Source organism: Ahaetulla prasina, chromosome 2 (assembly GCF_028640845.1).
Source record: "Ahaetulla prasina isolate Xishuangbanna chromosome 2, ASM2864084v1, whole genome shotgun sequence".
NCBI lineage: Eukaryota > Metazoa > Chordata > Lepidosauria > Squamata > Colubridae > Ahaetulla > Ahaetulla prasina.
This window is the reverse complement of record NC_080540.1, coordinates 242,395,021-242,455,968: the sequence shown is the minus strand read 5'-3', so window position 1 is coordinate 242,455,968 and position 60,948 is coordinate 242,395,021. Positions and strand designations below refer to the sequence as shown.

General features: G+C 41.1%; 1 protein-coding gene across 2 annotated transcripts; it reads left to right on the top strand.

Moving 5' to 3' along the window:
• The first annotated feature begins 1,673 nt into the window (after positions 1–1,673).
• Positions 1,674–22,301, top strand: DIRAS2 (DIRAS family GTPase 2). 2 transcript variants are annotated; one of them, XM_058169025.1, is made up of 3 exons: positions 1,681–1,767; positions 1,964–2,003; positions 17,991–22,301. In XM_058169025.1, the coding sequence occupies exon 3, from the start codon at positions 18,028–18,030 to the stop codon at positions 18,625–18,627; it is 600 nt and encodes a 199-aa protein (XP_058025008.1). In that variant the 5' UTR covers positions 1,681–1,767; positions 1,964–2,003; positions 17,991–18,027; the 3' UTR covers positions 18,628–22,301. The 2 variants fall into 2 exon arrangements, with proteins under 2 accessions (XP_058025009.1, XP_058025008.1); XM_058169026.1 differs by lacking the exon at positions 1,964–2,003 and having other exon boundaries at positions 1,674–1,767.
• Positions 22,302–60,948: the final 38,647 nt, after the last annotated feature.

Here is a 60,948-nt window from a genome sequence, read left to right as displayed (position 1 = left end):
CACAACACTTATTTCACAAGGTGAGATCAGGCTCTTTTGACTCTTTTAGGCTATCAGAACAATAGAGGGATATGTTTGAGATTCCGAAGTGCTAGTAAAGAGCTAACCAATAAAAAGTTTGAAAGATGCATGCTGAAAAATCTCAATCAATGAACCCTTATCTACTTGGTAACCAAAATGTCTTGTCCTGCCCATCTCACTGAGACACTGCCCCCCACAATCCTTTTTCCTCTATAAAAAAGAATACTCAGAAGTCTTGTGATGATGCTGATCTGCTTTTACTGTATTATTCTAAGTCCTTTTTCAATCTAATAATGCATTATTAGCAGTGGTGGCTGGGGAATTCTGGGAGTTGAAGTACCAGATGTCTTCAAGTGGCTATATTGAGAAGTGCTGCTCTGGTGACTGCCTCAAATGTCCCACCCATCCATTACAATGAAACAAAGCAGTTTCTCTGCTTGCAAATGGGTAGCTGCTATTGAACAAACACCCAACAGCTCAACTGTTTTTTTTTGTTTTTGTTTACATTTATACCCCGCCCTTCTCCGAAGACTCAGGGCGGCTTACAGTGTATAAGGCAATAGTCTCATTCTATTTGTATATTTTTACAAAGTCAACTTATTGCCCCCCCAACAATCTGGGTCCTCATTTTACCTACCTTATAAAGGATGGAAGGCTGAGTCAACCTTGGGCCGGGCTCGAACCTGCAGTAATTGCAAGCTACTGTGTTCTTAATAACAGGCTTTACCAGCGTGAGCTAAACCGGCCCCTGTGGGTCTACTCAGGGTCTACTCAGGGTCTAGTACTGCCGGGCTCGAACCTGCAGTAATTGCAGGCTACTGTGTTCTTAATAACAGGCTTTACCAGCGTGAGCTAAACCGGCCCCTGTGGGTCTACTCAGGGTCTACTCAGGGTCTAGTACAGTTTACACAGTAAACTGTGGGTCTACTCAGGGTCTAGTACAGAGGTGTCAAACTCAAGGCCCGTGGCCAGGATCCGGCCCACAGGGTGCTTAGATCTGGCCTGCAGGGCTGCCCTGGAAACAGTGTCACATCCAGAAATGGATTTCGAGCTGGCCATGCACACGATGGCCATGCACACGATGGCCCCTCCCTGGTCCCCTGAGGTCAAACAACCCTGATGCGGCCCTCTATGAAATTGAATTTAACACCCCTGGTCTAGCACAATAGAATTTCCCTACAAAGAGCATTCAAAAATTGCCAGAGGATAAACTTTCATCTGTGTTTGGATCTGCACCTCCAAATTGCCACAAATGTGCACCCCACGCCAATCAAAGCTATGAACCCGACCACCTTTTTAGGTTTTCTGGTGCTGAAATTCTGTTATTCCTGATCCCGATTTCCTCCAGTTGAGGTTGGAAGAAGAAGAAAGCTACTTTCCAGGCACAATTGGAATCCAGAGAATCCAATCCAATCCAGAGCTGTTCATGGAATAATACTTCTGAGCTCTGGAAGACTCCCTGCATGACATAAAGGAGTGACCAGAAATCAACCACCAAATAAATATATAAAGGCAGAATGCAGCTCCTTGCAAAAGATGTGCATCCCCTATTTATTCAGTAGGTGGCAGTTAAAAGCTTAGATGAGATCTGCTGTCGCCATTGAGGTACTAATAGCAGCTGAAGCAGCAGCTAAAGCTACAACTGGTTCACCGCCGAGAGGAAGAAGGAGTGTGACTGGAGGGAGCTTGTCACTCCCTAGCACTAGCATTAACCACAACCCCAGCATCCAAATAGGAAGGCAGAAGGTAAGCTCATGAGCCCCATAAGCAATGCAAAAAGCCCCCCAGAACAGTTGCTGATTGGTCATAAAAGAGGAAAAGGGAAGTGAGTTTCAGCTGGAGAGAAGAAAATCAGCCAGCTATCTTCATAGCAAAAGATTCTATCTGATCCTTTCTATTTCTCTCTCTCTCTCTCCCCCAAATCTCTCGACTACTATGACAGACAAAAACTGAATGGTATAGGTCAGACTTATTTCCCTCAGGTAAGTTTCTATGTTGTTGTTGCTTTAAATTTAACCCTTTTGCAGATCTCTGTTCTATAAGGAACACATAATGATGCTCACTGAACGTTACAGATTTTTATCTAAGGAAATAAATGTGCAATGGATGTATAGTACTGCCCAAGCATTGGAAATAGGAGAGAGAAAAAAGGGAGATTATTATTTTTTTTTTGAAGGAAGGGGAGAGGATGTGGGGAGAAATCATCCATATATAGATAGATAGATAGATAGATAGATAGATAGATAGATAGATTTTGAAAGGCAAAAAGAGGTTTTGCAAGAGGGAACTTTATATAGCTCAGCATCTTTCAAAATGTTCTGAATATTTAGTGATGGGCTCAGGAATTTTGCCTTACATGCCTTGGCAAATGTGTCTGAATTTATTCGAACCGAAAGAGGCAGATACCAGGATATTATTTTAAACAAACAATCAAAAAATCTCTAGTATGTTTACAGCAAGTAATCTTTAGAGATGCCTTTCTATTTATAAGCCAAGGCATGTCTTAATAACCCAGATAATCATTTTCCCGAAGTTAATTTTAATCAAGGAGATATGGAAAATCAGCTTTTTATGATTATTTTGTTGCTCATTATTTTTGCCCTTTCAAAAAGAATATGTGAAAAATCATAATATCTTTAGTTTCTGGCATTGCATGTTTAATACGAGTGCCTATCTTGATAGGTATTTATGTTTCTGTTCATGTAAGCATACTTTTTAGAAGTTTGAGTAATAAACTTCTTTGTTTTGACAAAAAAATGAATGTTGATTGATATTGATATGAATTCTGGATAGTTTTTCACTATTTACACAAATCTATATATTCAGAAGAAAGCCTCACTGTGTGTTCAACTGTATTTCTATGTCATAGCATAGTATTAATATAGGCATAGCCATTGATGAAATTCTGCAAAATGATTTTACTATATACAATCACTTATAAGCAACGACTATAGCTCAATAGCGATGCACAGATGTTCAATTTTAATCCTAGCCAACAAATGAAGAAATGCATACACAGAAGCATTTGAATTTAGCCATACTGGCATCTTTTGTCAAAATCTTGAGGAAGACTTTTTAACTCTACACTAGGTTATTAAAACAATATATGGCCATAGAGTATTGCCTGCAAGAAATATCTAGTATGGATGTGCTAGTCTGTGACCAAATCTTCTATATATTTTTATCAAGAAACTATAGTTATTCATATGGTTTATTCTTTTTCAAATCTGCTGATTCTGAAGCTCTCTTTTAGTGTTGTAAAGTATTACCGTCATCAAAAGCTTTCATTTTTAAAAATCTGTAATGTTAGTATGGACTGTATAAAATGAAACAGCTTTAAACTGGAGAAATTTCATTACAGGAGTATTTTATTTTTTTAAAAAACCCCAAATTCTATGTAATAATGAATAATCTGAAAAAAACTGCTTAGGGAGATTATAATGTTTGTACCACACACATTGGACTACAAGTCATAATCTAACCTAACCAGCATGGAGGAGAATTGCACCCCATCCCCCAAAGCTTCTGAGGGCCCACAATATATTTGCTGACTTTTAGGAGACCCATTGAAAGAAATTAGTGTTACGTGCTTAATAAAATGTGCCAGATGTTGCAGAATAGCTCCAGTGGGAAAAGCAACAACAGGTAGTCCTCAATTTATGACTACAATTCAGCCCAAAATTTCTGCTGCTAAGTGAGACATTTGTTAAGTGAATTTTGCCCCATTTTGTGATGTCTCTTCCCATTGTTGTTAAGAGAATCACTGCAGTTATTAAGTTAGTAACACGGCTATTGGGTGAATGTGGCTTCCCCGTTGACTTTGCTTGTCAGAGGTAATTGACATGACCCTGGAACCCTGCAACTGTCATAAATATTTTGCCAAATGTCTGAATTTTGATCATGTGACCATGGAGATGCTGCAATGCTTGTAAGTGTTAAAAATTGTCATAAATCACTTTTTTAAAGTGCCATTGTAACTTCGAACAGTCACTAAATGAACTGCTGTAAGTCAAGGACTACCTGTATTGGTAGACAAGTCTATGTCTTTTACTGCTCAAACTTTTAAAACCACAAATTCAGCCAGCTCCATAATGAATCTTGCAACTGTCATTTTCGAAGATTTCGAAGATTCAGACTAATATTTAGTTTTTGCTTTGCGCTACCATTTGGTTTCCTATGGAGATAATCAGGCAGCTGTGATGCTTCTATCCTGATTGTTATAAACAATGCATAAAAACTACTGGATAATTACCCTACATTGAGTCATTGTTCTCTCTATCTACTGTCTGTCTGTCTAGCTTGTTAAAAGATACAAATAATTACATTTATAACCATATCTATAGCTATCACAATCTGAATTTTTTTTTAAAAAAAAAAAGATAATTCATCTTTTCGATCTCTGCTGCATTGAGCATCTAGATCAAACGGAGAAGTTAAGGATATAAAGCATTTCCATAATGTGAGGGAAAGATTCCAGGAACCATCCTCTAAATTTCTTGCCTCTTTTTTTTATTTCTTTTCTGAGAGGCCTGTCAGTATTCTTTATGTTTTTTACATAATAGAGTAAACTTTGCATTAAAGTTGTAATGAAAAAAAATGCATGAAGTCCTTAAAAATAAGTGTCAAAATAAAACAGAAAAAAGGGAAAAATATATAGTACAAATGATTTTGTGTCTTGTACCTTTTGTTTTTTTTTTCTTTTTCTGTTATTATTTTAAAAAGCAATAAAAATGTATATTAAAAACACTTTGCATAAAGACTGTGGAAATACAGTGGATTATCTGCTACTACAATGCTAGCACTCTTTCTAAAATGTTTTCTAAAGCGTAGGAACGGAGATAAAAGCTTATCAAGTTCCAGTTTGCTTCAAGTGCCTTCCTTGAACGCTCAACAACTCACACTAAAAATCAGTAGTGCGAAGTAATGAGATTGCATAATTATTTCTTTATTTTTCCTCCTTAATGCAGATTTCTAGTGGTCCTGGAAAAATTACTCTAATTCCCATTATTTTTTTAAAAAAAAACCTCATTAGATTTTATTTTAAAAATATACTGTCCTTTCCATTATAGACATTATAATCAACCCTATAAGCAAAGCTATTACATTTCACAAGGGATCCTAATATTCCAGACCTAAAATATTTTTTTATATTTATCATTTTGAAATGATTTGTTTTAATAATCTGTTTTCTTTTTTCAAAGTCCCCAAAGCTCTGCATTAAAGCATCCATTTATTAACAATTAAAATATTAATTACACTCTAAAGCTCAATACAGAAATTTGAATTTCGAAATTGTTTGAGAAACCATTGGGAAATTATTGCACGTCAAAAAAGTTATATAAATGAATTCAATCCGTTTTGAATTTTTCTAAAAAATTAATGTTTAGAAATTAGAGACTTTCCAAAAGGAAAGCATTTCAGAAAGCATTTTTACATGACAGATTAAGTATGGACTTTGGTGCTAGACAATGTGACAGCACCCATAAATTTAGCTGGTTCTAAAAGGGGATTGGAAAACATTGTAGATGAATGGGCTATCAATGGTTACTAGTCCTCATAATTTTAGGTGGTCTTGAATTATTAGTGGCTTTGCATTTCCAACAGTTTTTTAATGGTTATTTTAGTAGTCAAAGCATCTTCTACCAATTTTCTTTCAATCTAAAGTTCAAAGTAAATTGCTGACATTTTATGACCAGTTGGATTACTTGTTTTTGGTAGCAATTTTATAAAACAATCCATGTTAAAAATGAGATAAATATTACAAGCTGAATTCTCCCTTCCACCTATAACTGTGATGGCGAACCTTTTCAGCACCGAGTCCCCAAATTGGAATGTGTGTGCATGTGTGTGCACCGGAGCTCCAAAAACTGGAAAAGCAGCTGGCCAGTGCATATGTGCATGCCAGCCAGCTGGTCTTTGGGTTTCTGGCACTCCAGCGCACCGGTCAGCTGGTCTTTGCGCATGCTAGAGCACTGGAAACCCAAAGACCAGCTGGCCGGCATATGCATGCATTTTTTGGCCTTTTTTCAGGACCATTTTCCAGGCCATTTTCAAGCTGTTTTGGGGCCATTTTCAAGCCGTTTTTCAGGCCATTTTCTGGCGCATTGGCACTCATGAAGACCAGTTGAAAATCAGAAGAGCAGCTGACAATATCACGCATGCCCACAGAGAGCGCTCTGCTTGCCACTCTGGCACGCGTGCCATAGGTTCACCATTCCGGGCCTATAACATTCATATTGAACCTTACCCAGTGGTGGGATTCAACCAGTTCTCACCACTTTGGCAGAACCGGTTGTTAACTTTCTAAGCAGTTTGATGAACTGGTTGTTGGAAGAAATCATTAGGGCAGAGAACCGGTTGTTAAATTATTTGAATCCCACCACGGACCTTACCAAAACTTCACGGAATCCTGAATTAATCTTAGATATGATAACTACTGCAGGAGTACCATATATTTCTTACTGAAAGGTATCTAGCCCTTCAATGGAGGAATGACTAAAAAGTTGTGGGGGCATGCTTCAATGTTCAGAACTTTGTACTTTAAAAGGAAGCCTGACACAAAATTCAACTTAAACTGGAAACCAGTCTTAGACTATTAATACAATACATGGATTGCCACCACAATCCATGTATTTAAATTAAATAAATTAAAAATGATTATCAAGAATCATGTTCAATGTAATATAGGTTTATTGAACATATTCAGTGATCTGTATTACATTAAACATGATTCTTGATATTCATTTTTAATTTATTGGTAATTGTTTGCATTTTAGATGTTATATAAAATATACTTAACTATTTACAACTAATTAGCAGCATGTTAGAAGGGTATATTCTCTAAGACATTTTTAAATCTGTGATTTATTCACTTGTATTATATTGTCTTATTCTTTTTTCAGCATTTTTTCTTGCTTATATATTTTCTTTAAAGTTCATTTAAAAAAAAATCAACAATTCGAATGACTAGATAGAGCTATTGCTTTCATGTCTGGCTTGTGAATTTCCCCAGATCTATTTGGTTGATCATGTTATTACAAAAAGATGTATTAGATAATGACACTGGCCTGAGTTTCAGTCAAACTCTTCTTATGTTTTTATACTCTTCTCTGGCAGTTGCAATGAAATTATCATAAGAAAATGGTCCATGTTTATATCAATTTATGAGTACTGATGCCAAACTAGACTAGACTTTAAGTAGCACTGCGTGATCACTACTAGAATAAAAAAGTAGAAATTATGATTAGATAATTATTTTACCTTTGCTTATTAAATTATTGCAGACATTTTTATTAAATAGTTAATTATATTAATTATTTAATAAAAATAGAAATACACCTAGCAATTTTGCATAAGACACTCTAGAAGAAGCCATACTTGTTACCGAGCCAGATTGGTCAGGAGACAGACATGCAAGAAGCAGATGCCATAGTAACAGAATTTTAAAAGTTAGACACAATTTCTCTTCTCCCTCGGTCTCCTCCCCCTATACAAAAAGAATCAAGAGGGGTCAGTTTTGAGTTTCTTCCTTGCCCACTCCTGTCTTTCCAGACTAAATTGATGTTTTTGAAAAAGCTGCTGTATATTTTCTTCAACATCATTTCTGTACTCCTCTACATTACTATGAGCAAATTGAGGCAATTACTTTTAGATATATAATAAGGAGAGTTGAAAGGGACCTTGGAGATCTTCTAGTCCAACCCCCTGCTTAGGCAGGAAACCCTACACCACTTCAGACAAATGATTATCCAACATCTGCTTAAAAACTTGCAGTGTTGGAGCATTTAAATCTTCTGGAGGCAAGTTGTTCCACTGATTAATTGTTCTAACTGTCAGGAAATTTCTCCTTAGTTCTAAGTTGCTTCTCTTCTTGATTAGTTTCCACCCATGGCTTCTTGTTCTACCCTCAAGTGCTTTGGAGGATAGTTTGACTCCCTCTTCTCTGTGGCAGCCCCTGAGATATCGGAACAATGCTATCATGTCTCCCCTAATCTTTCTTTTCATTAAACTAGACATACTCAGTTCCTGCAACCGTTCTTCATATGTTTTAGGCTCCAATCCTCCAGTTTTGATAGCAGATACTGGGTGCAGAACAATCTCAGGAAGAAAGCAATCAGCAAGTTTAAAGTTAAGAATCAGCCATCTTTTTCATTGCCTTTGAGTTATAGAATAAGAGGAAGGAAATATTATTTCAACTTTTATAGTGGGAAGACAGGCTATAAACTGATTACGTATAACAGTGATTTAGGAAACATATCAAAGAAATTTTCAAAGTTGAAGCTGTCACATTAATACAATAAATTTAGTATATATTGAAATTCTATCTTTTTTTATTTTATTTTTTACCTGTGGAACTTGATCACCATCACTTCAAGGCTTGGGATAACAAAGACATTTTAAAAGTTTGGCAAAAGTCAATATGCTCTACAAAGTTCTACATGAAATTAAATAAACCAAATGAAAAATTTCCCCTAAACTCTTTACTGAATTTGAATCTCAAATATATATTCAAAAACCACCATAGAGATTACCTAATGCATGCTTCTGTGTAAATCCTTGGATTACCTTAAATTCTTTAAGAACGTTATCTGCTTTAGTGGCCTCTGTTATTTGTTGGCCTATGCGATGGTTGAAGAATGACTTTTTTCGGTGCCATTCACCTGTATTTTGTAATCATAGTTCCTTTTGATAATTGATCTGTGAAATACAGTATGCTCAAGATCTCATCTGCCTTCATTAAATCTTTGCCTTGTTTGAAAGTCAAATTAACATCATACCACTGAAGTGCCAGTGATAACTTTGTACCTTAAAAGTAAGCCTGATTCAGAATTCAACTTAAACTGGAAACCATTCCTGGACTATAATACATGAATTGCCACCATACCCCAACTTTGGCACATACAATGGTTCAAGATTGGCTCTTTTCTGTGCCATTCACAGGCATATTCAGTATTCTGAATTAGTCTGGCAGTCAGGCAATTACACTAGGTTTCTGCAAAACTGCTGCTGCACAACATTCTTTATGTAATTTGGGTCCTTGTCATTTGCAGAGATCCAGTGCTAGATGGTACCTTTGCAAAGTAGCAAAATTCCTTGGCATATAACTTTGGGCACATGGTTATTGAATACGGGTCTAGTTTAAACATTAATTTGTTCTACCAAGTTTCAGCAATTAGATAACAATTACACACTACTATCCAGTTTATAAGCTATGGAGATTCTGTTTTCTTTTTTTATCTCTCTTTGTGTCTACCTTGATCAGGCTATGAAGAAATTACCTTCACAGATTCAGGCTCTTTGATACTTATGAATAGGAATTGTTTATATAAATTTGGACACTTTAGCCATGTTATGATACTTCTCAGGCTCAGAATCTTTTCCCTGTATGTTCAACCCAAAGCATACTTCATACTGTACTAGTAGCATTAGCTGCATACAGTTTGCCCTGCCTGCTGCTAGTTCCTTTGCTAGGGCTAGATCCATGCTTCTGATTCGAATTTGCTGGTCTCCTTTGTTTCCATTAAGTTTATATAACAGACGATTGCCAATATTAGTAGTGCTGTATACCATAATTTTCTAACTATGTGCAACTTCTGTGTTTGACATATATAGATGGTATTTTCTAAACACAAATTGATCTCTCTATAAAAGTATTCTGGACCCCCTCACTATGCCCCTAATAATTTAATGATCAAAGATTAAATCAACATGCCATATTAACCACACTTACTTTTTAGGTCAGGTTTTTAAAATTACAAATATCTCTGCTATCCTAGTCTCCTTTTCTTTAGGTGTGATCAGAAGATCCTTCATATGCTATTTTTTTTTCACAGCACACAAAAGCCTCATATCTCTGCATTAAAGTCCCTTTTTATGCATGAATATTCTTTTACACAAAGGCATTTCTGTTAGTATAATACTTCTTCCTGGTTTACAAGGAAATTGTGGGGTCTATTTTATATTTTTATTGTATGATGCCCAGGGTGACTTTTTTGTGAGATAAGCAGCTATTTAAATTGAAAGAAAGAAAGAATGAATAAATAAATAAATTGCAGTGATTCCAGTCACTCCCTGAGGGTGTTTTTCATGATGAAGGAAGAAATTTGCATGATAATTTGGTATTCCTATTCCAAATGCTATTAATATATTTCAAGATTGTTCAGATGTCTCAAATGGACTAAAACCAACATAGAAATGATTTGCTGGCCTCTGCTTCCTTTTTAGACTATTTCAATCTGAGAAGATTGAATGTGTCAAACAAGGAAAATTCTTTAAATTTTGAAACATAGTTTTAATTCCTCCATTCTAGTATGGTCATAACTGATTGGCAGTACTTTCCAGGCTTTCTTTGATATTGAATTTTCAAAACTTTCTGTTTTCTTGTAATTACATATTTACCAACAGCACAATCCTATATTTTTATGATCTGGGAATGCACTCCAATAAATGTATATTGCATAATAGCCTAAGGCAGGGCTGTCAATCTCACAGCCCATGGGCCAGATGCATCATGTGCTGCCACGCCCATGCCTGGTTTAGCAAAGGGGGAAAAAGTCACAATACATCATGTGACGCTACTCTGATGACACGATTTTGACACCCCTGGCCTAAGGCATCACATATCCTTGAGCAATATATATTATTTCAATATGGTTTTAAAAATAGCCGATGTAAATGCTTTTTCTTCTATAATTAAACTGAGCTCAGTGAAATCCAAAGATTATTTTGATTATTTTTGAAAAAGCAAAATGAATAAATTTGTATTTTTGGTGTAATTGGAAACATGGTCTAGTGGCCAATCAGTGATAGACATGTCCACCACATGTTTATCGAGACAAGAATGACAAGACATTCCCTAGCTTGAAAACAGCAAGTGTGAATGATTGAAACTGTGCCCCTTTTTACACATGTACTATGTATGTAATGCATGTTTAAAAGGTTGGGATTTTTGATTGTTCTATTGTATTCAGTGTTTTGAATAGGTCACTACAGATGGTAGAAAAACCATGATGTAAACTCGTTTTGGCTCTGAATCAACTTTTTTGATTTAGCAATCTCCAGATTATTGGATTACAATAATCTTTCAGAATTCTTGGCGTTATAATTTAGAGAACACCAGATTAGGATATTCTGCAAATGGATAGCCAAAGGCATTCAGAAAGTTTACAAACATTTATAGGAGGCAAATATGTCTCTTCAATTGTTGTTTTCTAGCAGTTGATATTCAAGATATGTGGACTGAGATTGTAGAGGTAATAATAGAATAGAATAGAATTTTTATTGGCCAAGTGTGATTGGACACACAAGGAATTTGTCTTGGTGCATATGCTCTCAGTGTACGTAAAAAGAAAAGATACCTTATCAAGGTACAACACTTACAACACTTAATGATAGTCATAGGGTACAAATTCAACACTTAATGATACAACACTTAATGATAGTCATAGGCTACAAATAAGCAATCAGGAAGCAATATCAGTATAAATCGTAAGGATACAAGTAACAAAGTTACAGTCATAAGTGGAAGGAGATGGCTGATGGAAATGATGAGAAGATTAATAGTAGTGCAGATTTAGTAACTGCTGTAATTTGACTTTGCTTGACTTTGTCCAGTCCCTTTAGAAGCCATCTAAATTGATTTGGCTCTACCCTTGAAAATGAACAAGAGTTGGCTTTAGCTTGCAATTCTAGGGAACCTGTTCCTTGACATATCATGGTCCTTCTCTTGCGGAAACCTGTGCAGTCAGCATTATCTTCGGTATCAGTTGTTACCTAATAATATTCCTGAATCTAGAGTATTGGTTGTTTAATTCAGAGCACATTTAACCAGGGAAGATTAGTTGGAAATGAAGTGGTGAATAATCCATTTTCCCTATTTGGCTGGGAGTGGGCACAATGTAGAAAAAGGTATTTAACCTTCTGATTCTCTTTCCTAACATTTCTCTGCTTCTCCAGTCATTCATTCCAACCAGAATTCAATTTTCCATAAAGGTTTTGAGCAATAGGATTCTGGAGCTCCAGGAAGAATGGAAGGGCAAATTTACAGCCACCCCATTCTATCTCCATCCCCCCTCCCAGTGGATATAAATGTGATTGCTGCTAGCCTCTAATTTTATCCTCATAGAGTTGGGAGCATGCTGTGTACAAACTATCATAACCTTTCTTTGATAATGGAGAGGCAATTCAGTCTGCTCTAATCTTTGTGGGACAGCATTGAAGGACAAAAAGAATTGCACTATAGGGATCTTATTAAAGAACCTGCAGTATTGCAATATTTGTTTGCTCAGGAAAAAGCTCTGAAGAATTCTAATTATATTTCATTAAATCTGACATTTTTGCTTCTTAGCTAAATTTAGTATGACTTGGCTAGTCTCATAAACTATACTAAATTGATTCAGGAAACTTTTTTAAAAAATCATTAATTCTTCTGATTAGTATTCTGCTTAAAAAGCGGTTCTTTTGTAGGACAGTAAAAATGGAACAGTTCCCACCAGCAAGATTTTGCATATTCACAGCACAAAAGCTATGCTTTGATTGGTTTCTAATGATGCAATCCTGTTTTGCCTAATCAAAGATAGACTCCAGTTTGGTGGAGTTTAATCTCAAGTAAGTATGCACTTGCAGCCTAAGCCTTTTACCCTCAAGATGGGCAACTGAGACATATACAGATGTACAACACCTCCTCAGGTTTTGTTATATTTGTAAACATGGCATTGAAATCTTATTGGCATTTTGTAACATTTGGAAGCTCAACTTAAATTTCCAAGAAAATCGTTTGTTCATTGATCCATCCATCCATCCATCCATCCATCCATCCATCCATCCATTCAACCTACATGACAGTCCATCTTACAAAACAAAAACCTGGGTGGCTTTCAACAATAATAAAAACCCCAGAACAGAAAAAGCACTTCTTCAATATCAGATGTTGAAGACAACGAATTGCAATTTAAGATGCTTACAAAACCAACATCCCCAGTCAGAGGTGGAAGTTCTGCAGCTAAAAGACACATGTTGAATGTTGAAATAATGTTGTGATTGCATTCAAGATAGGATTGTCTCTTCACTAAATGTATTTCATGGTTGAAGGCAAATTGATGCCTTGTGGTTGCATGATATGGGAGTTTTGTACCCATAGATATCAAAGAAGGATCAAGTGGACATATTCAGGATTTGTTCATCGTAACCATTTTGGCTTAGCATGATGTGCAATTTTAACAATTTTGTTTATTAAATATGTAAAACATATTTATAAAAATTAATGCATAGCCATAACAGTATATACAAAATTATACATATTAAAATAATTTAAAAATAAAGCTCATTCAGAAGGAGAGCAATTTCTATATGGGAAGATTTGTGGAATGAACTATGGAATGAACTATGTGGGCTGTCCTGTTATCAACACATAGTAAACTTGATTAATACACTATCTCAGAGGTCTTCAAACTTGGCAGCTTTAAGATTAGTGGAGTTGAAGTCCACAAGTCTTAAAGCTGCCAGGTTTGGGGACCCCTGACTGACTGATAATATTACTATTGCTAACATAAAGATAGTAGGAAAATGAGACAAAACTTTTTATAATAAGCAGCAAGAAAAGACTACATTTCTTGCCTGAGAAGTATTATGCTGAAAACATTTTTATTTTGGGTTTTTTTACCTATTGGATTTGCTCGGAATGATGGGAACTGTGGTGAGGCACATTTGGAAAACACCAGTTTGGGATGATAATGATGGAGACACTCCTTTTGGAATATCCTGATTTTAATTTCATTGGTGGATCACCCTTTAAATATTGTACCCTTTAAATATTGCACAAACACAGGAAAGGAGCATACAAAAATTATTCTGAAATCAGCCTTTTTAGAGCCTGTAATTAAAATGTTCATTAGTGAGATTCTTTAATAATTACTTGCACTGACTAATGAGAATTGTAATATTAGACTTATCTTTTTCAGCCATATTTAGCAATTAGAGTGCCTCTAAAACCTTCAGAATCAGAGCTCATAAAAGCAATTTAAATACGGTGCTAATAAATGTGGCAGCATGTACAGAATGCAATCTGCACATCTCAGAGCAATCTTTGCTTGTTTTTTTTTTGCTTCAATCTTCTTTTTTTTTTTACAAAACTTTAATTTGAATTTTGTTAAATCGGTTTAAGTATATGCATTTTTTCTAGTTTCAATTTGCATCCACATGATGAAGCTGGAGTGTTACATGAATTCATTTATTTATTTATTTTATTTATTTATTTAATCAAATTTTTATACCGCCCTGTCTCCCGAAGGACTCAGGGTGGTTTACAGCCCGATTAAAATACAAATATAATACAAAGTAAAACACTAAATTAAAAAACTTATTTAAATAGGCCTAAATTTAAAAATACAATTAAAATGATACAAACCCCATTAAAATTAAATTTGAAATTAAAATTCTAATCCAGTCCTGCACAGATAAATAGATGTGTTTTAAGCTCGCGGTGGAAGGTTCGAAGGTCAGGAAGTTGGCGGAGTCCTGGGGTAAGTTCATTCCAGAGGGTGGGAGCCCCCACAGAGAAGGCCCTTCCCCTGGATGTCACCAGTCGGCACTGCCTGGCGGACGGCACCCTAAGGAGTCCCTCCCTGTGAGAGCGCACGGGTCGGTGGGAGGCAATCGGTGGCAGTAGACGGTCCCGTAAGTAGCCCAGCCCTAAGTCATGGAGCGCTTTGAAGATGGTTACCAAAACCTTGAAGCGCACCCGGAAGGCCACAGGCAGCCAGTGCAGTCTGCGCAGGAGTAGTGTCACATGGGAGCTACGAGGGGCTCTCTCTATCACCCGTGCAGCCGCATTCTAGACTAACTGGAGCCTCTGGGTGCTCCTCAAGGGAAGCCCCATGTAGAGAGCATTGCAGTTCAGGTCAAGGAATTCAGGTCAATTCCTACACACATTCAAAAGCTGATGAGAGAAAATATGCACACCTAAAATGGCAGTTCACTGTCTCTCGAAAGATCTTTGTAGCCCCAATCACATACCCATCTAACTTTTAGGATAGCAGCTAAATTTCTGCTGCAATCCTATAAATGCTTTCCCAGCATTTTTAGAGTGGTAAATGCATTATTCAACTGAAGCAAAATTGGTTAAGAGTTTCCATTTGAATGGCTCAAGTAAGCAGTTTATTACTTTTACTTGTTTTGCATCAGACTCAGAATGCTTTGATTTTCCCCGCTCCCACTCAGAACACTTCCATAATATAATCGCTATTTTCACTCTCCACTCCATCAAACACATTTTGTAAACAACTCATAATTGCCATCATCTCTACTAGGAGACTGATTCAAAGCCAACATTTCCCTTGTAAGATTATTACAAGGTGAATGAAATTCAGGGACAATTTCAATGCGGAAAACAACGATTCCCCACCCCTGCCCCAAGCCATGTAGAGGACAAAGCATCAATATTTTCTGCTGGAAACATGTAATATTGGTTCTTGTATTTCAGCTGGGTTTGTAATAAATCATTTCAGCTGTCAAGAGAAATAGCAGAAGAAGATCAGCACATGGAAGTGCCCTAAGGAAGGTTGCACAGAGCTAGAATGTTCTTATCTTTACAGTGAGATGAAAGAATTTCCTTCTATTCTATTCTTTTATTGGTCTATTGACTTACTTTGACTCTCACTTGGGAAGTTTTGCAGCCTATGCAGCATTCCATTTCTTCAACTTCCTCTTTCCCTTGATAGACCCTCTTCTTGTATAACCAATAGTGTGAACATGCATGTGTAAATGTTGAAAAACATATGTGTAATTTAGCCATTTATTTCCTTTCAATGTGATATTTTGCTGATATTTACATGTACAGTAGTGGCCAAAATTGTGGAAACCTTTTGGGAAAAGTGTATTTTATAAAACTAGCTAATAACACTACTTTTTTTGGGGGGAGTAGTACAATATTTTTTTTAAAAAAATTGAATTTATATCCCGCCCTTCTCCAAAGACTCAGGGCGGCTTACATTGTGTTAAGCAATAGTCTTCATCCATTTGTATATTATATACAAAGTCAACTTTTATTGCCCCCAACAACCTGGGTCCTCATTTTACCTACCTTATAAAGGATGGAAGGCTGAGTCAACCTTGGGCCTGGTGGAACTTGAACTTGCAATAATTGCAAGCAGCTGTGTTAATAACAGACTGCTTAGTCTGTTGAGCCACCAGAGGCCCCTATTATATATATGGGGACAGATAATGGACAGATAATTTAATCAAGAATGTAATGCAATAAATTTTATGAAGGATTTGCTATTAGAATATCAGTTACAGTATAAAGAAGAAAAGTGAAACACGTAGAAAAAAAATGAGTTATACAAAAATGATCACGTCATGCCTTTAGCATGAGTTACGGCCTTACAAAATCTTCCCATGGAGTGAACCAAGTCTTTTAGTTCTGCAGCTGTTATAATGTGAAACCAAGATTGAATTCTATTGCTTCTATTAGCTGGGTTTTATTGCTGGGTTACTTCTGACTAACAAGTTTCTTTACTCGGCTCCATAGATTTTCAATTGGGTTAAGGTCTGGGCTATTCCCAGGCAATTCTAGCAGTGGAATATGATTATTTTGAAACTCCCCCCGAAAAAAGTGGTGTTATTAGCCATCAAACCTCAAAAATATACTTTTCCCAAAAGGTTTCCACAATTTTGGCCACAACTGTAGTTTTGATTACCAGTGCCACAAACACAAATCTTGTCAATGTTTCATTAATGCACATGAATCCACAGGATTGCAATGGTTTCTCAACTATGGAGTTTTATATGCAAATGTGAGTGGAGGAAAAGAAACAAAAGGGACTGAACATATTAAAAACTTCAGAGGGCTACCCATTCTGCAAATCAAAGATAAAACAGAGATTTATATAGGATTATTGATGCACCAATTTCACTTCAAAATCAAGATCAAGAAGTTCATACTTCCCTCAATTTGAAGAGAAATTTTCAAAAAAAAAAAATCTTGATGAAGAGTTCTTGAAATTTTCTAAAATCATAGATAATATCATATCCTCTCCATACTGCATTGCATGTTTTTAGAATTGATATACAAGATTAGTTACCTATAAAGTAAATTGCCGTAAAGTAGGCCAGTGATGTTCATAATTCCAAGACGAATTTTAACTAATCACCCTTGGCTTTCAGCAACCATGTTGAATCATGCTTAATTTACCAGCATTTATTATAAAATACATTTGAAATTAACACAGTAACAAAGGTAAGAAGTAACGAATGCTTAGCCTGTTCAGAGCAGTGCCATTATCCTCTTTGTCAAGAAAAAAATGACAATGTAATTTGTGTCAATTAAGCAGTTTGCATCACTTTAATTTAATGTATTTGATGTAGGTGCATTTTGAAGCCTCCCCAAGCCTCTTATCTCTTCTATCATTTGCAAATTCAGGAGAAGCTTCTGCACTAGTATGACCAAAGTGAAGAAGTCTTTTCTTGTTTTTGGGAGAGAGAAAAGATTCTAAGCCAAGGCTGCTAAGAAAGGTCTTATCTTGCAATCTTGTTTTAGCAAGACAAAATCCAAAGCATCTTTCATTTTTAGCATCTCCTAATGAGTTTTGTCTAATCAGAAACCAAGAAAATAATTAGGTATAGAAATATGGCTGTTACCCTCGGTATAATCACAGCAATGGATTAGCTTTGGCAGATCTGTAAAATCTTTCATCGTTATGCCTAACAGTCAGCAGTTATATAGCTTTTAATGTGAATCTGATAAACATTTCTGTTTGCATCCTGAAATCAAGTAATCATTGCATCAATAATGACTATTAATTCACTGATCTGATCTGTACTCCAAGTTCCAAGTCAGATGAGAGAGACTCTCTCACAGGGGAAGTTTCATGACTTTGCAAACAGTTCTTTGTATATTTCATTCTGAGATGTTGGATGAACTATTGAAAAATAGATTATTAATAACTTTTTAAATATTTTTTTTATCACTGCAGATTTTCTTTCCTGGTTGAAAAAAATATATCAGAAAACATGCCCGAGCAAAGTAATGATTACAGGGTGGTGGTGTTTGGAGCAGGAGGAGTTGGCAAAAGTTCACTGGTCCTGAGATTTGTTAAAGGCACTTTCAGAGACAGTTACATCCCTACAATTGAAGACACTTACCGGCAGGTGATCAGCTGTGATAAGAGCATATGTACTTTGCAGATTACCGACACAACAGGGAGTCATCAATTTCCTGCCATGCAGCGCTTGTCTATTTCCAAAGGACATGCATTTATTTTGGTCTATTCGGTCACCAGCCGGCAGTCTTTGGAGGAACTCAAACCTATTTATGAGCAGATATGTCAGATCAAAGGGGATACAGAGAGCATTCCAATCATGCTGGTGGGAAACAAGAACGACGAGGACCACAACCGAGAGATACAAACCGCTGATGGAGAAGCCATGGCTAAAAAATGGAAGTGCGCCTTCATGGAGACCTCAGCTAAAATGAACCACAATGTCAAAGAGTTGTTCCAAGAGCTGCTGAATTTGGAGAAACGTAGGACTGTGAGCTTACAAATTGATGGCAAGAAAAGCAAGCAGCAGAAAAGGAAAGAAAAACTGAAAGGCAAGTGCGTGGTCATGTAAAGGATCCTCATTCTGGAGCAGTCATGCCGATGTTATCTTCTGACTGTACCAGATTTCATGCCCCTAAGCCATGGGAAAATTGGTGAAAACTGTTTTATTAATAGCAATTTTGAAAGAAAAGTACTTGAAGTAAAAGTACTTTCAAGAGGTTGTCTTTTCATAAATTAGCCATTAACGAGAACAATACATTGTTCCAAAGGCACAAAGATGTCTTAACTTCCAGATCAGAAACAATAACATGTCCATGTTCACTGGCATTACTATTGCAATGAAAGGATCTGGTAAATAATCATTTAAAGATAAATGCTAGTGTTTTATACAGAATCATGAAAGATGCATGTGGGTGTGTACACACATCCATACAAAAATATTTGGCAGACTTAATTTTATTTTATTTAGGCATTAGAAAAATGACTTTCCTAGATCGTAAATTTTTTCTGCTTCTACTATGTCTTGTTTTATTCTCACTGATTCCTTGCCCTCCTAAGTAATGTGTAGAATAATCTTCCCTCTTGCAGCCAAAAGAACTGCTGAATGCATGGGCAAAACTCAATAACCTTCAACTCTACTTGCAGATAGTTCAGTTCAGAGATAGCAGTTCAACATGGCATGAAAATTATTAGAAAATAGGATGCCTGAGAGAGGAAATATTTTTGATCAAAGGGTAAAGTTAAACAATGTTGCTATAGTTCTTAACTTTCTGTATATTTATTTTTACCAAATACCAAATAATACTAATGATGTTCTATAATCTGAAGAATTTCTAATTTATAAGCTTACTGAGTAAATTACAGTTATAATCCATCAATTGTGAAGAATTAAAACAATTAATTTACTATAGGCTGATTAGGAATATTTGTGCTGGGAAACAATCATATGTTACCTGGAAAGCAGTGGTATGATTCTACCAGTTCAGACCAGTTCAGGTGAACCCGTAGCTCCAACGATCAGCTGGGAGCGAACTGGTTGACCCCGACGATCAGATGGGTTCACCTGCCCACCCACGCTATTTTCCTACCTTTATCTCCCCAGCTGACTCATGCGGAAGAGCTGTGTTACTTCTGTTGTGTCTTGCCCGCTCTCACCGCAGCCAGGGCCTTCTTATCTGCTTCCGAATGCTGAGGAATGTCCTAGTATGCCTCCTGGCCCCAGCCCTGGCTCCATGCCCAGACAGGCTGAGGAGGAGGAAGCACCTCCCGGCCCCAGCCCTGGCTCCATGCCCAGACAGGCTGAGGAGGAGGAAGCACCTCCTGGCCCCAGCCCTGGCTCCATGCCCAGGCAAACGGAGCAACTAGACCCCTCCCCCTCCCCCACAGCATGTGAGCCCGAGGGAGGTCAATTACCAACAGCTGCCGACTGGAGTGATCCTCGCTTCAGAAGAATTGATAGGCGGCGGTGTCAGAAGGAAGGGAGGGGCAGGCCTGGATAAGTGCTGAGTCATGGAGCCACACCCCATGGCCTATATAAAGGATCTGCTTTCTGGCATTCTCTGAGTCAGGCAAAGTCTAACATATCTTGCTGAAGTCACTTTCTGGTCTCCTGCCTGCCTTGAGGACTTTGTTAGGACTTTGGCAGAGCTGCAGAGGCATGCCTGATTCGGATTTCCCTGACCCGGCCGTCAGCGGAGGAGTGGGACACAACAACTTCTCCAAAGAAACCCGGAAGTGAAGATTTCTTCTAACTGTGCACACGCGCAAAGCACGCGATTACCAAACCGGTTGTTAAACCGGGAGGATCCCACCACTGCTGGAGGGCAACCAAAGAGCATACTTGTCTCTATGGCATAAATAGGAAGGTCCATACCTTTATGCCAGAAGTGCACTGATACAAATTCAACTGATGTAGATAGATGTGGATGTTTTGTCTGTAATATTCAGCCTCAGGAAGAAAGTAGAATGGTAACATCCAAACACTAGTTCCAAAACCTGATTGTTCCCCAGACACATAAAATAAAACCTCTCAGGCTATACAAGCCTGGAGCTGGTGTAGATAATATTTTTACCAGTAAAGGGAAGAAGTAAGAAGAAATTGCTCTTCTCTAACCATCCCCCTTAAAATAGACATGCAGTACATCCCACTCTGGTTGCAGCAAACCACAGAAGTTGTGAATATGAGGATGGCTTCACCAGGAAATTTTAAGTGACCTGCATGTCTATTAGGAATTAGGAAATTTCAAAAACAAAAACACTCTCATTCCTCAATAAATCCTTTTCTGTGCATAGTAGATATCAAGGAGGGTCACTAAGGAAGAAATGGATTCAACATTCGCATGAGTGGGTTGGCACCACTGAGTAGGGGAAAGATACACTACCAAAACATTTGGATGTAGCCATGCAAGAACTCAAAAAATTATCAGGTTATCATTTCTCATGTGAGAGAAGGGGGTAAAAAATCTTAAGTACATATTTTATGAAAGGAGGAATTGAATTTAAATGGATCCTCCAAGGAAATTGGAGGGAAGATTAGATAGGGAAAAAAACCTCATCTGCCTCCTCATCATATTCTCAACAAATGTAAGATGAAGCTTTATTTTAAAGATGAATCATTTAGTTATATTTAGTACCAAAAAATAATAATCTTAACTATGTTTCATAGTAATCAAATATTAATTTAATTTTTCTTCCTTCTACACTATCCATGCTATTTCTTGAATTGGTCTCTGGTTTACCCTTCAGGCCAAATATGGTCCTAAATTCAAAGAAAAATGGACACCCCTTGGAGAAGAGGATAAAATTCTTTGAATCTTATTTGCAAACAGATATGGATTCAAGTTAGGCTTGATTATCTTAAGTAGACAACTGAAACCTCTGCATTTATATTATAGCCCATGAATCAGAACATTTCTCTCTTTTTTAAAGAGAATATAAGGAGAATGGCGTCTTTTGAAGCAGTATATTGGTGTTTTAGCAAATGCATATATCAAAAGTGAGGCAAAGCATTCACAAAAGTAGGGTGTATATTTCACTGTGAACGTCACTGAAGAGGTGCTTTTAACGCATTGTCTGCTTTTAACTAGGTATTGCTCATGGTGATGTTAATGGTGTGAATCCTTCCATTTTAGCTGCCCCAAACAAATTTCTGTTCTGCACAAAAACAAGAATTTCAGGCAAGCAGGAACCTGCCATACAAAACCATAGCTCATTTCAAATGGAACTTTCCCCCCCATTTTCTGTAGAGGAGAAATAAAAATGGATGAACCTAAGGTGAAGATAGATGTCCTTTATAAATGTTTGATCTTGATAGAACAAATGTGTGTGTGGTGGGGGGGAGTGAAATGTTACAGCAACAACTTGCACCTTTAAACTACACAGATTCATTTGAACAAGAAAATTTGTCATCTGATGTTCCAGTAAAGGAGGGGTGGGAGAGGAATACTACTCTAATGGTGCTGCTCTCATATGGTTATTTGTTCCAAGCTGAAAGCCGGAGATGATTAATGGTGTTCTCTGAAATGTGGTGGAAATTATTTTGACACCCATTCAGTACATTTTGAAGCATTTGTTTTCAGGACATCAAAGCCTGTTAAAACTTCCTCCACATTTAGGAACTAAAAGATGGATCCAAAGGCTTCTTTTTTGTCTAAGTCAGAATCTCCAGGAGAAGGAAACCAAGAGCTGAGTTCATATAACACCCTTAGTCTAGTTCAGTGTTTCTCAACTATGGTGACTTTAAGATCTGTGGACTTCAATTCCCAGAATTCCCCAGCTAGCTGGACTTGCTGAGGAATCCTGGGAGTTGAAGTCCACAGATCTTAAAGTCACCATAGTTGAGAAACACTGGTCTAGTTAGTGAAATCTTGTGATCGATTAGGATTTTGTTGTAGCTTACTCTGATATAAGAACCCATCCAAATTTATGATTTAAGGTATTGAGTGAACCCAAATAGAGCTAACAATGCTTGTGGCTTGGATTCACTGGACACAGTGCATTGGTTTCACTCAACAAATGCTTCCAATTCAGTCTTTTTTTTCCTAAGGAACAATATATCTTGCTTTCAAATTCTCTTCTAATTCTATTACATCTGGATTGTCATTAGAAAGAATCTCTTTAATACCACATAAAAGCATATGTACATTTTTAAATTTTATTTTCTGTTAAACAAGTTGATTTTCAAACTATCACAAAATCCAACAGCATTTAGTAGGTCAATAATTCCATATAGAACCACATTATTGGTTTCTTTTGTTTTTAAGCATGCCTTCATTAAAAAGGTTTTCACCCTTTCCATTTGAGGCTCCATTAAGGAAAATAAAAACTCCAGACTGAAATACATTTTGAAACATAATCTGGTAGCTGCTTTGCTAAAAACGCATGTTACATTTAGAATCTACTTATAAGCAATGAATATTTTGAATTAGAATTTCAAGACCAACCTAAACAAGATGTAAGAAAACACAGCTCTTGGTTCCTCTTTCCTTCATACATTCTGGCAACTTCATTCCCAGGTCTATTTTTCATAACCTGCAGAAATTGAATAAGCAACTCCAATATATTTCTTTGGAATCATTTAGTACTTTAAGGCATCCTTGAACATTAAAGTCATCCGGTAACTTTTCTCCGGCTTCCTGTAGCAATATTTGCTCCAATGACACCTATTTATCAGGGATGCTTCCTATTTTATGGTAATAATTGTTGGCTAATTAGTGTTCTTTGTAATTTAGAGAGTAGTTTTCTAGCCACTTGCTGTACTTACTATTCTTCAGGATTTATCTTCTTTCTGAATTAACTCGGGGGATATGGGAAAGGTAGCCGAGGCTGGACTTGATCTGAGCCATTTTTTTGGCAGTTGTGTCACTGAAAAAGAGATGCTTTAGTGATGATTAAATTAAATCCCATTGTTTCATGTATGTAGTTGTGTAAAACTACATACAGATATTAACCATGATTTATTCTAATGGCAATGCATGTGCATGAATATAGAGACACCAGGAAGCACATAGCCTGCCAATTCACAAACTCACAGATGCTAAAAAAAAACCCAAACAGCTTTAGATCTTCCGTTAGGGCAGGACAGTTTGTTTCTTTTTAATCGAGCCAAAGAGCTATGGTTTTAACTTGGTTTAATGTGATAAGCCGCGCACAAAATAAAACCTTCAGAAATATCTCATAGCATGTTTGTGTGAGAGAAAGGAACCCCACTTGGATGCTACAAATATGCTTTCATCACTGTAAGACTGGGAGATAACTAAAAGCAGCGCTACGGAACAGCCTGTAACTCCCAGAAAAGCTATTAATAGAACTTTCCTTGTAAATGCATGACATCCCTGTCAAAGAAGCTTGTACAAATCCTTCTTAGCTTCATTCAGTCTATATTATCTTTAAAAAATGACAGTTCATGTATTTCCCAAATCCTGACTGTGATGGCAAATTTAATCACTTATACCAAGGAGAAACTGAAACAACCAATTTTAAACATGTAAGTATCCTATTTAGATACCAGAAATTAGAAGATATTTTAAGTAGTTATGCATATTAGGCTCTTTCCAATCAGTCATCTCTTGGAGGACATTATTTAAATGGAAACATACAATTCTTCTGTTGCTTGTTGATCCCATTCTTGTAATAATAGAATAAGCCATGACTATATTTCATAGCCTTGCATTTGCTGAGGCAAGGCTACTATACAAGCAATATTTATTCTTCGACCAGTAATTCTAAGGAAGGTATGTTTTATATTATACCCTTTTGTTGTAATTTATAATAGATTTTACATATATGTGTGTTTATCAAAATACATGTTCACTCTTACAATGTAAAGTTTTGTGGGAGTTTTTTGATAGAAGACAGAAATTCTTAGGGAATAAATAGTTATTTGGTTTGTTACATACGTGCTTTATTTTCAAGTGTGATACTAATAAATATGAAATGTTTGAAAATCAATATTCACACACACACAAAAATAACTTGTTTAAACTTGTCAAGGGATGCCAGCATCATGAAAATGTAATATGAAAAAGTATGCTGTTCAAAAAGCATGAATTGTATATAAGTCTGCAAGCTATTAAGATGCATATTCAAGTGTATTTATTGTTATAGTTTCATTCAGTAATATTTTATTCAATAGCGTTTATCATGTACTTTGTGCCTCCAAGTTTCTATGTTCCCTGTGATATTCTATAGATAAAGCAGAAAAAAAATAAACATTTTAAATGACAAATTTTAGATTTTGTTCTAATTCTTTATTCATCAAGTTTAAATGTCAATTAAATTGCAACCAAGTCTAAATGAAATCACACCTGTATTGCATTGATAACAAAAATTAAAGTAAATAGCAAAGTATTTTATAAATAGAATAGAATAGAATAGAATTTTTTATTGGCCAAGTGTGATTGGACACACAAGGAATTTGTCTTGGTGCATATGCTCTCAGTGTACATAAAAGAAAAGATACCTTCATCAAGGTACAACATTTACAACACAAATGATGGTCAATATATCATAAGGATTGCCAGCAACAAAGTTACAGTCATAAGTGAAAAGAGATTGGTGATGGGAATCATGACTTCTACACTGAGAAAAAGACCCAATGAAAATTATCAATGATCTGTCCACTCTACTCTTCAAAGGTTTCCTGGAACAGGCATGTTTTAATGGATTTCCTAAATCCTAAAGAGCTGTTTAATAAGAGGGGTGTAACCACAAATAAGGTCTCCTTACAAGCCTCCTTACAAGCCCCTAATATAATACTTCTTCAGATTAGGGACCTTTTGCCAATTTTACAGGGTGGGCAGATACTGCCAGGAGCAAGCAATCTCAAAGATACCACTCCTGTTATAAATGAGCCCAAATAACTATGGGAAGGCAAGCACCAATAAAAAGACCAAGATGGTGAATAACAGGAAGGAGTCTAAGCAAGTAGGTATCTGAAAATAACACCACATTTCACATTGGAAAAAGGGAGTATGCAGGTAAAGACAAACTATTTAAGAGCGAGTTCTAGAGATGATTTACTCAGGGGCAGAGTTTGTGAATCTAGGTAGGATATAAAAGGAAGATGGAATCATAAACTTGCCGGAACGCTTCTGACATGGGTGTCAATCTGCAGCATGTTGCATCTTCTGAAAAAGTTGCTTTTTCAAGAGGTGACTGGACTTTCTGTTTTTTCTTTGAAGACATATCACTTCTCATCCAAGAAGCTTCTTCACCTCTGACTGGATGGTGGGTAATGAAAGGATTTATACTCCTTGCAGACAGCTGGTCATTTGTATTCTTATGAAGAGTCGTTGAGGCCACCTGGAGGTTTATCTGTTGTTAGGGTCACCTGAGTAGTGCAAATGGGTATGGAGCCTTCTTGGAACTGCTGAAAGGACTGTGTTGTAGACTGGAGATAGACGATGTCGTATCCCTCCCTCTCTGTTGAGAGAGGGCTGTTCAATTTTGACATGGACGGCCTCTTTGACCCCTCTTTCAAACCAGTGGTCCTCTCTGTCCAAAATGTGGACTTTGCTGTCTTCAAAAGACCAGTGTGGTCTTTGTCTTTTAAGTGCAGCCTTCAAAGAAAAACCAGAAAGTCTAGTTGCCTCTTGAAAAAGCACCTTTGGGACAATCATGACTTGGATTACTGAGCATCTCCATAGACATCTTCTGCAAGACCAGTCAACTGGTCTAACCAGTTCCCAAACAACCTGATTGAATGATGGTACAGGTAGTCCTAGACTTACGATCACATGAGCCCAAAATTTCCATTGCTAAGCAAGACAGTTGTTAAATGTGCTGTGCCCCCATTTTACAATCTTTTTGCCACAGTCATTAAATGAATCACTACATTTAAGTGAATCATATGGTTGTTAAGTGAATCTGGCTTCCCCCATTGACTTTGCGTATTGGAAACTGGCTGGAAGGTTACAAATGGTGATCACATAATCTGCAACTGTCATAAATACATGCCAGTTGCCAAGCATCCAAATTTTGATCACATGACCATGGGGATGCTGGAATGGCCATAAGTGTGAAAAATGATCATAAATCATTTTTTTAATGCCATTGTAACTTCAGATGGTCACTAAACAAATGGTTGTAAGTTGAGGACTACCTGATGTAAGAATGAGTGGATGAGAGTAATGGGAATTGATTATTGAAACAGTTCAAATAAATCAATTTTTATTATTTTGGTGCCTGTGATCTCATGTCTATGCTGGGTTTCACATAATTTTACCACCGGTTCGCAGCACACCGAAAATGTGAGTGTGCGTGCATGCAAGCTCACTTTGGTTGCATGTGCATGCATGTGCAAGACATTCTGCACATGTGCGTTGCTCGCATGCATGGCTTGCACGCATGCACATGGCTTAGAAAACATGGCTAAATAGGATGGCATAGCGCTGGGGCGGGTAGGCGGGTGGGTGCAGATCGCCACTACCAGTTCGTCAGAACCGGTCCAAACTGGCTGGATACCACCACTGGTTGTATCAGATTCAAAACTTTTTAAATTTGGCCCCGATGTTGAAATAGAGAGCAAAGATGCTCAGGTTAGACTCTAGATATATTCTGTAACAGTCTGAAACAATACAGGGCTTTAAATGTGATAATCAGCATCTTCGAGACCACTCAGAAGCCAAGTAGTAACTAGTACACCTCTCAAAGTCTTCTTCTTTTCTTTACTTCTTCTTTTACCACTTTGGAGATCTCTCAAAGTAACATGTTAAATGAGCAAAATATGATATGTCCATAAGTATTTGAGTTGCTTATTTTGAAGCAGCTGTAATTTCTGGGTGTTCTTCAAGAGCAGTCCCTGGTAGAGCTCACCATTGTAATCCAGTTGAGATAGATGTGAATGAATGACCCTGGGCAGGGGTTCCTAATACAAGAGTAGCTATAACTAGTGCATTTGGTAGAATGATGCAAAGGTTCTCTCTTATTGTCTAACCTCACATGTTGTGAAACAAGATCAAGAAAGCAACACTAAATTTGAGTGAGGTCCCCTTAATAATAGTTTGGACTGTTGAAAATTGTAATAGGAACTCCATAGCCTCAATTACAGTGAGTTAATTAATTCTGAGTCTTATCGAAATTAGTTTCCCACTTCTTTCAGCAGCCAGATTGAGTTACCTTTTCTGAGAAAAATATTCGACTGATTCTCTCCTACCTTTGCACAATTTATCACACCTACTTGGCTGGCCACTTGCTCTTTAAAAAGAGCTATGATTTGAAGAAGATCGTCAGATAATGAATCAGCTCCAAATGAGGGAATGTGACCACATCTACCACCACATCCCAGTGTAGACTGAACCCAAAGCCAATCTGTTCTTCCCCATCCAGACCCTAATAGACTCCAAGCACATTTCCTCTCAGCCTGGGGTCAGGCTGTAGAACTCAATATCAGCATACTGATGATATTGATTCCATTGGCTTTGTGTAGATGTCAAATGGAAAGAGGAAGAGAGACCAGAGCATGCAGCATCTCACAATGTAGAGCTTTAGGACTTGACTTCTTCCCTTCTACTACAGCTGAGTGAAGCTAGGTTCTAGAATTGAGGGATCAGTCTGAGTGTCCAGATTCAGAGGAGTCTGACAAGTTGAGCCTTAGTCTATGAATCAGGAAATTTAATAGAGAGATGCTTATTAGCATATCAAAGCATGAACTACCCAAGGTCCCAAGCCCAGGAACAGGTCACAAATTAAGGAAACAAGAGCAAAAATGTCAAACCATCTACAAAAAGAAAGAGAGAGAGAAAGAGAGAGAAAGAGAGAGGGAGAGAGAGAGAGAGAGAGAGAGAGAGAGAGAGAGAGAGAGAGAGAGAGAGAGAAGGCTCAGCAAATTAGTGAAACTGTTAGTAAGACTTATAGAAAGAAATTGCAGCTTGACTGGTTCTTTGTGGCAATCAGTGTGTATCTCCAGCATGTTGCTTTGAGTTCCTTCTTTGACCCAGCTGAAATTTGGACTGGACTAGCCACTCTCCAATCACTTTGGAAGAGATGGTCTCTTTGACCATCTGAAAAGTAACCGTTCTTGTTTTCATTCCCTAAGGAGAAAATCTACAGTGTGTTTATGTTACAATGGTTGAGGATTTATGAATGCAATAAACACCTTAGCTTTGTATCGTAAGCTGGCCCTATGTGTGTAATTGGCCGCACAGAATGTAGAATGAGAAGAACCGTTGCAGCACTACATTTTCCAATCCCTATAGCTGGTCCAGAAGATATCATAATCTGTCATATCTAAAGCAGCAGGGAGATCAAGAACCAGGGCAAATTTGGGTTTACAGGAGATCTTGGAATGCAGAACTGATGGTTTCATATGCAGGATAATGTGCTGAGATCATCAAGTGGTTTTTCTCCTTCTCCAAGCATTCCCCTGTCTGTGATGTAGTCTTCTGATAGACATTTAGATTAGTCATGTATTACTTCTTCCACAATGAAGCGTTTGTTCTTTATGCCAGACTTGAAAAGATGATCTGAGGGGGAAAAGGCAACAAGTATAATTCTGATTCATAAAAGCACTTGATGAGACAATTATATTGCAGGGAAAAGAATAAAAGACAATGCTCTTACTAGCTTCAGCTCCTTGGAGGACCACTGGGAAATAGCAATAGCTGGTCGTTCCTTAAAAGTATGACTAATAAACTGGACCAAAGCAAGTTTAGAGCTAATCCTGCCATAAAGCTAGCTATAAATCAATAGCTGACATGCTTTTATGATTATTTATCTCAAATGGACAGATATTTCATGATTAGCAAAATAGGAAATTTGTATTGCTCCTGTAAAGTGCTATTCACTTGGCAGGCAGGGCCTGCTTTTTATTAATTCAGTTCTTGCCAAGACAGAGCAAAGTGCTTAGCCTTAGAATGAAGTTGCTTAGTGGAAAGCAAAGTTGCTCAGTTAGTACTATTATGCAAAAGCAGGACTGTATGCCAAATTTCCACTTGGCAAGATCCAAGTTGTTTGCAATTTTCTTCTAATGAAATAGAAATGCGGTGCAGAGGAGGGATCTGAGAAGCAGGAGTCAGGAGTGTGTTAGGCAGCACAAATACATAAATTTTAGCTATTTTTTATATCTTGAGAAATTTTAATACGCTCATTATTATTTTGGGAGAAATTATTCTATGGAATAAAATGACCCCAAGCGGCGGGAAGCATAAGGATCCTCAGGGGGTGGGGGAGATCTTGGGACTGTGGTAGGTCTCTGATGGTCCCTCTCAACCTTGAGGCACCCTATGCTCCACTTTACAATATCAATTTAATGACCACAGATATTGTAAAGAGAGAACCAGGGTGAGGTCATTAAGTGAGGTGATCATGTGGTTGCTTCACTTAATAGCAATTGTGATTTGTGGACATGATGAGCAGGCTTCCTTATGGACATAAGTCAAACACTACCTGTGATGACCAGGGACAAGGCAAAGAGGTCACAACAGCCAGCTGAGAGTTCAAACTTCCCTTTAATGCTCCAATTCCCCCCCCCCACCAATACTTCCATATTATGCAAGTCACACATACAGCAGCCTCTGGCTGCAATCAGTCCAGCAAACACTAGTACAATGGCTTCAAAGAAGTCCAGCAAGGCAAAGGAACAAAGAATGAATCCATGAAACAAGGAATAAGCAATGAGTCCATGAAGCAAGGAAGAAGTAATGAATCCAAGAAGCAAGGAAGAAGCAATGAGTCCACGAAGCAAGGAAGAAGCAAGCAGTCCTGTAAATGCCAGACATTGGCAACGGCACACAAAACTCCACAAATTCAGTGTTTGTTCCTGACAAATGCCTCTCCCCACAGCAACTCCTTAAGACTCAGTCCCCAGGTGTGCCTTATGAAGAGGGACGGGCGCTTTCCTCCCAAGTCTTTGGGTTGGTCTTTGCTGTTCCTGCCTCCTCTCCACTCTCCATGCTCGGGGATCAGGAGGGGTCAGTCCTCTTCATCTCCACTGCTTGCCCTCTCTCAGTTGTGCTGCCCCCGTTCCTCCCTGCTGGCAAGCCATCCCATACCCCAGGGGCCCAGGGCTCCCTGCTCCTGCTCCTCCCCATATTCCTCTGAAGCCAACGAGGCCACCCCCTTGACTTCTGTCGGCCCCTGCTCTGGCCCAGCCTCCGTGGATTCAGGCTTCTACAGGTGCATGACTCTACCTGTATGTGGAATGAAAGGATATTTGAAATGTCAGAGAAAATATATTCCTAATGCGATTCAGAAGCATCTAAAAGTTCTTACAGAAAAGTTCATATTATTACTGAATGCACTATTTACTTATGCAAAATGTAGAATGGCAAACAAACTAATTTTCTTTAGGGATCAAGAATGTTAGAAAATAAGCCATTTAATTTCCATAACAACTGGAATATAATAATAAGGAAGCTGTCTTATGCGAGGAAGAAAATAAGAACATCAAAAATGCTATGCTGAATCAGATTAAAGGCTTACCCAATGCAGTGTTTTGTGTTTACTGTGGAGAGCCCTCCAGAAAGCCCAATACTATCTACTGTCTTTGATTGCTTTTGTCAGAATGATGGAAGCAATGCTGCAGCTTCATGCCTCCATCATACAGATCATGCATGTGACATCAAAATGTATGCAGAAGGAAAGTGAGCCTTGCAACGTGATGCCACAAGGCTGCTCTCACCATTCTGCCCCCACCCCCATCCCTCCCTCCCTTGTCTTGTTGCTGCTAGGAGGCTCCGTTGTAGAAGAAACTTCTCCTCCACTCATCGCAATCATCATTACATATCCCTTGTTCTCCAGTCATTGCAGTTGCTTCTAGAAAGCTTGGTTATAGACGAAATTTACATGCTCCTAAGTAACTGATATCCAGTCACACTGCTTCCAGTGCACAATTCCACCCTGCAATTATGAATATATCATACTTATATTCATAATATAACTAATAGTTATCTGAACCAGACTTTTGCCAATTTCTCTTTTGAAGCCTCCAAAGTCACTATATTTTATGTCCTGAGGATAAACACTGACTTTCTGAAAGCAAATATTTTATTTGAGATGAAAACTACCCTGTGTGAAGGTATGATATGAAAAGTTCTATATTCTGATATTCTGAAAATTAGATTCAAGGAGACTGTATTTTTCCACAAGCCTTCCTCTTCTGAATTTTTCAACAAGTCTGAGGGTGCATTTAACGACAGCCATAATTTTCCCCTACTTTTGTGCTATATACACCCATTAGCTTCTGCTTATTATAATACTATATTAACTTAATAAATCATAGAAAAACAACTCGTAATCATATACCCACACAACCTTCAAAGTAAGAAACAGATTGATTAGTAAAAGGAATGTTTCTCTCAGCGCATAAGTCCCTTTATTTTTCTCTTGCCAAGAATTATGATTCAAAGGAAACTAACAACAAATAATTTTATCAGATGATCCACCTACAGTCAAAGTTAAAATACACTAACTGCAGCCATCCCTGCAGAATAAATAGAGCAACTGAAGTTAATGCAGCACATGAACAGATTGTAAGATTTTAATAACAGAAATAGAGCAATCATTTCCTCTTTCTCTTCTATGCTAATCACCTTGAGAACAAAATAAGGTCACCATCCAACAGGCCTGGGAGAACATTGAGTTATATGATAGATTTTTTTTTCAATAGAAATCACTTCTCGCCATGAAAAGCTCCAATACGTTCCTCAAAAGAAAAGAAAATTGTAGGTTCCTGCTGCCCTTGTGTGACTATAAAATTTTGTAGAGATGTAGAGAACAGATGCAAGCAGTAACTACAGGAACTGTTCTGTGCTTAAGGGGATGCATCTGTTTGGCCCTGGAATATGCATTAAAGAAGGAACGGGAGAGAGAAAAATTGACAGAATGTTATGTTGTCCTGATTTGTCAGGGAGCAAAGATCCTGGGTGAAGTTGCCTGATAGGCAGAGAGCACAGTTTTTTTAGCCTAGGTATAGCAAGCATTTTTGAACTGATAGGCAATAAATTGGGAGAATTTTAGGCTTGGTCTCACTGACCCCTTCAAAATCTCTCGTAGCTTACTAACCACAAGGGACCATTGTGTGTAAATAGACAGGAATTTCCTTTATGCACCCTTTGTATCTTCTACTCTGCCTGCTCTTTGCCTGTGGGATGCTAATCTCAGGGTTTTTTCCTTCCTGCCTTTCTTGTCTCAGCATGGTTACTCTTTGGCCCTGCCTGACAGGATGTAGCTTACTGGCAACTAGGCTCTGCCTCAGCCTCCACTCATTTCTCCATAGAGTTTCCTGTAATAAAACATCATTTCTGTTAATATTACAAAGGGCTGTCTTTACTCATCCTTGCTCAAGTTACATTCCCATTTTTCAACAATACACTCAAACTTGAATTTGAAAACCATGGTAATGAAACCTCTCATTAAGTGGGGAAGGTTTTCAGCTCATATAATATAATTTTCAACATGATATTTATTAAAAGCTACTAAATTGGTTCCCCGCCATTTTTTCTAGATGCTCTCAAGCACTCTGTCTTGGTCTTCATGGTAGGCAGATAGATCCTCAAACATGGCTACTGTTTCTCCATTGATACCTCAGGATGAAAATCAGGATGATTCCAGAGACTGTTGTCATGCTTTCCAGCAGTGGTGAAATCCAAATTTTTTTCCTACCGGTTCGGTGAGTGTGGCTTGGTTAGTGTGGTGTGGTTTGGTGGGCATGGCAGGGGAAGGATACGGCAAAACCTCCATTCCCACCCCACTCCAGGGGAAGGATACTGCAAAATTTTCATTCCCACCCTACTTTGGGGCCAGCCAGAGGTGGCTTTTGCCGGTTCTCCGAACTACTCAAAATTTCTGCTACCGGTTCTCCAGAACCTGTCAGAACCTGCTGGATTTCACCCCTGCTTTGCAGTAAGTTTCCATTTTTTTTTTAAAAAAAGTGATTTTTCAAAGAAAATCAGATGGTTCAAGAAACTTGAAGGCAGCAAAGTTTTGTATACACAAATACATTTAATCTGAAAAAGAAATGACGTAAGCTTTTCTCAACGAATGTTTACTGATTTCCAGTAAGAAAATAATAAGTGAAGTGAATTGAATTGACATGAAATGAGGCACAAAAGTGAAGTCCACTTACTGGTGTGGCTATTTTACTGATGGCCAGAGGTGTTGGCATTTGCTCAAATATGTAGGGTTTGGGGCTTCTTTGCATACACACATCCTCTTTTTAAAGCTATTCAGAACAGAACTCATTTTTCTTTTTCTATATGATTGCATCTAAATGGTTTGCTTGCTGCATTTGTAACCCTGCAACTGTCACTCTTCCTTTAATCTATTAGAAGTAATTAATTATATGAAATATAGATAGAGGCACTGGAAAATAAGGCAACACAGCAATGATATGCATGGCAGCTCAAAAGTTTCAATTTGTTGGAATTTACTCTCAGGCAAATGATGACAGAACGGCAGTTCATGACACAGAATTAATAAGAAGATGAGACCTTTCAAATATGCAACTAGTATTTCTTTTAATACTGATCATAATATTCTTAGAATTTGTGTGTTTTATATAACCATGTCCACATTTTGCAACAAAATTCATCACAATTTTATATTAGTTATATTAGCTAATATTATTCTATCTTGAGCAACTAATTATATTGAATGGTAGGACCTTGTATAAATAAAAGCATAATATTTGCTTAGTTGACTCTTTTTTTTTTTATTGCAGGTGAGACTACATCAAAAGCTTATTAAATAGAAAGTAACAGAGTTTTTGTTTTCTAGTGATGTTTAGACCATATGCTTCCCAACTGCTGACAAAATGCCCCTTTTCAATTAAAAATGGATAGTTCAACACTTTCAGGCTGAGTTAAGATGCATCATTTCAGAATAACCCAGTTTCTGGAGCAACATCTGCAACATTACTTTGAAATATATTTTAATTCCAAGCTGATCAACTTAGTCAGGGGGAAAAAATTAATTTTTTTTGAAAGAGTAGAAACCTCATATAAATTTTTCTGATGAAATAAGAAAAGACTGAATTGATGATTTCTGGATTCAGGGATTAAAATGAGACCAAAAAGGAAGGGTAAAATAATAAGATAGTAATTACTCAATAGAAAGAAGAATGGAAGGCATAATTATTTTTTCTTCTTGTTTCATTTCATTTCATTTTTTTCTTTTTCTTACTTTCTATTTTTGTTGTTGTTGTTCGTGTATACTTTTACTCTGTTGAGAAAAGAGCCAGCTCAATGGGAAGAAAAAGATCCATGCTATCGGCACATACAGGTATGCCCTGCTAATCATCTGAAACCCAGCTGAGCTAACCAAAGGAGGACATGGAAGCTGCTTATACAAAGACCTGGAAACTCTTTACAATGTATGGAGCTTTTCACCCCAAGTCCAACGCCCAGAGATTGTACAAAGTTGGAAAAAGGGCAGGAGGTATGGTATTAAAGACACTGTTCTGGATGAAACTAAGAACATCCAGGAGTACATCAATAAGATGGCCCCAATGATGAGCTGCTGAGGGAACTCTTGAAGCAACAGCAGACATGGCAAAGAAAATGCCATGGAAAAGATAAACATCTGCATGGGATGTACCTTCCATAGAAAGCTGAGATAGCTGACATGGGAAATTAGGAAATCCTACCGGTAGCTGGAAAGGGCAAAGGACAGCAGTAGTCATTGATTATAGCTGCACAAGAAGAGGCACTAAGCATCAGATGCATAGAAATGGGTCTGGCATATTCCTTGTATGGTAGGACCCGAACTACCGATTATGCAGAGTGGTCTCAGAGACAGTCTAAGAGATAGTGGCAGATGTAAGATTTAGGCAGGATCAGCAGACACTGAATGGCACAACCAAGTAGCTGATACTGTGTACAGGAACACTTGCACCAGCTAGACCTTCCCAAATCCAGATTGAGTTCACACAGAAGGTCATAGATAATAGGAGGGTTAAGAGTTAATAAATTAACAGAGTTGGAGGAGACCTTGTAGGTCATCTAATCCAACCACCTATCCAAGCAGGAGACCCTACACTATTTCTGACAGATGGCAGTCCAGTCTCTTCTTGAAAGCTTCCAGTAATGAAGCTCCCACAACTTCTGAAGGCGAGCTGTTGCTTTGGTTGATTGTTCTCACTGTCAGAAAATTTCTCCTTATTTCCAGGTTGAATCTCTCCTTGATGAGTTTCTATCCATTATTGTGTGGGACTTCCCAATCCAGACAGACCAAAAGATACCATCCAATCAACTAAACATTGTGGTAGTAGATAAGGACCAGGAGATAGAGATGCTGATAGATATAATGGTGCCAAGTGACAGCAACATCAGGAAGAAGGCTATGAGAAACTGGAAGTACCAGGGTCTGGAGAGGATGTGGAAAGTGAAAAGAAAAGGCCATAGTAGTCCCAACAGTGTTACAGACACTTGGGGCTGTAGACTCCTAAACTGAGAGAGTGGCTCCAACAGATTCCAAGAACAATATCACAGCTCTTTGTCTAGAAGAGGTAAAATATCAACAGTTGGTATAAACTGCCTAAATATCTATACATTAACAATCCACCCAGAATTGTTTCATATTATTATCCCCAAAATACCCTTATGCTTCAGTTTACCTGGCTTTCTTATTTTCTTGGAAATTCTGTGGACTAGGAAGATGTTAATACCCACTCATTTCTGCTTCAGTCCAGCAATTTATCTTCCATTTCTTCCTGAGTTCTGTATCAGTCTTTTAAAAACCTACCAGCATTTCTCTGTCCCTTCCTAACATAAAAAAGGCCTGACCTATATGAAGGTATATTTAGATTCAGGTGCTGTCTTCTCTATTTAGGAATTGGAGCTGACTGAGAGGTGACCTCATAACAACTGTAATCTTGCCATGCTGGCAAATAAACAATCAACTCCAAGGAAGTTAAAAGGTAGGAAGGTAGCATATATGAAAGTAAATATGCCAAGTAATTGCTGTAGTCTCATGAAATGCCTAACTTGCAGAGACAAAACATCACTTGAAGTGAAAAACAAACCTGCAAAGGGAAAATCTCTTGTGCCTTCAAATGCACACATGTATATATAGAAAGAGAGAAGGGAAAGATGTAGATTCAGTGGAAGTGGATTCAAAATTGCATTGTTCAACTGCATTGAACTGCATTCAAAAATAGGGCAGAACTATGCAATAACAAAACAAAGACAGCTTTATAAAAGGAAGATTTCTTTCAATCTTTCATTCAGGCCAAATTATGTATTATGAAGCATGGATTTCAGTGTCATATTTTAGTTTTAAAAAATTCCAGTTGGCCCTTACAGTTATTCTCAGACTGTTTGTGTGAAGAGGTAAGGTAGCTCTCTCTCTCTCTCTCTCTCTCTCTCTCTCTCTCTCTCTCTCTCTCCCCCTCTCTCTAGAGGAAGTGTCTGGGTTCCCAGACAAATTAAGAAATTTTCTGATTGAGATATTAGAGTTCAGACAGTCAGTGTTGTGGTGCACCAGCAGCCTGGAGAGCTGGCAGCAGAGTCGGATAGTGAGGAGGCTGGGGAGGAAGATGGGCCAGTCCTGGAGTCTGGGGAAGGCTTGGACGAGGGCTCTGCATAAGATCCATCTTATCCAGGGGGAGGGCCTTCTCTGTGGCAGCACCGGCCCTATGGAATGAGTGGCGTCCGGGGTTACGCCAACTCACCGACCTCCGACCTTCAAACGTGAACTGAAGACTCTACTATTTCATCGTGCGAGATTAGCCTAAGTATAATTTTAATTGTAATTTTAATCGGGTTTTATGTCGGTCTTTGACCGTTTTAGTAGATCTGGCCATTAAATATTTGGTTTTAATTCGTTTTTAAAATTGTTATTTATATTTGTAGTTTTAAAATGGCTGTAAACTGCCCTGAGTCCTTCGGGAGAAGGGCAGTATAGAAATTAAATTATAAATAAAATAAATAAATAAATAAATCCCAAGAAAGAGCCATCTGGGAGATACTTGCTGTCTCTGGAGTCTCCAGAGTCAGACCTCAGTGAGGCAGAGGAACAGGGGGAGCCTGTTCCCATTGCGCGCATATGCAGAGCTGCCAGAAGGCAAGAACAGTTAAAACAAAAGGGATGACTCAGGAGTAGGGCTTGGAGATGATTGGCCCCTCCCATAAGACTTCAAAGAGGAGCAAAGGCATGTGGGCCTTTGCAGGAAGCAATGTTTGTTCATTCTGTTCAGCTTAAAGCCTGAAGCTCTGTTTGATTTTGGACTCCATGTGGCTTTGCCAGTTAGGTCTTTGGCAGTGTGTCAAGGGAGATAAAGGTGGGTGAATAGTATTAAATATTGTGAAGAGTGGGCAAAGATGAGGCAACAGCAACAGAACAACAGACTTTATTAACCAGCACAATAGGTGCTGAACTGGAACAACAATTGCTTCAATAGCCGCACGGAGAACTCGCTGAGAGAACTCTGACAGCTCTTAAATAGGAGGCTGTCAGGAGGCGGTTCTAAAAGACGCGCCTCGGTTTTCCCGCTCTTTAGCCGGCTCGAGCTTAAGCCAATCAGCAGCCGTCTGCTGAAGGCAAGGCTCGAGCCGGCGTCGTAAGCCCGAGGGCTCTACACCTCCTTCCCCCCAGTTAGCACATGCGTAGTCTGATAAATACGCCGGCCGCCGTCGGCTCCGCCCAGATCTTCTGAGGGCAGGGGCGGCGCCCGGCAGGGAAGGAGTCACGGAGGCCTTGTCGGGCCTTGCCTGGGGAGCCGCCCTCGCCGCTGACGGAGGACCAGACACCGCCCTGGATCCCGGTGCCTCCGGTAAGTCCTCCGCCGAGAACGCTCCGGGTTTTGAGGGTTGGAGTCCCTCCAGAACAGGTCGTGGTACGGAAGGGGCCTGGCAGGCGACGGGCTCGGGAAGTGACGAGTCGGAGGCCTGGAAATAGTTTCTGTAAGCTGCAGGACATTGGTTTAGTAGTTGTTGCTTTGCGTCTTGGGGTGTTGATGATTTGTGAAGTTGTTGGTCAGTGTCATGGAGCGTTGACAGCCGTCTGCGGATTTGATTCACATGTCGCCGCCATTCTCGTCCGTCTTCCAATCGGACCCTGTAAGAACAGGGTCCGGTTAAACTTACTATGCGGCCGGCCACCCACTTGGGAAACGACCCGTAGTTTTGTGCAAATACCGGGTCCCCCACTGCGAAAGATCTTGTGCCCCCCCCCAATCAGGGCAGCGTTCTGGGCAGTAGGAGGGATGGAGCCGATCCAGATTAGTCCTGATCCGGCGTCCCATTAATAGCTCCGAGGGACTCTGGTTCGTGAGCGGGCAGGGAGAAGCGTGCTGTGCCTGGAGATACAGGCTGATTTTAGAGTGCCAATCCGCAGGTCCTAAACGGCCCAGAGCTTCCTTGGCCGATCGCACGGCCCTCTCTGCCCGGCCATTAGCGGCCGGATGGAAAGGCGCCGTGGGTGCATGGCGAATGCCGTGCCTGGCAAGGAAAGACTGAAAGGATGCCGATGTAAACTGGGGGCCATTGTCCGACACTACGATGTCGGGCAGTCCATGGGTTGCAAAAATCCGCTCCAGTACCCTGATGGTCGCCTCTGCTGTTGTGGATTTCATTTGTGCCAACTCCACCCAGCGGGAGTAGGCATCAACTAACACTAAGAAAGTTTGACCCTGGTATGGTCCGGCGAAATCCAAATGGATTCGGGACCAAGGCGACCTGGGGGTATCCCACTCCCTAACAGGGGCGGCCGCGGGAGCTGGTCTAGAGGACTGGCAGAGCTGGCATTTCCCTATCCACAGCTCTATGTCGCTGTCCAATTTGGGCCACCACACATAGCTGCGGGCCAGGGCCTTCATCCGCACGATGCCTGGATGGGCATTGTGAAGGCTGTTTAAAATTGGCGCCCTAAGCGCCGCGGGTGCCACTACCCTGTTTCCCCACAAGAGGCATCCCTTCAGCGCAGACAACTCATGCTGTCTGCGCTGGAATGGTAGGAACTCCGGGGAACGGCTGAGGCCGGCCACCCCCTGAGCACCCAGTCCCGGACCTGAGAAAGAATAGGGTCTGCAGATGTGTCTCTAGCTATGTCAGAGGCCGATATCGGCCCCTGCCAGGGTCCGGTTAAACTTACTATGCGGCCGGCCACCCACTTGGGAAACGACCCGTAGTTTTGTGCAAATACCGGGTCCCCCACTGCGAAAGATCTTGTGCCCCCCCCAATCAGGGCAGCGTTCTGGGCAGTAGGAGGGATGGAGCCGATCCAGATTAGTCCTGATCCGGCGTCCCATTAATAGCTCCGAGGGACTCTGGTTCGTGAGCGGGCAGCGAGAAGCGTGCTGTGCCTGGAGATACAGGCTGATTTTAGAGTGCCAATCCGCAGGTCCCGTGCGATTCTTGACGGAGCAGGGGCATAATGATTTTTTTAACTTGACCAGTAGTACCTCCCACGAGACCTCGCGTAGCATCTGTGGCGCTGCTAGTGCCTTAGCTGTCTTGAACATTTCTCTGCCATACAGGCTGAGGAAATACCCCTTCTTTCGCAGGTCAGACATTTCCGTGTATTCGTTGGCTTGTAAGAAGCACTCGAAACGTTCAATAAAAATGTCCCATGTTTCAGCTGCAGGCTCAAACGGGCCGAAGGAAGGCTGGTTAGCCATCATTAATCGAGCGATTAAATTAGCCTGCGTAATGTGTTCTTCACTGTTGTTATCCCACCCTCGTCGCCAGTATTAAATATTGTGAAGAGTGGGCAAAGATGAGGCAACAGCAACAGAACAACAGACTTTATTAACCAGCACAATAGGTGCTGAACTGGAACAACAATTGCTTCAATAGCCGCACGGAGAACTCTGAGAGAACTCTGACAGCTCTTAAATAGGAGGCTGTCAGGAGGCGGTTCTAAAAGACGCGCCTCGGTTTTCCCGCTCTTTAGCCGGCTCGAGCTTAAGCCAATCAGCAGCCGTCTGCTGAAGGCAAGGCTCGAGCCGGCGTCGTAAGCCCGAGGACTCTACAAATAGCCCGAAGGACTTCTCCCGAAGGACTCTTTACAACTAAATGGGACTCATCTGTGAATGAACAGACTTCACAGCTGTTGCAATAAAAGAGGTTTTTGGGACTACTCGTGTGTTTTAATGACTCAGAAAGCCTAGGTCAGAACACAGAGTTATAAGGAATTGGTGATAATGACTTTCCCTTTTTCATGGATGAGGAACATTTCAACTGCGGTGATTTTCAATCCTACCAGACAGCATTAACATCTCAGTGCTTGAGCTTCAAATTCATCCTTCAGTAAACATGATAACTCAAGACAGCTTCACAATGCAGGAAAGATAAAAAAATCTCAGGTCCATGTAATGCTCAAGAAACACACTGTACACATAGATATTTCTGAAGACCCAGATTGTAGAGTGCTTAATTGAAACTGATTATATTCAGTTCTGGGTAATTTGATCAAAATGCAGATATCTGCTTTACATAATAATATATAATATACAGGAGATTCTGCAAACACTGAAATGGTTCAGAAGATGTCCTTTCGATCTGACCAAATCTGAGCAGTGGAGTCACATGGGCAGAATGAGACATGTCCACTTCTGCCTGCACCAGAAATACTCTGCCCTTCTCTCCTCTTATTGCCCATTGCAATCCAAACAAAATGTTTGGTATTCAGTTTTGTGCAAACCACATTATCTGAAAAAAGTCTAACTACTATTCAGGGATTGCAAGTTAAGGGTTTTTTTTTAATCAAATTAGTGATAATGTGCCAGGTTCTTAACACATGATTGATTGATTGATTGATTGATTTAGTTGAATACATATTAAATAATATATATAAGTATAAGCATGAATTGAATAGATAAAATGAATACAATTAAAGGAAACATTAGGACAGGGACAGTAGGCATGCTGGTGCTCTTATGCACGCCCCTTACAGACCTCTTAGGAATGGGGTAAGGTCAACAGTAGACAGTCTTAGGTTAAAGTTTTGGGGATTTGGGGAAGAGACCACAGAGTCTGGTAGTGCATTCCAGGCATTAACAACCCTGTTACTGAAGTCATATTTTCTGCAATCGAGATTGGAGCGGTTCACTTTAAGTTTGAATCTATTGTGTGCTCGTGTGTTGTTGTGGTTGAAGCTGAAGTAATCATTGACAGGAAGGACATTTGATGTTGATTTGTTATAATCAACTACAGTTCCTTTATCATTTGTTTTAAAATGATGCTTCCAATTCCATCCTGCAACTAAAAAATGAAAAAGGAAGGAAATACAGTAACTGGCAAGATTTTTTCACAAAAATAGAAAACCATGCAGTTCCATTATCTCTAAACCGGGACATGTTGTAATGACCTCACTTAAGGTAATCCCATATCCAGTTCTCCTTTTGATAATTTTACCCAGCAAATTCAAATGATCCTATGTTCATAATTCAGATAAAAGATTGAGAGTGATCAAAAATAGATGGATTTCCTGATGATTTCTTGACGATGTGGGTAGATCAATAAGGATTTCTGACTCACAAGTTTTGTTGACTAACTGTGAATCAGAAAACCTTCTGGAAATATTGCAAATCATTTCTGACTCACAATTATTCAAAACAGCAGCAAGAAAGTAGCCCTCTATCCTTTCTGACAGAATATCAGCATATAACCAGTGTATAACCATGGATTGAAGTTTGTTTCTCAAGAGTTAGTTTTTTGTCAACTTAGTTGTTTTGCAAGGAATTCATTTCAGATGTGTCTCCTAAGCAAAAAACAAAACAAAACAAAAAAAACAAGAAGCAAACCCTGCTTAATTGTATCACAGTTTTATTCAAATTCTTTATAACTATTGAATAAATTGCTTATTTTTATAATTTAACTTCTGAATTCATGAAAATAAAGGACAGAGAATGTCTACTCCTGCTATTGTTCTATTTCAATCTTTTCCATCCCCCTGAGGCCTCCTTGATTGCTTATAATTTCCAATTTTTTGGAGGGGGAATATAGGCAAAAAATATGGTCTTCCCTTGGGATTTAACTGAAGCTGAGAAAAGCAGAAAGGATGCATGTTGGTAGCTAAATTGATTGTGCAGTGAAAAATAGGATACTTACATCCCGGGGTCACTTTATAACTAAATAAATGTGAGGCCATCACACTATTACACTCTACTCATGAAAATTTCACCACATTCTCTTCTCAGTTGAAAGAAATTTGACAAATCAATTACCTTTCTTCATTCTGTAAGAAATATGCTTTTGTCAATGCAAATTGACCCATTAGGATTTCAATCTGAATCAGTTTACAAAGTAAATTCATAATCTTACTTAGAGTTAATGGAGTAGTACAGGTTTTAAGGAAGCTTTTTTCCTCTGCCTTCTTGTTATCATAGAAACCTCAAAGCAGCACTTAACAATGTGAGGATGAGTATTCTGGAGCCAACATTGTCAGCAGCATTCGAGACACCAGGAAAGAGTACAGCTGAAAGAAGATTTAATCTTAATACCTGATATCACAGTGGAAAATTTAAAAGTAAACTTCTACATGACACTACACAGGTTGTTTTTAGAATCAACTCTGAAATTGCAGTTAATGTCACAACAAAAGTAAAAAGGAGATCTTTCAGTATGTAAGCCTTCCCAAACTGAGAACAAAATATTGATTGTGGATTAAAATAACCTTTAAAAAAAAAAAAAGAGGCAAGTAATTTGTAGAAATGGCCATATTTGCTCAGACTGCACTGGCTACCTGTGGCCTTCCGGGTGCACTTCAAGGTTTTGGTGACCATCTTTAAAGCGCTCCATGGCATAGGGCCGAGCTATTTACGGGACCGCCTACTGCTACCGAATACCTCTCACCGACCCGTGCGCTCTCACAGAGAGGGACTCCTCAGGGTGCCGTCAGCTAGGCAGTGCCGTCTGGCGACACCCAGGGGAAGGGCCTTCTCTGTGGGGGCTCCCACCCTCTGGAACGAACTTCCCCCAGGACTCCGTCAACTTCCGGACCTCCGAATCTTCCGTCGCGAGCTTAAAACACACTTATTCATTTGCGAAGGACTGGATTAGTTTTTAAATTTATATTGGTTTTAAATGGGTTTTTATTATTTATATTGCTTTTTAATTCGGCTTTGTAGAATAAGTTTTTTAAATGTGGTTTTAGTGTGTATTTATATGTCTTTTACTTGCCTGTGAACCGCCCTGAGTCCCTCGGGAGATAGGGCGGTATATAAATGTGATTAATAAAATAATAAAATAAATATTTATTATGACTACAAAATACCCAGTAATTTAAAAATAACAGTAGCCAAAAAAACACTCCACAATGCCGAAACCACTTCTGCTTTGCAGAAGTGCCTTTTGCTTTATGAACTTCTTTGAAAATCAGTCTGCAGGTACGTTATTCAATGTATAAAGTATATTGTATAAAGTATACATAAAAAAGAATAAATGACAACATTTTTCTTATGCTACAAAAATATCAAATATTTAATCCCATCAAGGGATAATATTATCCCTCTAGACTTTCTCTTCATTGCAGGATAATGTTGATTACTGTAACAGAGTTGGAAGGGACCTTGGAGGTCATCTAGTCCAACCACCTGTTCACGCAGGAGACCTGTATTAGAGATTCGAACTGCTGAACTGCCGACTTTTCTGACTGACAAGCTCAGTGTCTTAGCTACTGAGCCGTCTAGTCAGACCCATACCATTTGGATTACTGTTTATTGTAACATGCACTACATGGCTCTGAACTTGGTCTGGTTGTTGTATGTTATAGTTCTTAATCCTTGTACAGTATGTCACCCAGAGTCACTGTTGTGAAATGGGTGGTCATATAAATGATTTGAATAAATAAATAAAAGTTCCTTTTAACTCAAGAAAATTAATATCCCTAATATTTCTCAGCAATTTCATTTTTCCTCTCAGGCAAGTGAAAGCATTATCTTTGTTTCTCGAATATTCTCCATTGTAGAGTGTTGGAAGAAATGTCCATCCGGGTTCAGTTCCAAGTGGGGAAAAAGACACTTGAAACATGGAGACTGCTTAGAAAGATGGTTTAATGGTGGACAGGATCACATGGTTTGAGTTCCTGAACAGAAAAGGGCCTAGATACTGAGCGTGCTTTGGTTTTATGCCAATCCTGAGCTTTGAACTTCCTGGGGCACAGGAAGAGTACCCTGATTGGTTGTCAGACTCCCGGGGGTGGGGGTCTTAGCTAGCCTTGCTGGCTGATGTAATCTTCCCAGGTGTCATGTGATCAGTTTCTCTTGCTAGATGGGTCCTACTGTGTTGCAGATGATGGTCCATTGGCAAGGGGGGTGGGTGGGAATTGGGTTTCTGCCTCTGGCCCATTGACAAAGGGGGTGGGAGGTAGGAAAGTGGGAGCTGCTTTGTTTTTAAAACATGTTTCTCCATTTTTCCCCAAGGGAAATATATTCTGCCTTTTTAATATTTCCTAAAATATTTCATTCTTCTAGAAGAGGGGTAACCTCCTACAAGAATTTTCAGTGAAACTGGAAATCACACATGCTGTTTATTAGTGACCTACAGGATATTATGTGATCTATAATTATGACTCTATAATTATTTCAACTTAATAAATTACAGACCTGAAAAGTAGGTGAAGATATTAATGGAAGGTTGAGTACTAAGATCTATTTCAGTCTAACTAAAACCCCAGCCATGAGGCAGAATGGGGAATCTGGAACAGATTTTCTTTTATTCAAGGCAGAGAGGGCAGATCTGATCTGGATATCATCTGTTTATAGACTTCCATAAAACTTCATTTATGATCTGTTTTCTTTTTTTTTAATGTTGTGCTCTGCTTTAGGTAAAGCAATGGGATGGGGTCAAAACACTGGAAAAATGTTAGAGTTAGGGATTAGCAAATTTGCCTTCAAATCCAGATGATTCTTCTAATTAGGCTACTGTTGCATGAGATCTTGCTTGAAAATCATTTAGGTTTAATAAACCTACAAAAATAACATAATTCCAGCAGAACTGAAAAGAGTGTGATGTTAGCTCCCTTGGTGGGAAGGAAAGTGATGTCTCAGTGATCCACTGTGATTTATTTAACAGTAGGCTGCCTAGGAAGGCACAGTAGGCTGAAGGTCTCAGATTGCTGTGCTTGCTTATATTATGGCTTATGGCAATGAGGGAGGCGAGGCGTTCTTACGCCTCCACCCTCATTGCGTCGGCAGATAACCGCCCGGCCGCCCTGTTTCGGGTGACCCACTCCCTCCTTCATCAGGAGGTGCGGGATGACCCTTTGCAGGGACGTGCCGAGGAGTTTAGTGGTTATCTATACGATAAAATCGCTCAGCTCCGGGATGGTCTGGACGAGTGGGATGATCAAGCGAGGGAGAGGAGGCACGTCTTGTTGAGCCTGTTTGGGATGAGTTTGACCCTGTGGCTCCGAGGGCGTGGACAGGTTGTTGGGAGGCTTCACGCCACTACATGTTTACTGGACCCGTGTCCTTCCTGGCTGGTACTGGCCACTCAGGAGGGGACACGAGGCTGGCTCCAGAGGATTATCAATGCTTCTTTGTTGGAAGGGGTTTTCCCTGCCGCCTTGAAAGAGGCGGTGGTGAGACCCCTCCTCAAGAAGCCCTCTTTGGACCCAGCTATTTTGGGTAATTACCGTCCAGTCTCCAACCTTCCCTTTGTTGCGGAGGTTGTAGAAATGCTGTGGCGACAGCGCCCCCGCTACCTGGATGAACCCGTCTATCTAGCCCCGTTCCAGTCCGGCTTCCGACCCGGATACAGCACGGAGACAGCTTTGGTCGCATTGGTGGATGATCTCTGGAGGGCCAGGGACAGGGGTTATTCCTCTGCCCTGGTCCTATTAGATCTCTCAGCGGCTTTTGATACCATCGACCATGGTATCTTGCTGCGCCCGTTGGGGGGATTGGGAGTGGGAGGCACCGTGTATCGGTGGTTCTCCTCCTATCTCTCCGACTGGTCGCAGACGGTGTTGACAGGGGCAGAGGTCGACCGCGAGGTGCCTCACTTGTGGGGTGCCGCGGGGTCGATTCTCTCGCCCTTCTGTTCAACATCTATGAAACCGTTGGGTGAGATCATCAGTGGCTTGGGGTGAGTTACCAGCTCTACCCTGACGACACACAGCTGTACTTTTCCCCCCCGGGCCCCCGCAATGAAGTTGTTGAGGTGCTGTGCCGGTGTTTGGAAGCCGTACGGGTCGGGATGGGGAGAAACAGGCTCAAGCTTAATCCCTCCAAGGCGGAGTGGCTGTGGATGCGGGCACCCCGATTCAGTCAGCTGCAGCCGCAGCTGACTGTTGGAGGCGAGTTATTGGCCCCAAAGGATAGGGTGCGCAACTTAGGTGTCCTCCTGGATGAGCGGCTGTCGTTTGAAGATCATTTGACGGCCGTCTCCAGGAGGCCTTCCACCAGGTTCGCCTGGTTGGCAGTTCGCCCCTTCCTTGATCGGGATGCCTTGTGCACAGTCACTCCGCTCGTTACCTCTCGCTTGGATTATTGTAATGCTCTCTATGGGGCTCCCCTTGAAGTGCACTCGGAGGCTTCAGTTAGTCAGAATGCAGCTGCGGGTGATAGAGGAGCTTGGCGTAGCTCCCGTAACACCGCTCCTGCGCAGACTGCACTGGCTACCTGTGGCCTTCGAGTGCACTTTAAGGTGTTGGTTACGACCTTTAAAGCGCTCCATGGCTTAGGGCCTGGGTACTTACGGGACCGCCTGCTGTTACCATGCCTCCCACCGACCCGTCGCTCTCACAGAGGGACTTCTCAGGGTGCCGTCCGCCAAGCAATGTCGGCTGGCGGCCCCAGGAAGGTCCTTCTCTGTGGGGCTCCACACTGGAACGAACTTCCCGGGCTTCGCCAAATACCTGACCTTTGGACCTTCCGCGAACTGAAGACACATCTTTTCATTCGCGCGGGGCTGGCTTAAATTTTAAATTACATAAATTTTATCGATTTTAAATTTTTTACTAATTTTAAATGGGGTTTTGGTTTTTATAAATTTTTAAAGTTCTAGGCTAATTATAATAAGTTTTTTAACTTGCATTTTAAATTGTATACTGTAGTGTCTGTATTTTATTGTTGCCTGTACACCGCCCTGAGTCCTTCGGGAGAAGGGCGGTATAAAAATCAAATAAATAATAATAATAATAATAATAATAATAATAATAATAATAATAATAATAATAATAATAATAATAATAATAGAAAAATAGGCTGCAATAGAAAATGAAGTGATTTCATTAAGACTGCTAAATTTAGGCTGCCAAAATCCAGACTACAACTAGATAATAGCAAAAAGATGCAAAAAAAACTTTGAATCGGGGTGAAATACTCCCGGTTCAGACCGGCTCACCCGATCTGCTAGCGATGGTGGCGGATGGTTCAGAGAGCTGGTAGGAAAAATCCCTGCCCCCGCCATGCCCAGCTGAGCCGCGCGATCATCACAGGTTTTTTGTTTTACTTTTAAAAGTATTTTTTCTTTGGCCGAAAAAATGCTTTTAAAAATAAAATAAAAAAAGTTGGCCATGCCCACCCAGTCACATTAGCCCCACCAACACCAAGCCACGCCCACAGAACCGGTAGTAACAAATTTTACATTTTACCCCTGCTTCGAACCCATTGCTGTCATCAGTGGTGAGATTCAACCGGTGTAACAACTGGTTTGCTTCGCCCCAAATGGGCAACCATGTGTCCGCAGTACATTTGAAAACAGCACCTTCTACTGCAGCTCCGGTGAATAAAACAGCTGAGGCACAGCAATCCGCACTGCCCCGCCAATCATCTGGGCTTCAAACAAAGGAAATAAAGGTAGGTATACTGCAGGGGCAGGTGGGCGGGCCCACCTGATCATCAGAGTGAAATGGTTCACTCTCAGCTGATTGTCAGAGCTACTTGTCGTGTCCCACTCCTCCGCTGACGGCCGGGTCAGGGAAATCCGAATCAGGCTTGCCTCTGCAGCTCTGCCCAAAGTCCTAGCAAAGTCCTCAGAGCAGGCAGGAGACCAGAAAGTGACTTCAGCAAGATAAGTTCGACTTTGCCTGACTCAGAGACTGCCAGAAAGCAGATCCTTTATATAGGCCATGGGGTGTGGCTCCATGACTCAGCACTCATTAAGGCCTGCCCCTCCCTTCCTTCTGTTGCCTCCGTCTATCCAGTCTTCTGATGCAGACCCCGGCTACGGTGAGAGCGGGCAAGACACAACACTATCCCTCACCGCAGGGCCCTTCCTCTGGGGCTGACGATCGGGATGCAGTCGGGCCGGGTTCTGCTCGTGGAAGGCCCGCACCAGGTCTGGGGCGTGGATGTCGGAGGCGTCGACCCAGGTGAACTCGGTCCCGTACCCCTGCCACGCAACCAGGTATTGGAAGCGCCCCTTCAGCCAGCGGGAGTCGCGTATGCTGTGCACCTCGTACTCCTCCGCCCCGTCCTCGTCGACAGCGCCGGGCGCCAGAGGGAAGAGCTGCGGATGGTACCCCAAGTTGGCCAGGAACGGGGTGGTCTGGGTGGAGGTGTGTTGGGAGTTGTTGAATGCGAACTCCGCCAGGGACAGGTAATCGGCCCAGTAGTCCTGCTGTTGGTTCACAAAGCACCGGAGGTACTGCTCCAGGACGCCGATGACCTTCTCCGTCCCGCCGTCGGTCTCCAGATGGTGCGCCGACAACAGGCACACTTGCACCTCCAATGCGGCCATCAGGCTCTTCCAAAAGCGAGCCGTGAACTGCACCCCATGGTCCGACACCACCCTGTCCGGCAGACTGTGGAGGCGGAAGACGTGCTGCAAGAAGAGACGGGCCGTCTTGGTGGCGGTGGGCAGCCCGCGGCACGGGATGAAGTGTGCCATCTTGGTGAGCATGTCCACCACCACCAGCACCGTGGTGAACCCGAGGCGGCGGCAGGTCCGTCAGGAAGTCCATAAATCGCCCCAGGGTCTGTCAGGAGTCGGCAAGGGCTGGAGGAGACGGGAGGGGCCCCGTGGCGGCCTTGGCTTGCCGGCACGGCACGCAGGGCGTCACATAGGCATGGACATCATGCCACACCGAACCACCAGAAGTAAAATCAAATAAATAATAATAATAATAATAATAATAATAATAATAATAATAATAATAATAATAATAATAATAATAATAATAATAATAGAAAAATAGGCTGCAATAGAAAATGAAGTGATTTCATTAAGACTGCTAAATTTAGGCTGCCAAAATCCAGACTACAACTAGATAATAGCAAAAAGATGCAAAAATTTTTTTGAATCGGAGTGAAATACTCCCGGTTCAGACCGGCTCACCCGATCTGCTAGCGATGGTGGCGGATGGTTCAGAGAGCTGGTAGGAAAAATCCCTGCCCCCGCCATGCCCAGCTGAGCCGCGCGATCATCACAGGTTTTTTGTTTTACTTTTAAAAGTATTTTTTCTTTGGCCGAAAAAATGCTTTTAAAAGTAAAAAAAAAAAAGTTGGCCATGCCCACCCAGTCACATTAGCCCCACCAACACCAAGCCACGCCCACAGAACCGGTAGTAACAAATTTTACATTTTACCCCTGCTTCGAACCCATTGCTGTCATCAGTGGTGGGATTCAACCGGTGTAACAACTGGTTTGCTTCGCCCCAAATGGGCAACCATGTGTCCGCAGTACATTTGAAAACAGCACCTTCTACTGCAGCTCCGGTGAATAAAACAGCTGAGGCACAGCAATCCGCACTGCCCCGCCAATCATCTGGGCTTCAAACAAAGGAAATAAAGGTAGGTATACTGCAGGGGCAGGTGGGCGGGCCCACCTGATCGTCAGAGTGAACTGGTTCACTCTCAGCTGATTGTCAGAGCTACTTGTCGTGTCCCACTCCTCCGCTGACGGCCGGGTCAGGGAAATCCGAATCAGGCTTGCCTCTGCAGCTCTGCCCAAAGTCCTAGCAAAGTCCTCAGAGCAGGCAGGAGACCAGAAAGTGACTTCAGCAAGATAAGTTCGACTTTGCCTGACTCAGAGACTGCCAGAAAGCAGATCCTTTATATAGGCCATGGGGTGTGGCTCCATGACTCAGCACTCATTAAGGCCTGCCCCTCCCTTCCTTCTGTTGCCTCCGCCTATCCAGTCTTCTGATGCAGACTCCCAGCTGTGAAATAAGAGGCAGAGGAGGAAACACTATCCCTCACCGCAGGGCCCTTCCTCTGGGGCTGGCGATGGATGCAGTCGGGCGGGTTCTGCTCGTGGAAGGCCGCGCAGGTCTGGGGCGTGGATGTGGGCGACCCAGGTGAACTCGGTCCCCAGGTATTAGCGGCCAGCGGGGAGGTGTGTTGGGAGTTGTTGAATGCGAACTCCGCCAGGGACAGGTAATCGGCCCAGTTGTCCTGCTGTTGGTTCACGAAGCACGGAGGTACTGCTCCAGGGCGCCGATGACCTTCTCCGTCCGCCGTCGGTCTCCGGATGGTGCGCCGACGACAGGCACACCTGCACCTCAATCGGCCATCAGGCTCTTCCAAAAGCGAGCCGTGAACTGCACCCCGGTCCGACACCACCCTGTCCGGCAGACCGTGGAGGCGGAAGGCGTGCTGCAAGAAGAGGCGGGCCGTCTTGGTGGCGGTGGGCAGCCAGCGGCCTGGATGAAGTGTGCCATCTTGGTGAGCATGTCCACCACCACCAGCACCGTGGTGAACCCGAGGCGGCGGCAGGTCCGTCAGGAAGTCCATAAATCGCCCCAGGGTCTGTCAGGAGTCGGCAAGGGCTGGAGGAGACGGGAGGGGCCCCGTGGCGGCCTTGGCTTGCCGGCACGGCACGCAGGGCGTCACATAGGCATGGACATCATGCCACACCGAGCCACCAGAAGGTCCAGCGTCACCAGGTTGAGAGTCTTGAAAAACCCGAAATGGCCCGGCAGGGTTGTCGTGGCACTGGGCCAGGACAAGGGACGGAGGCGGCCCGTGGGCACATACAACCGCCCGGAACTTGAGTACGTCGTCTTCCAATGTCCACGGAGGCGTGGGGCCGCCTCCGCTCGCCGCTGCTGAGACCAGGCGTCTTGGCGCTGCGCCTCTCGCACCGGGCCCGTAAGTCCACGGTTCCCGGCGGCGGCCAAGGCTTCCGCTGGCAGTACGTCCGTGGAGGAAGAGGGTCTTGGCGCTCAGGTACTCCGGCTTACGGGACAGGCGTCCGCCCTCGGTTGTGGCCGCTGGGGATATAGGTGGCGGAAGTTGAACCGGGCAAGAACAGCGACCACGGATCTGCCGCTGGTTCAACTTCCGAGCCGTGGTGAGATGTTCGAGGTTCCGATGGTCCGTTCGGACCTCCATCTGATGCCGGGCCCCCTCCAGGTGGTGCCGCCATGCCTCGATAGCCTTGATAGCCAGCAACTCCTTCTCCCATATGGTATAGTTGCGCTCGGAAGGGTTGAGCTTCCGCGAGTAGTACGCGCAGGGAAAAGAGTGCCGCCATCCGCCGGGCCTGTAGCAGCACCGCTCCGAGGCGGCGTTGGGCGTCCGTCTCCACCACGAAGGCCGGTGCGGGTCGGGATGTCGCAGGATGGGCTCCGTGACGAGGTCTTCATACATTAGGCGCAGTTGCCCCCAGAACCCCTGGTAGTCCGCCAGCAAGGGGCTGTCCCTGAGCACCAAAGGCGTGGCCCACTGCGCAGCCTGGCCAGACAACAGGTTCATCACGAAGGCCACCCTGGCCTGGTCATCTGGAAAGTCCCCCGGCCGCATTGCCATGTAGGTCTGGCACTGGGCCATGAAGGCCGGGAACATCTCCATCCGTCCTGAGAACTTCTCCGGCACTGGTACCGGGCTGTGGCGCTGAGGAGGAGGAGGAGGAGGTTGGACTGCTGGGGCATTCCCAGCAGCCAGTTGAGCAGTCAGCTGGGCGACTTGTTGTTGCAGTTGCTGGTTATCTGCTTGTAGCTGCTGCACAATCTGCGCCAGCTGTTGCTGATCCATCTTGTAGATGTGTGTGGGGAGTCAGGCAAGATGTCGTGTCCCACTTCTCCGCTGACGGCCGGGTCAGGGAAATCCGAATCAGGCTTGCCTCTGCAGTTCTGCCCAAAGTCTTAGCAAAGTCCTCAGAGCAGGCAGGAGACCAGAAAGTGACTTCAGCAAGATAAGTTCGACTTTGCCTGACTCAGAGACTGCCAGAAAGCAGATCCTTTATATAGGCCATGGGGTGTGGCTCCATGACTCAGCACTCATTAAGGCCTGCCCCTCCCTTCCTTCTGTTGCCTCCGCCTATCCAGTCTTCTGATGCGAGGGTCACTCCAATCAGCAGCTGTTGGAAATAAACTTTCCTCAGGCTCACATGCTGTGGAGGAGGGGGAGGGGTCTAGCTGCTCCGTTTGCCTGGGCGTGGAGCCAGGGCTGGGGCTGGGGGGTGCTCCCTCCTCTGCAGCCTGCTTGGGCATGGAGCCAGGGCTGGGGCCGGGAGATGCCCCCTCCTCAGCCTGTCTGGGCATGGAGCCAGGGCTGGGGCCGGGAGGACATTCTTCAGCGTTCGGAAGCAGATAAGCAGACCCCGGCTGCGGTGAGAGCGGGCAAGACACAACACTACTGGTACGCCTGAACCGGTCCAAACTGGCAGAATCCCACCCCTGACTGTCATCTTCTGCCTATCCATTGTTTTGCAACCTTGATATGGTGGCCTTGGGCTTCACTGAGTGTCACATGTTTTAACCCTGATTTATAGCTGACCTTAAAGAAAGTCATGTGGAATTCAGTAAGGCTTACTCTCAAGTGACTGGTTGTAAGCTCATAGCTTAAATTGGTTATGTAGCAGGGATGGGCTGATCCTTTTTCATTACCAGCTGTAACGGGGTTTTTTAAAAAGGCATTTAGGAGAACATCATTAAGTGAAGCAATTCCCTAGCTTTGCTTTTGTTCCCTTTGGTGTTTTGTTTTGTTTTTTACTTTTTTTTAAAGAAGCGGCATGGTAGCAAAAGCCACATCTTCCATTTTGCTCTCAAACCTGGTACATGCACCTAGAATTACTTCATTTGTAAATGAAGCTTCAAATGTCTCAAATAAAATGAAAGAAGAAATAAGATAAGGAGGAATGGGCACTACAATCTACTGTACTGTCGTGTCCCACTCCTCCTCTGACGGCCGGGTCTGGGAAGTCTGTATCAAGCGTGGCCACGAAGCCTCTGCAGCTTTGCCAAATTCCTGTCAGAGTTCTCAGGGCAGGCAGGAATCCAAGGTGTGACTTCAGCAACCAGATGAGACTTTGCCTGACTCAAGGAATGTGTCGTGTCCCACTCCTCCGCTGACGGCCGGGTCAGGGAAATCCGAATCAGGCTTGCCTCTGCAGCTCTGCCCAAAGTCCTAGCAAAGTCCTCAGAGCAGGCAGGAGACCAGTAAGTGACTTCAGCAAGATAAGTTCGACTTTGCCTGACTCAGAGAATGCCAGAAAGCAGATCCTTTATATAGGCCATGGGGTGTGGCTCCATGACTCAGCACTCATTAAGGCCTGCCCCTCCCTTCCTTCTGTTGCCTCCACCTATCCAATCTTCTGATGCGAGGGTCACTCCAATCAGCTGTTGTTGGAAGTAAACTTTCCTCAGGCTCACATGCTGTGGAGGAGGGGGAGGGGTCTAGCTGCTCCGTTTGCCTGGGCATGGAGCCAGGGCTGGGGCCGGGGGATGCTCCCTCCTCTGCAGCCTGCTTGGGCATGGAGCCAGGGCTGGGACCGGGAGGTGCCCCCTCCTCTGCAGCCTGCTTGGGCATGGAGCCAAAACTGGGGCCGGGAGGCATACATTCCTCCGTGTTTGGGAGCAGATAAGCAGACCCCGGCTGCGGTGAGAGCGGACAAGACACAACAGAATGCCAAAAAGCAGATCCTTAATATAGGCCATGGGTGTGGCTCCATGACTCAGCACTTATCCAGGCCTGCCCCTCCCTTCCTTTTGCTGACGTCGCCTCTCCATCCAGAGTGATTTTAGTATGCTGTCTAGATTTGCCATAGCTTTCCTCCCCAGGAGCAAGCGTCTTTTAATTTCTTGGCTGTAGTCCCTATCTGTGGTGATCTTGGAGCCCAGGAAAATAAAATCTGTCACTACCTCCATTTCTTCCGGGCTGGATGCCATGATCTTAGTTTTCTTAATGTTGAGTTTCAAGCCAACTTTTGCACTCTCCTCCTTCACCTGCATCAAGAAATGCTAGGGATGCTAAATTGGCCAATTTCTGGATCTTTCTCAAATGCCCTGATACCAAAGTAAGCATCATTTTATTCCTCTGTTCTATCCAAATTCAAATTGTAATTATAACAGTCACAGCACAACAAGCTTATGTAAATGTCTTGCTTCTATGGCACTGTTAATGGGAAATATCAGGAACACCGCATGTGTGCCTAGGAAGGATCTCAAATACCATGCCTGAGCAAAATTAATCATTCCAGAGGACATTCTGTGCAGCTGGAAATTCTCACCATCTGCCTCCTGTAGAATTTTACAACTCTGTACTTTGTACACTATTCAGTAAAATAATCATACAGCTATTTTTTTAAAATTCACTCCACTACAAAGCACTGGATCTAGAAGAAAGAGACCCTGAAGTACTGAATGAGCCTGTGTTTTATCTTGGACAGAATTTAATATTCTTTCCATCTAATGAGTAATTTCAAACCATTTGTATCCCATATATGAATGTTTGCTTTAGCGTGGAAAAATGATGAAACTGATCCCTCAGCAGGCCCTGTAGAAATTATAATGATCAAAGAAAAAGTGGGAAAAAAACAATTCCAATAGGGAATGAATGTTGGGTAATTTATTAACGCCGTGGGATGCTAACTAAATAATTAACTAAATCCTGCTGTGTTTTTAAAGCCTTTGTGTCAGTTCAAAGCAATGAGCTGGTACTTTTATAGAAAGAAAAAGAAACTAGAAACTGCAGTGGGAAATAAGATGATATAGCTGAGAATCTTTAGGTTTGGGATTTCAAAGAGCGAACTCCATCCTATCCTTTTTCAGAAATCTGGCTTTTGAATATTATTTTTCCTATGACAATGAACATGCCTATATGAGTGATATAGTAGAATATAAAGTTTTTCCTAGGTATTTGCAAACATTGAATGAAGTTTACTGGAGTCTCATTAGTGCAGCTCAGGAATGATAGCATTATAAAATGTTGACAGCCTCTGAACCATTGAATTCTTCAATTCTTCAATCCATTTCTTTTTTCTTTTTTCCTGTCAAGCATCTTCTCTTTATACATTTCATTCTGTGTAATCTGGCTTTATTTCCACATATTCCCTCTTGTGGCAGTTTCCATATATATTCTCCACTTTCGTCCTCTGGAATCCCTAGCCACTAATGAACAGAGACAACAGAGAGTTCTTTATGCTATAAGTCCTGTCCTGTCTCTGACTTCAAATCATATAGAAAAATTTCAGCTGAATATCTCTCACAATCAGCTTCCTGACAAATATTATAAACCTTTCAGTCATGGGTGGCCTCCTTAGATGGGTTGAAGTACATAAAGTTAGATTTAAGGGCTTGCTGCAAGAGCCTGCGAGTCAGAATGGTCCCAAGCACCACCAGAAACTGGTGGAAATAGTGCACTTTTGTGTTGCCCAACAGAACCACTCAATTGTGGGGACTATATAATTAATGCGGCCTGAGGGGACAACCTCTTGCTACTCACTGTTGTCTTTGGTAGTATACCTCACAAAGAGAGCAACTAATTAGGCCAACTGCAGCTATTTTGTTTTTCCAGGAAGAATCTTGAATTATGCCCATTTTAGCCACAGGTTGAAGTTATATCCTTATGGACAATTAACTCCACCACCACTTCTGTTAAAGGCAATTGGCATTCTGTAAAGTGATCAGGATAATCTCCTCATTACAGTAGATTTAGAAATGGTGCCAGTGGTTTTATTAGCATCCTCCTTCCCTGAAGGATGCTTCATAGCCTTAGGCAACTGTCCCATTTTTGCAAGCTCAATTCTTGTTGTGTAGCAAGTTGGTGTTGTTAAATAACATGCTGAGCTTTTTATAGATAAAAGAATTGCATCACTAGCTTTTTGAGCATTTTAGATTTGTAGAATGTCACTAATCAGGAATACAAGAGCTTGTCTTTTGTCTTGTAGTAAGTTTTATATTCCGGCATGTAGAGAAGGATATACTCCTTTTCGTTATTATTATACTTTTTTTCAGCACAACCTGCCAGGTATTTGAAGAAGCTGTCAAAATTCAGAGTTTCTGCAAATAGAATATCTGCATAAATCATAATCCCATAGGCCCAATATATGGGTCTGTGTGCTGCAAAGCACCAAGTCTAATTCCCAAACCTTTAGTTGGAGAGATCAGATGACAAGTTCTCCACCTGAGGCCTTTGGACAGCCCTTGTGACCTAACATTGTCAGCACTGGGTTAGGTAGCTTCATTTGCTGGAAGGCTGCTTGTTACTGTTTTGTTCTTTAATGCACGGGCAATGAAAGAATGGCAGAGAATTTGGTCATAATTAGGAAATGGATTCTCCCAAAAGTAAAATGACCATTGAACTATATAGTTCCTGACTTTTGTTACAGTGGCCATTTTGGCTAAGGCTGCAAATGTTGGGGGTTTCAGCTACATCCAAAGGCCAATGTTCATAACTAGGGTAACTCAGGATCAGGGGTGGGTTCTACTTATCTTTACTACCAGTTTGCAATGGGACCAGTAGTAATAGATCCAAATGAATAGTTCCAATTTATTTGGATAACATCTAATCAGAGCTTCCTCTGCTTGAAGAGGTGATCAATTATAATCCTGTATGAAGGGAAAGAATCACATGAAGGGAAAGCAAAAAAGCGAGAAGTTAGAATAGAATAGAATAGAATAGAATAGAATAGAATAGAATAGAATAGAATAGAACGGAATAGAATAGAATTTTTATTGGCCAAGTGTGATTGGACATACAAGGAATTTGTCTTGGTGCATATGCTCTCAGTGTACATAAAATAAAAGATATGGTCATCAAGAATCATAAGGTACAACACTTAATGATAGTCATAAGGTACAAATAAGCAATCAGGAAAAAATCAATATCAATATAAATCATAAGGATACAAGCAACAAAGTTACAGTCATACAGTCATAAGTGGAAGGAGATTGGTGGTGGGAACGATGAGATTAATAGTAGTGCAAATTTAGTAAATAGTTTGACAGTGTTGAGGGAATTATTTGTTTACCAGAGTGATGGCGTTCGGGAAGAAACTGTTCTTGTGTCTAGTTGTTCTGTTGTGCAGTGCTCTGTAGTGTCGTTTTGAAGGTAGGGATTGAAACAGTTTATGTCCAGGATGTGAGGTGTCTGTAAATATTTTCACAGCCCTCTTTTTGACTCATGCAGTATACAGGTCCTCAATGGAAGGCAGGTTGGTAGCAATTATTTTTTCTGCAGTTCTAATTATCCTCTGAAGTCTGTGTCTTTCTTGTTGGGTTGCAGAAACAAACCAGACAGTTATAGAGGTGCAGATGACAGACTCAATAATTCCTCCGTAGAACTGTATCAGCAGCTCCTTGGGCAGTTTGAGCTTCCTGAGTTGGCGCAGAAAGAACGTTCTTTGCTGTGCTTTTTTGATGACATTTTTGATGTTTGCTATCCATTTTAGATCTTGTGATATGGTAGAACCTAGAAATTTGAAGGTCTCTACTTTTGATACTGTGTTGTCTAGTATTGTAAGAGGTGGCAGTATGGAAGGGTTTCTCCTATAGGCTACCACCATTTGTACGGTTTTGAGTGTGTTCAGTTCCAGATTGTTCTGGTTGCACCACGAGGCTAGTTGTTCAACCTCCCATCTATATGCGGATTCATCATTGTCTTGAATGAGACTGATCATTGTTGTGTCATCTGTGAACTTCAGTAGTTTAACAGATGGATCGTTAAAGATGCAGTCATTGGTATACAGTGAGAAGAGAAGTGGGTAGAGCACATAGCCTTGGGGGGGGGGGTTTGTGCTAATTGTACAGGTATCTGATGTGATTCTGCTTAGCTTCACCTGCTGCTTCCTGTCCAGAATCCCAAATAAAAAGGAAGATCACCTGATTGCATTCTTTCCATTTCTATGGGAAGAATTATTACTTTAATTATAGTCCTTGTTTAATGACTAGTTGATTAATTCAAAGTTATGAATTAACTTTCATAACTCATAATCAAACAGTGATTTATGATTAATCCTTGAAGTTACAACTGAATGTGATTGCATTTCAGGTGCTTAGCAACTGGCTTACATTTGTTGTCAGTTGCAGTGTCCCGTGGCCACGTGACTCAATTTGCAACTTTTTTTGGTGATCTCTAGCGTTTTTTGCTGATTTCTCCCAAATCCATTGGGAGAATGAATGACTATGTGATTCACTTAAGGGCTGCAATGACTCACTTTATGGCCATCCTAAAAACAGTTGTTAAATTGAGTCAGGTCATTCGGTGATCTGCTTAATTATTGCAAATTCTGGATTCGATTGCAGTTCTTAAGTAAGTGTTTCTAAATTCACTCTTGGATCTATGTATTAATTTGCATCTTTTTTATACAAAGATCTGCTCTCTTTTGCCTTCTTATATGTAAATGTGATACAGACATTTGAAAGACCTTGACTTATGGCCATTTGTGATTGTTCAAAGTTATGACAGCACTGAATGAAGTGACTAATCAGCCACGGTGGCACAGTGGTTAGAGTGCAGTACTGCAGGCTACTTCTGCTGCCTGCTGGCTGCCTGCAATTTGGCAGCTCAAATCTCACCGGCCCAAGGTTGACTCAGCCTTCCATCCTTCTGAGGTCAGTAAAATCAGGACCCAAATTTTTTGGGGGGGGCAATATGCTGACTCTGTAAACTGCTAAGAGAGGGCTGTAAAGCACTGTAAAGTAGTATATAAGTCTAAGTGCTATTCCTATATTCCTTATGACTTGTGCCTGAAGTTATGGTCATTGTAGCACCTAGGCAGACAGATGATCAAAATTCAGATTCTCCCTGCCTGCCTATCTCCACACCATCTATGCCCATTTGGTCCCCTACCACCCTAGGTTCCATTGCCCCAGTTTACCTTTGCCATCATCTTCACATGGAGAAAGGAAGGAAGGAAGGAAGGAAGAAAAAAAGAAAGAACGAACAAAGCAGCTTAAAGGAACTGAAGAATGCCCCTTTTTGCCACAGTCTTGTACCATTTGGAACTGAGGAAAAAACAATCATTTTTTGCTGCTTTAAGCTAACCAGACAATGCCTGCTACATGAATATGCCATTTTTTAATCAACTGATGTCGCTGTTGTTTACTATGTCATAATCAAAGTAAACAAATTCAAAGTGTAAAGTTTTAATGACTTTTTGTATTAATACGTGAAATTTAATTAGTATTCTTTGGGGTATTGTACATGAAGATTTTTATTTTATTTTATTTTTTTCTGGAAACCTCATTGCTTACTTAACAGTCATTTCTCCTCAAACTGATCTTTCAGTTTATTTTTTCGTGTTCACAGGCTCACTCTCTCCTCTCACTGATAAATCCCTGTTCCCTTGCTAGTTTCTACTTTGCAGTCTGTGTTTTCTTCCTTTCTTGATTGGGCATTTTCTGTCCTAAGTCTAATAATTTAGAATTTGGACAGCGTTTCTCAACATGGGCAATTTTAAAATGAGTAGATTTCCATACCCAGAATTCTCCAGCCTGTGTATTGAGGGATTCTATTATTTCTCCTTGTGAATTCACCAGAATGAACAAGATCTCATCTATGTAATAAAGATAGATACTTCAATCTAAAATCAGACTGCTGTGGGCATAGGTGGCTGGCATGCATTAGCTACTTCTGCCTAGAAGCTGGTGTTTGTTGTGTTTTGTTTCTGCACAAAACTGTCCTTCTATCTTTCCTAAAGTCTTGCTTAGAAATGCAGTTGTAGAAAAAGTCAAACTCTGGGACTTTTCCTTTAAGGGAGCGCCTCTCCAGTGATACTACTGCACAGTAAAACAATTCTCAGTTTTACTGAGAAAAAATAACCCTTGCAAAAAAATAAAAATAAAAATCTTCATGTACAACACCCCAAAGAATACTAATTAAATTTCACTTATTAATACAAAAAGTCATCAAAACTTTACACTTTGAATTTGTTTACTTTGATTATGACATAATAAACAACAGCGACATCAGTTGATTAAAACTGATGTTTTCATGTAGCAGGCATTGTCTGGTTAGCTTAAAGCAGCAAAAAATAATTGTTTTTTCCTCAGTTCCAAATGGTACAAGACTGTGGCAAAAAGGGGCATTTTGGCATTCTTCAGTCCCTTTAAGCTGCTTTGTTCGTTCTTTCTTTTTTCTTCCTTCCTTCCTTCCTTCCTTCCTTCCTTCCTTCCTTCCTTCCTTCCTTCCTTCCTTCCTTCCTTCCTTCCTTCCTTTCTCCATGTGAAGATGATGGCAAAGGTGAACTGGGGCAATGGAACCTAGGGTGGTAGATAGTGTGGAGATAGGCAGGCAGGGAGAATCTGAATTTTGATCATCTGTCTGCCTAGGTGCTACAATGACCATAACTTCAGGCACAAGTCATAAGGAATATAGGAATAGCACTTAGACTTATATACTACT

Bases quoted from the DNA above. Each gene is read 5' to 3' on its own strand.
- DIRAS2 (XM_058169026.1), top strand. From the start codon at position 18,028: ATGCCCGAGCAAAGTAATGATTACAGGGTGGTGGTGTTTGGAGCAGGA.